Source organism: Chenopodium quinoa, unplaced genomic scaffold (assembly GCF_001683475.1).
Source record: "Chenopodium quinoa cultivar QQ74 unplaced genomic scaffold, ASM168347v1, whole genome shotgun sequence".
NCBI classification, from domain to species: Eukaryota; Viridiplantae; Streptophyta; class Magnoliopsida; order Caryophyllales; family Amaranthaceae; genus Chenopodium; species Chenopodium quinoa.
Window position 1 is genome coordinate 2,615,520 of NW_018745281.1, and position 60,948 is coordinate 2,676,467.

Consider the following 60,948-nt stretch of genomic DNA (forward strand, 5'->3'; position numbering starts at 1 on the left):
AAATGATGATTTTTCTCTTGAATTTATTTTCTTTTTATATTTGTATGGCGAGAATTGTATATCTAGGGTTTCATCTGTACAAGAATCCGGAGGACCACATGAGTATTTTCACTCAAACGACTATGCATCAGTGGATTTCAAGCCGAATCAGTGCGAACTCACAGATTGTATTGCTTCAGATGAAGTTTTTTATTAAGGCAATTGTTGATCAAATCTACGATGTATTTAGTTTTAAGGTGCTATGTACTTGTGTTGGAATTCTTGATTTCTTAGAAATTATATGTAAGTGTCGTGTGACTATAATTTATTAATGAAATCCCTTTTCTTCTTGTCAAAAAAAAAATTAAAAAAACAAAAAGTGAAACCAACCCCCCAGCCCCCATCGCAACCAGCCTCCCCTTTCCCAGCTCCACCCAAAATACCACCCCCCCTTCCCTATCGTACTACCGGGAACAACCCCTTCCCTGACCCTACCCCCTAAATAGGGTTGTTCAGAGTGCGGTCTAGACCGCACCAAACCGCAATATTTTGCGGTTTGGTGGGGTTTGAATATTGTGCTGCGGTTTTCGAAAATGACCAAACCGCACTTTTACGATTCGGTGCGGTTTCCAAAAGATTATAGACCAAACCGCACCACAAATCACACTTTAATGCGGTTTGCGGTTTAGACCGTCAAACCACAAACCGTTATACCAATTTAAAACTAATTCTATTAAAAATATATATAAAATAGCTTAAGAATATGATGTAATTTTTTTACTATTAGCTAATTAAAAGTAAAAAAAAAAGAGTTAAATATTTAAATTATAAATTAATAATTACAAAATAAAATAAAAAGTCTTTTTTAAAAAAAGTCTTTATAATTAAAAAAAAATTGTGGCTAAACGGTGCGGTTTGAAAAAAATACAAACCGCAATTTTGCGGTTTTGTGCGGTTTGGGATTCAAACCGCATTGCGAACACCCCTACCCCTAAACCGCCCCTTCACTTCCCCCACCCCCGAAACAACCCATAACCAAACATCCATTGCCGTAACCAACACCCCCAAAGCCACTGTTAACCAAAACCCCGCCCCCAAAATCGTCCCCCTCCCCTACCCTACCCCCGAAAACCACCTCCACAATTTGGAAGTTGAAACAGAGAAAAATTACACTTGTCTAAGAGGACTTTTAAGTGTTTAGTGCAAGTGAAACAAGTCAAACGTATGCGATTAAGGTTCCAAAATTGAGGAATCATTTGGATTGGAATCATTTGGATTGGATTCATTACAAAAAATCATAACTTGTTACATTACAAGCTAAGCTTTTTTAAAAAATTTGCCTGAATCACTCATTTCATCCTTAATATCAGTGTCATATATATCTTTTATACAAGCAACTGAAAAGAACTTAGTTTATATAATCATAATTATGAAGCACTAATGCTTAATTTAAGAGTTCTATCCTACAAAAGACTAATAGGAAAAATGAACTTTGTTATGAAAATTGGTTTACTTTCTTCGGAAGAATAATTCATTAACTTGGACTCTTAAATTTGTAGAATTAATGATTTCTTGTTTCACTACATTACTTCTACGGTTCTACAAGCAAGTTTTTCCCACTAGAACAAAAAGCTCTGATAAATTGGACAAAACTGATCATCCGCACACTTATGCATTTAAGCACATCAATCAAATAAGTCCCAACACAATACAGAATTACAAAAATTAATCCAAATTGCCACAAATTAGGGATAGGTTTAAAATTAGAGTTTCGAAAATTTTTAAATCAGGAATAAAATTTTGAAAATTAGGAATAAAAAAAACCTATATAACAAGAATGGCTCTGAATTGAAGCCGATCCCACCGAAAATAAAGGATCGATCCCGCATTCAATCTCTTCTTCTGCACGTATTTATGCCAATCGCTTTGAATCGCGTCACATCCTCCCTTTCTAACACAGTATCTACGTGTTTCCACAGTGCAAACCTTGATAATGCATCAGCCAACCCATTTGTTTTACTTGGAATCCACCTGATTTCAGTGTTTGGGGGGAAATTTACTTCCAAGGTTTTTCACCACCTTGCTCGCCATCATCTTCATCTCTTCATTAACAACCTCATTTCCTACTACAGCTTCGATGTTTATTCAATCAAGCCTTGAAACTCAAGTCTTGTGAGATCCGTAACTCCAGGGATCCACTTGGTTCCCAATTTCTTCGTACGCCTTGCCCTTGTTCGTAATAAATCAACCTTTAACACCCCAGCATCGAGAAATCGAACCATGATAATACGCTTATGACATTGAAATTAAGTTTTAGAATATGATCATCTGTTACAATTATAACAAAGCCACTATATTTGAAAGAACTGAGCCACTCCCAACAAACCCAACCAAGTCACCTTTTACATTCAAACTCATACCTAATGGCAAATTTAGCATTGTTTATAAGTAGGTTCAAATAACATAAAAAAAATTATATTAAAATTATTCATAAATTAATAAATTACGTTAATATATATATATATATATATATATATATATATATATATATATATATATATATATATATATATATATATATTGGCACATATAAATTATGTGTATTGATACAAATTAGATGTTAAATTATTCATAATTTTTATTATCTTTTTCATATTAGATAATTCAATGTAAAATGAATTATCTTTTACACGTGTTTACGCCAATCGCTTTAAATCGCGTCACATCCTCCCTTTTTAGTGTAATCGAAACCCCAAACCTGATTAGGAACCGAATCATCATATGCCTTAAAACTATACTCGACCCCCTTTCTTAGGTTGCCTGGGTTTATTAGCAAGGTCCGTCTTCGCACGCTTGGTAGTCGACTCTGGCACCCCAGTCCAACATCAATAATCTTCCTTTGGAATTCAGGGTAACCGCATTGGCGGCCGCCACCATCACAATAATAATTGTAACGCTAAGAAGCAGGAGAACCTCAACAAATTTCTTAGTCTTCAATTCTTCATCATCAATTTTTTTGCTTCCTGCTATAATAAGAAATTTGGCTTATTCGATTCCTTTAATTAGTTTTTTGGTCCTCCTGATTTTCTTTTTATAAGCCTTCAAATTAAAAGACTTACATGCCCATTATTGAGACATAGTGGCGTACCATAACCAAAGTTAATGCTTCCATTTGCATTGTATGAGCTAAAATCAACATTGGAAAGTATATGTGTAATATATTTTCCATGTTGATATAAGAATAATATACTTATATAAGAATCATTTATGTTAAAATATTATTTTATCAATATGTAAAATATTTCTGGATTAATGGCTTTAAAAATTCTTGTTGAATATTTCCTTGGGAATTTTTCTTTGTTATTATGATGAGCTGTTAACTTTTGTCACCGTTAATTGATGGTGCAATATGAAGCTAAGGTGTTAGTATATTGGAGGTTACTAACTATTTAATTGATATCTAACTTGATTATTGTGACTTGTGAGACTAGTAACATCTTTTAGGGTTACAAGTAGTCTCTAAAAAGCCATTTTCATGGTTGGTAATAAGAGATCATACATTTTACATGATGATGTGTTCTCTTTCTTGATATTGGGCAAAAGCTTGTGTGAATATAATCCCTCTACCTCTCGGGATGTAACAACATCCTGAAGCATAATATTTGAAATTGGGAGTGGATGCTGCTGACCGCGAATTTCATGAAATTCGCGGTCAGCTGCATTCGTAACCACCATCATCATCACGATGATGATGGTAAGGATAAACACCAAATTACAACTTCCAATTCAATTCTTCATTTTCATCACTTTTGTGCTACTTTATTTTGATTTAATTTACTAGTTTGTAGATAATTGATGATTTAAAAAGAAGTGTGCGTCCCTTTTTATAGCCATATCCACATAGTTTTACGTATGAATGCACCACCTAAAAGTATATGCAATTATGCATGCCTTTTCAGAGACTAAGGACAATAATTTATTTTGCATTCACATGCATTATTTAGAAACCACTTATTTACCTGTCACAAATTGTACATTCACGTTTCAGTGTTTCACGTGTTTGTAACAGTGAGAACAATAATTTTATGACAATTTTACTGATATACTGTACTACAGTAGCTGCAATTAATCTAAATAAAGTAATTATGCTATGGTCTAACTTCACTTAATTAATTATTAAGTCCATTTGGAGAACGAAGGATGTTGATTAATTATTAATTTATTATTATGTATCTATATATATTTTTTTTTTATATTTTTCGATGCACATATTTAAAATCATCAACTACTTTAATTTTATATATGTGTGAATACGGTTTTTCCCATTAATTTGTGTGAATTGATATCAAAGTTTAATTTGATCTTATTAGCCGAGACATTTAATGCAAGTAGGTACATACATACAAAATACTAAGGAAATATTATCTTAATTTTTCAAAAAATGATCAAGATTTCCATTTTAAAGATAACATGGAGAATAACAAGACGATAGATAAATTAAATTAATATTGTGTGACATTATATTTAGGATTATATAGAGCGAGTTTTATATCTCAAGACACATGTACACTTTACTTGGATAAGATAAAAAGAGAAAAAGGTAGGGTGGTAATTATCACAAGACAATGCTTATTTGGTGATTTTTAAATATTTTTTTTTATGTTTTGGTTTATAGTTTTTTCTACATATAGTCCTCGAGTTTCATAATTGATGCATAAAGCGTAATGTATTGAATTTTTTGTCGTATCTATTTGTAGAACTGCACATCAGCATCTATATATCTGCTGCTTTAAATAGTAAATAACTAAATACCATACGTTTCAATGAATTTTTTGTACTTAAATTTAGTTTGATTACTATTATTGTTAATTGGATATTTATATTAATTATAATGTATGGTGCATTGTTATAAGTAAAATTATATTGTCAATAAAAAGATAAAAAAAATTCAAAGGAATTATAAATTATTAATTTTATCTTTTTATTGACAATAGAATTTTACCTATAGCAATACACCACATATTATAATTAATATGAATATTCAATTAACAATAGAATTTTACTCCTATACGAATAACAACGTAATTTTAATTATAAATATGGTCATGTATCATTGAATTTTTTTTAGTCTACTATTGATTTACCATTAAAGTTTTTTATTAAGGTATCCTTCAAATTCGGTTGTAATATTTGTGTATGTTTGTGATTTTGTTAATGAAATCAAAGAAGTCAAAACCTACTAAAATTAGGACACAACAAAAATTGTATAATACAAGAGAATCTTGAAGTGAATTCAAATCAATATTAGCAAGGTCTTAAAACTTTACGAGTTTTACAAAGCCTCCATAGCCCATTTACCAGCCATATATTATTACAAATAGTCTAATTAGGCTAATAATAAAAATATATAATCTGTTGATTTTACGTGTTAAAAAAAAATTACTTTTAACTTTTTATTTATTCTATATTTTTACCGACGCACTTTATTTTTCACAAAATTATACCCCCTCTATTATCTTAGCGTCCCTTTGAAATTTAACACATATGTCGAGATAAAACTTTGATAAACAATATATATATATATATATGTATATATATATATATATATAATTCACAACCATTGGTACACCAAGTGAATATAGTGCAATTTACAAAAACAAAAAGTGATAACAAACGTGAAAAAAGAATAATAGATAGTATTTCTTCTCTCTTTTTATATCTAACATTTAAAAAAATATAAAAATACTAATAATAATAATAATAATAATTATTATTATTATTATTATTATTATTATTATTATATATATATATATATAATTTGATGACCATATATGATGATATTATATTATAGAAAATCAAACACTATGCACATATTCATCAAATGTAATCCTGCGTTTTACAAGGATTATTTGATTATCAACAACATGAATTTTATTTTGTACAATTGTAAGTGAAGTAAAAATTTCCTTGTATATGGCTATAATTCCGAAATTTTACTAGTCTTACACTCTTACTACAGAGAAACAATTGTTAATGCTTGAAAGACATTAATTTCTTTCTTAACCAATTTTACTCTTGGCCGCCTTCGACTTTTTTGGTTTTTTTTTTTTTTTTTTTTTTTTTTTTTTTTAACTTTTAACTTTTTTTGTCTTACTATACCTATATAAATGGAAACAAAAGGATCGAAGTGAGTAGTATATGGTACTATAATGTGTGTAACACAATGTCGTCGTTTTGTGTTTTGTGTTTTGTGTTTTGTGTATGATCTTATTTAATTTTAGCAAAATATCACATAGCCTCCTGCAATATTACATGCTAAATTTAGCATTATATGTATACTATGATGAACTATTTAGAATTTTGATATCGATTCACTACTTCAACGTTACAACTATTTGCCAGCCAACCTAAGCTAAAATATGATCAACATTATCTAACCCTTTCATAATTCATACTCATCTAACCAACTCAATCCCTTGAATCATGCAACAATACATCATCTATTACTTTGAAATCTATAAGTAACTCCATTTTTTTCCAAGTTTTTCAGCATCAAAACAATTAAAATGTTTGTGTTAATTAGGCTTATTTTATTGATTAGCATCAAAGAAGCAAGCTTTATTCGTCCAAGTTAAATTATTGCAAAATGGCCCCTAGAAGCACAACCTCAATCGCTCTCTTTCTTGTATTGAACCTTGTTTTGTTTAATTTTACTTTTGCTATAGATACGACTCAATCTCTTAATGCCTGCCCCTCGGATTCCCTTAAGTTGAATGTGTGCGCGGATGTACTAGATGTCGTTCACCTTCGCATTGGATCTTCTAAGAGGGATTCATGTTGTAGCATTGTGGGTAACCTAATTAACCTTAATGCTGCTACTTGCCTTTGCACCGCAGTTCATGCCAACGTCTTAGGTCTTACTAACCTTGACCTCGATGTTGCTCTTAATGCTCTTGTCAACTACTGTGGTAGCGAGCTCCCTATTGGCTTCCATTGCCCTCCACTTCAGACCTAGATTACTCGTTCTTCTTAAATAATACATTAACTAGGTTAAAATAAATTCCGTGCAATGCACGGTTGTTAAATATTTTTGACAATTATATTACAAAATATAAAGTATATAAAAGATATTCAATAATATATTTCATTTGAGTATATATGGAATATGATTGTCAAATTGGAAAGAAAATACATAAGGTATAATAGTTTACTTAAAGATTTTGCCAAAAAAAAAAAAAAAAGCGATAAAAGCAGGAAACCTTTTTAAAGTGTCATAGAAGGATTTGCTTTTAGTATATACATGTTAATGGATACTTCATATTTAATTTGTATTGTTATCCTTATTTTTCTTGGAGGATCAAGTATCCTTTTACATGTTTATTTTCCTAAAAAATATGGAAACATTTCCATACATGTATAGTCTTTCTTTCAATTGATCTTTATAGATCTTTTTGTTTTTGTCGTAAAATAACATCACAAAGCTAAATTTTATGAGCATATATACTTGTTGGATCTACGAAGTAGTGATCACTTTTAAAGTTTTAATTAATAAACTACACCCTTATTTTCACACATTATTGATCATTTATTATAATTTATACGTTTGGAAAAATAATTCAAGTTTAACCTCGTTATATTTTATTTTTATTTATAAATATCTAAAGATGTTAAATGGTAAAGTTTTGAGTTAGGAAGCACCGAAGCATGAGACTATTTATGTAATCATGTAGCAAACAGCAATACAAACGTAGTATTTATAAAATAGAGGAATTATTATCAGAAAATAATTTAGAGAAAATAGAATTTCACTGAGAATCCGAGTTAATAAGTAAGCAATTATATATTCGTGGACAATGAAAAGCAAATACTTGTAGCACTCAAAAAAAAAAAAAAAAAAAAAAAAAAGAAAAAGAAAGCAACTACTTGTATTACTTACTGGGCCTTTTTTTGGGCTCGATGCATGGATTTGTTTCTAGGCTACGCTAAAGATTTACATCTGAAAAGCCCAAAATGGCCCAACATAAATCTTAGCAAAATATTTCAACCGAAAATTATGGCCGTCATCTCCTCTTGGCTCATTAATATCACTGCTAAACTCGACTCATGAATCATGATCACCTTTTTCGACATAAAAAATGGTACCTGTAAAAGATTAAGGCTATGTTTGATTCATCTTACTTCATTTTAATATACCAATTCGAGCTTGATTAATTTTTTGCTAAGTAATTGTTTCAGGTGTGCTCCGGTAAGTTGAGTCTCAGGATCCATAAAGGTTTATCGGCCAATTAAGCACCTGCACAGTCAACGCAAATTAGCTAACCCGGAAGATTATCCAGGAATAACCACTCTGATGCTAAAGTCAACAATTTGATGAGAAGAATAAGAAGAGAGAGAGAGAGACATTGTACCTTAATAATGAATTATGCTTGGGTATTTATAGGAACACAACCAAGATGGTGCCACCTATCGACATAGGTGGCAAGTTGATTTCATAGGCAACAGGTGCTTACATGGTCGGAAGCAGCTCTCCATGCATGTGGCCATGATCTAAGCCGTTATGGAGAGTAAGCCGATATGAGTAATAATGGATAACTAACAGCGTAACGTTCTTTAGTGGACAAACCATAACAGTGTCGGCACTATCCCGTACAGTAATAATAAAACTATTTTGTCTTGAATTATTTGATCTTATTATTGTAAGGAATTATATGGAAAAAAATTCCTTTGAACTTTTCATAATTACGAGCATGTTTTTTTTTTTATAATAAGTTTTTTTTAAAAAAAAGTTAAATCAAACAAGGCTAGTAATCAACCAATGCTACATATTAGGTGCTTCTCTTTTCCCTTGATTATGATCATATGAGTTTCATATTTTAGACCTTAGATGAATCCTAATAGCATTAAGAATTGAATTATGCTTCAATTTCTTTTACGAGTATCCTGTAAAATAAATACGTCCATACAAGATAAGTTCAAACATTATATCATGAATGTTTGTATAAAAATAAAGTTTATTTGGTAAATAATGCATAAAATGATGGACATTCTTTTCATAAATTTAAATTAACAGGCATTTTAGAATTCTATGGGAAAATAATGAGACATTTTGAAATAAATAAATAAATAAATTGTGTTTAATACTCCGTATTAATTTTTAAGTATCTTTTAGTTAAACACTATTCCGTAAAAGATACTCAAAATATTAGTACCAAATACTAATAATTACTTATCTATTTTCACAGCTAGTAATAATTCATTAACATTTAATCTCGCAATTAAACAATTAATACAACATCTAACAATTACTCTCATAAATATGTTTTACCGATGAGGCTCTATACGCACTAGTAGCCAAAATAAATTTGGCCGACATCAAGGGTTATAAATTCATAGGAGGGTTCCAAACAATTTGGTCCTACATGCTTTGTAGGAGATCACGTTTGAGTGAGTAGTGAGTCATTCATATTTCCTTCTTGGGAAGAAGATCGACATAAATATAGATCTTTTTTACAATAATTAATTTAAAGTCATTTTATAGTCTAGAAATTGCACTACTAGATATTTTTTTTTAGGAAGAAGACGTATAAAAATGTATGACATGGTCCCTAAAAATGAACTATACCCTTAAAATGTGAATGAATGAATAATTATTTGAAACTTGTGCATTTTTATCAAACACACAATTATATTTTATCTATATATATTTCCTACAAAATTAAAATATAAATATTTTAAATATTTCTTGGTTTTTTTTTAAGTTGAGGGGTTTTCATTTTTAGCCGCATAACCGTATTCACTTACTCCATTTGTTATTTATATTAATGATAAAACATAATACATAATCACATCTCGTAAAGCTAATAAGTGCTCTAGAATGTTAGATTAGAGAACTAAAAGCGGAAATATTAAAGTAAAATAGTAATCTTAATTAAATCGAACAACATGTAATTTTGATATGCATTCTAAATTTAATATTATATTAAGTAATATAGAAATTGATTATTTAACACCCGACACTTATTAACCAGATCCATCTTCAAAATATTAACTTTTCAAAATTAGAAATGCAAATTATAATTTTTCAACTTCCGCATTAGCATGTGTATACGTGTCAACTAAAATAAAACGGAGAATCGGGGATAAATCATACAAGTATTATATGATCTTGAGATTTGCTCTACTCCGTCTACCTTACGTCGTCGTCTTCTTCATCATCATTTCCTTGATAATAATTCAATCATTTAAACTTTCTCATTTCTTCTTCTCACTCACTCGCTCACTCACTTACTCACTCACTCGCTCAGTGGCTCGGTAATGGAGGTTGTTGGAGTGACAAAATGTCTTCGTCATAGTAATTGTTTCCAAATTAATCAGCAAATTCAACGCCAATTTGCTACTTTCAATAACCCTAATTTCAGGTTTTTGAGGCCATTACACTTCAAGTTTCCTTCTTCGTCAATTTCTCGTTCTCGAATTTGTTGCGGAGTTTCCTCTGTTCAAACTCGGTATGATTTTTTTAGCTCGATTTTTAGTGTAATTGCTTGGAATTCGTTTAATTTATCGTGTTTTCTGGAAAATTTGATTGACGAAGGTTGATAAATTAGATAATGATTGTTGTTGTATTGTTTTTTTCATCCATTTGATATTATTATGTTAAGGTGATTAATCTGATAATGTTAAATTTTCGTGGAAGAGCACGAAAGATAAATTTTTGGTTCACCTAGCCGACCGTCTTTTTGGGACAAAGCATTGACATTGTTGAGTAGAATTTATATGAATACTTTATTATTAAATTAAATAAAATAGTAAAAAATTGATGGAATTTTGCCAACTTGGAATTATAAATTGTACCTTTTTTTTCTTTTCTTTTTTTTTTTTTTTTTTTTTTTTAATTTTTTTTTTTTTTATGGTATTATATATAATTAATTTTCTAGAAATGGAATGAGTAAGCTATTGAGTATTGAGTGGTGAAAAGAATTAAAAGTTGGAATTGCAATGATGTCGATTTGGGGTTTTGAATAAAGCTTAATATATGCTAATCTTTTGATGAAAAGTTGTCTTATGTTGTTAATTTTGGTTTTGTTGCTTGAAAAAAAAAAAAAATTGTTTTTGCATTTTACGAGTAGACGTTTTTTTTCTGTCTTAAGACTCTAAACTGTAGACTTTTGCTTATTAAAAGGACTTTAGTCATTTTGCTTTGCATAATTTATAAAATTGGAGATACTTTGTCCAAAGACTGTACTCCATGCTAATCTCATGATTCCATATACACATATACCGGAGTTGTTCATTAATCCTGATCCCTTGAAAGCCTGTACATTGGCATTCATACCTAATCATTTATTGGAGTGATGCATTTGTTCCTTGAGGAGATAAAAGTGTATATTTATTGGAATCACTTCAATGTGAGACTAGGGTGTTCTGATATTATCTTGTATGTCTATAGTGTTAACTGTTGAGTTACTGAGTTGTTTTAGTATTGTGAATCTTAGCCTTTGGAAATGTGCATTTTGAAGTATCATGGTTCATGAATGTAAAATAGTCTCGATTGATTCAATATGAGCATGAACCTTGTAGACCATGGGGTGATAAAGGTACATTTAAAATATCATATATATTCTGGTGGCTATCCTGCATATGATGAAAAGATTGAGAAAGGATTAGAGTTCAGGCTGCCCTTATCTAAAATAGAAGCTGAACTAGATCGAGTTAAAGCATTTTTCCACTGTAGTATTAATTGGTTGACAGTTTTTGTGCTTTGAAATTCTAATCTCAAGGACTAAACTAAAATTGTAATTTGATGTCAGAGTGGGTAGTATGCTTTACTTATCATCATTTCTCTCCCCTAATTAGTGTATTTTTTTTAAAATAAAAAATGTAATGTTAAATTGAATGTAAATTGTCTGTGGTGGTAGAGAGGAGGAAGAGATGAAAAGCAAAACAAAGTCAAGACATGGAAAGGTACTGTTAAGGATCCTGCTGGAGCATCAAGTACAATTTGGAGAGAGTGTTGTGATGTTGGGATCAGCAAAAGAACTGGGGTCATGGAAGAAACCAGTAACAATGGGTTGGACGGAGAATGGATGGGTTTCAGACTTTGAAATGAGAGGAGGGGACTCTGTGGAGTTCAAATTTGTTATAATGGGGAAGGATAAAAGTTTAACCTGGGAGTCTGGGGATAATCGTATACTTCAGATTCCCGAGAAAGGGAATTTCACATTAATTTGTCACTGGAACATGAATTCAGAGACTCTGGAGCTCTTACCTGCTGAATCTGGGGACAGCCAGGACGTGCCTGAGGATTTAGTTGATAACGGATCTGTTGTTAGTGACATTGCTGCTACAGATTCAGAAGTTCAGACAAGTCCTTTTGTGGGGAAGTGGCAGGGGAAGGCTGCCACGTTCATGCGGTCCAATGAGCATCACAACAATGAGAAAGACCGGAAGTGGGACACTTCTGGTCTTGAAGGTTTAGCTCTAAAATTGGTTCAAGACGACCAGAATGCGAGAAATTGGTGGCGGAAGGTACTATAAATTAATGCTTCCATTTTCTATTCTATATAATCTGGTAGTCACTTGAAAAACTTTGATTTCATCATAAACTTACCCTGTAGTGTACAATATCATATTGAGATGCATCTGGTAACATCAAACTATCAAAGTGTCCAAGTGACAAGTGCGATGCTTGTGCTGTGTGTAGTACAAAGTCCTAATTCACCAAGGCTCTTGATGCATAAATTACGCTATATGATTAACATGGCCGGCCTATGAAAAAACATATGAATGTAGATATGTTAAACAAAATGCGAACAACATATATTGTGTTTAGGTGTAGATTTTTTAAATCTATTCCTCTCGTAATATCAGGCTTACAGCAATATTCTTTGGTCTCATAGTACTAGTTTTGGAAAAGCAATGCCAGTATTCAATAATCTTTCAAAATTACCCTTTTTCAACACTTTTTTCCATTTTTTAAAGAAGCAGATTTTATTCAATTGACCTTGTCATTTTCTATATCTATGAGCTACAACCTAAAAAGGCCTCTATTTTGTAAAGGAGGAATTATTGCCTTTAGATATATTGGAGGCTCATCATCATAGGTTATGTAGTGAAGTATAGGGCTACTCCTATTCCTCCCTTTCACATAAATGGTCCTTGATCTGTCTTCCCAGCAGGATTGGAACCTGTGAAAACTTGAGTGCCTGGTAATTGAGTGTGCCTGAAGGAATTGATGGCATAGGCTTACAGCTGCATAGTACTGTGTTGCCAGTCTGCTATCTGCAGGATAAGTTTTTGTCTTGGCTACCTAATGGATTTTGTCTTGCTCATATGAACTATAAAAATCTTATGTACTATTCCTTTTGTGAGCGATCTTAAATGTAATAAATCTCCAGAAACCCAACCTATCACATCAGAGCAATATTAATGTAGGAAACTGATGCAACTACTTTGGTTTGCACCAATGAAATTTACTAATATTGCTTTTTTTTGTGTATGCAAGCTTGAAGTAGTTCGTGAGCTCATAGCTAAAAATTTGGATAGCAATGATCGCTTGGAGGCTCTTACACTTTCTGCTATCTATCTTAAGGTCTGTCACATCGTTGCTTTGGCTAGTATCATATTGTTCAATCCACCTTATAGAACTTAAAATCAAATTTAATCTGTCTCATGCAGTGGATAAACATTGGACAAATCCCTTGCTTTGAAGATGGAGGTCATCATCGACCTAATAGGCATGCCGAGATTTCAAGGCTCATTTTTCGTGAGCTGGAAAGAATTTACTGCAGGAAAGATACCTCGCCTGAGGTAGTAATGCTTTCTTATGCTCAAGTGTTGAAAGCCTTCCTTTTCAATCACCTTTATTTCATCCTATTATTTAATCTTCTTACCTGTGATATTTATCATATCTTCAAGCATCAACAGATAGCTTCAATAATATGCTTCCAACTAATATGTACCTACCTTGCTCAGAAATCCAAATGCAGCACATTTGCAAATTGACCACATTGATTGTGGATGTAGCAAGTTTGCTTCTGTCAAGTCTCAATAGAATATTTTTTTCTAACAAAATTATAGGTTTCAAACTTTCAATCGTTTAGAGCCATTTCTTTCCTAAAAGAAAATTTTATTCTTTTATTTTCATTTATTTATTTTTGGGCGTTATTTAGTGCGCACTAGGTAATATTGCTTCCGTTGTTATCTAAACTCTATCCACTTTCACTTTATTCCTCTTAAGTAACGTTATTTTCATCCATTCTTTTAAGCTCTATCCACTTTCACTTTATTTCTCTTAAGTAACGTTATATTCTTTTTTCCCTCAGGCCCGATACATGGGGCCTATGAAAACTCATTATGTACACCTTAGAATTTCTGGTCAAACATTTTGAAAGTAAGGGTAAAAAGCACAATCCGATACTTTTTTCATTCATTTTTCATTTTTAGCTCCTCTAGCATTGTTATCTGTTTAGCTTGTTCCCTATGTGTTAGGTGAGCTGATGAGAATCGCAAATTACCGCAATGCTGCAAGACACTATTAGACTTTGGTTTTGTGGGGAATTAAGTGGTAGTGGCTTGATGCCCAATCTTAATTTGTGGAGCCTTGATTCTGGAGAACTAAGTTACCTAGGAGTCCAACCTGATTCATTTATCATAAAAGGGAGATTCTGGGAGTCTGAGATGCTATACCCGTCTCACATCAACTATGTGAGTGTGTTTCTTCATAAGACTCAGACTATGGTACCCATGTCACCTGGATCTTTCCTTTTGAGCATTAATGAGCTAAAATCGTTAGGACTTGGTTTGAGTGGAGTTAACGTGTATTTTTCCTTAAGAGTGTCAGGAATATATTCACAGATTTCTGCTATAGAAGCAATGCTTCAGTTCATCGTGGCTCTCACCAACTGAAAAAGGGGGGAAAAAAAAGTGAGAAGATACTCATCTGATCTCTGCATCTTTAACATGTGGTTTACTGTTACACAGAAAGGCCTTTGAACATAGATTTTTTTTCCAAGAAAGCTACAAGGGCTTTATACCTGGATCCCCGACTGATGAAAGTAACTGAGTTGTTGGAAAGCGTTACGAAATAAAATTAATACATGGGTTGTTGTATCTTTGCAGGGCCTTGATGACAAGTGTTCTTTAGCCTTTCTAAATGTGTCACTGATGTATATTTCATTGCCTTGTGATATTTTGCAGGAGATGCTTGTTATTCGCAAGATTCACCCCTCCCTGCCTTCTTTTAAAGCTGAATTCACTGCATCTGTTCCTCTGACTCGAATTAGAGATATTGCTCATCGTAATGATATCCCTCATGATCTTAAGGTTCTACTTTGTTCTATAAGATAATGATCTTGCTTGCAGTTCTTCATGGGATCCCTATCTAATTATCATCTTTTTATTTTATTATCAGCAAGAAATCAAGCATACTATACAAAACAAGCTCCACAGATGTGCTGGCCCTGAGGATTTGGTTGCTACAGAAGCTATGATGGCAAGAATTACCAGAAACCCTGGGGAGTATAATGATGCATTTGTGGAGCAATTTAAAATTTTTCTTCATGAATTGAAGGATTTTTTCAATGCTGGAAGGTGTTAGACCCTACCTTTTTTTGTATTCCATAATTATTAATGTCTAATCTGGCATCATGATTTTGTATTTGCATGCATTTACTTACTCAACCATCTAGCTCTGTCACTGTGCTGATTTCATTATGTTTGGGGGGGACACCCCAAATATCAAGAGGGGTCTGTCATCACTTCACATGACCATGAATCCATTAAAAAAAAACCTCACACACACAAATAACCGTCCAAAATGCAGTGGTAACTTTGGTTTGTTGAGCCCATTTGGCAGGAGAGATTTGTATTCCTGCTGTATCCTTTCCTACGTTTCCTTGTATTGAAGTTAACAGAAATTAAGCTAGTCACTAGTGACTGAAGTTAGGAATAACTATTAGAGTTATCTATTTGTTTTGTTGATCTTCATCCAACAAATAAAATTATAAATTCCAAAAAATAATTATAATTATATCCTGTTTCTGATGAGAAGAGATCCTTTTATTAGCTACTTCTTTACATTTCCTTAAGGAATGCATGCTTTTGTGAATGTGAACCTGCTATATGACTACCATATGTGAACTGATAACTATTTGAAATTGATTGTGTTCAGATGTGTGCATTCACTGTTCAAAACTTTGCATCCTTCAAACTTCTAAAGTTTCCTAACACAGCCTTCCCTGTTTTTCCAGCCTTGTTGAACAGCTGGAATCGATCAAGGATTCCTTGGATGAAAAAGGATTGTCTGCTCTTACTGAATTTTTGCAGCAGAAGAAGGTACAGATTTTCTTCAAAAATCTTTATCTATGTACTATGATACCAGGGTGTTATTAATTACTCGAATTCAGGCAATTGTAATTTTCCTTGTGCTTCCATCTTTCTGAATAGTCCCCTCAACTTATGGTTTGTGCTTTTACTGGCATTAGCTCTATGAGTGAATGATTGTATTTTTATATCTATTTTTTCTATGACCTTTTGGTTCATCCTCAACTATTGATCATAAGTGGTCTGGTTACTTGGTGTTTAATATTGATAATAATTCTAGCTCTTGATTGTTGAGACTATGATAATGATATGTGAATAAGTTATAAGGTCATACAATTTGTGCATATAATAAACACCTAATTGTATGGGACATTTTGTCATTTTATGTCATGCGTACAAATGTGAGTATGATTCTATGATTATTACTGTTGATGTAGAGGACCATTTAATCATGGATAACGTCAAACGTCTTTTATAAGGTAATTGTTGAGTGATATATGGAAGAATAAAATTAGGTGCATGTATTCATCCTACTTTTAGATATATTTTTTTTTTTTTCTTTTTTTTTGAGGTGTCTTCAAAGCTGATGTTCTATATAATATTGTCGAGTTCAAGAATTAAACATCTCAGTTTCTTGCTTTTAGTAATTTCAAATTTCCCTAGATTTTGTTATAAAAGAATTTGTGTTTACCCTTTTCAGTGCTTGGATGATTTAAACGGGTCAAATGAAGCTGTAGATAAACTTTTGAAGCCAATGCAGTCTCTAAATTCACTAAGGGAATTACTGATGAAGGGTCTTCAAAGCGGCCTTCGGAATGATGCATCTGATGCAGCAATTGCAATGCGTCAAAAGGTATAATTTGGTAAAAAAAATTCATCTTCACTTTTAAAGCCATAGATATGATCTCATGGTTCATCTTTTTATAATAATTACCCTTCAGTGGCGTCTTTGCGAGATTGGCCTTGAGGATTATTCTTTTGTTCTTCTAAGCAGGTAGTTTCTCTTTCTAGTTTGAGGTTTTTGTTTGTACTATTTTAATTATAATTGCAATCCATAGATATGATCTCCTAAAACACTGTGCCCCACCCCCACCCCTCAACAGATTGATGAAACCCGCACAACAGATGAGTGTAATTTTTAAGTTTCAAATTTTTCTGTTGTCTTTTGGACCAAGTAGGTGGAAAGAGAGCATATTGAGGGATAAACATACAATTACATTCTGCTTGATGCATACTACAACCATGCATTTGCATGTGACATTGACATAATCTACCTTATTTACAAATTTTCTTTTCTTTCTTTTTTTTTTTTTTTGGATTTTGAATGATTTAACGTTCCTTTTCTGATAAAGAACAAAGATATTGATAAATGAGCAGTAAATTACCAAAAAAATCATTAATTATATGGCATTATCTATGAGAAATATATGGGCAGTTTTCTAATCCTGGCAATGGCAAATGTCTGTGATTGTGAGGTAGTGTGTTGGAGTCTTGGGGAAGAATGCCAGGCTGAAAGCCTCTGGAAATTTCAGAAGTATAGAATTGAGGAAGAAGAAGAGAATTTGGGAAAATTAGATGATTGGTTGTATCAGAAGTGTAATTAAATCATTACTAAAGAGAATTACAACCCTAATCCTTCAAGTGGCTGGACACTCCCAATTACTAGCTACAATAAAGTAAAATAAAATTCACTCACTATTTTCTGCCTGTTTTCTTTCCAAAAGAACTCCCCCCTCCCCTTTTTTTTTTTTTTTTTTTAAATCATATTCTGACTTCCTCACCTCTAACTAACTCTTTTTTTCTTCCCCAAGCTTATTCTATCAGCCTAAATTGCGATACCAAAAGTGCTCCTTTTCCCTAGGCTAGTCTATTACATTGGATTTGTAGCTTAATTTGTTACATTACCTCACTGACTCCCATCTCTTCTTATAGATTTCTCAATGCACTAGATTCTTTGGGAGGTGCAAACTGGCTTGCTGAAAGTGTGGAGTCAAAAAATGTTACTTCATGGAATGAACCGCTTGACGCCCTTGCTATTGGAATTCGTCAGCTGGGACTATCAGGCTGGAAGTCAGAGGAATGTATTGCAATTGGGAACGAACTCTTTGCATGGAAGGATAAAGGTCTTCCTGAAAGTGAAGGTGTGGTTCTAACTTCTAAGTTTATTTTTTTGTTTTTTTTGTTGTTAAGTGAATCATGAGATTCAAGGTTATATCATATTGGAATGACGTGTTTCTATGAACATCCTAAAGGAATGGAAGAAAGTAAGAGAATTTGGGCTCTAAGGCTTAAAGCTACTCTTGATAGATCACGAAGGCTGACTGAAGAATACTCTGATTCCCTACTTGAGATATTCCCGCAAAAAGTTCAGGTGGAGTGATTTTATTGCACCTTTTGGCATGGCTAGCCTTGGTTTTTATTGTTCTTTAACAATTGGGTCCCAAATCTTACAATTTATTGCCCCTCCTTTTCCTATTATCTTTATTTGCTTTGTTCAGTTTGAAGTGGTCGATTGATGCATGCATTTGTTACTCTTGAGCATATATGATTTTTTTTTAAGAAATAAAGGCGTTTGGAGTCTGGATTCTGGAACATCACTGCCATCATGAAAATATTGACAATAACACTTCAATATGAATTGTTATGTGTAGTTTGTTTGAAGATACTGAAGTTCTAATGTGACAATGTTTGGGTTTGACAGATGCTAGGAAGAGCTCTAGGAATTGCTGAGAATAGTGTTAGGACTTACACAGAGGCTGAGATTCGTGCAGGGTAAGAACTTATAACAAGCATTAGAATAATAAAACCGTGGCAGATAGTACTAGTTTGTTGACTTAGGTGCAAGTTTCAGTTATAAATATTTTACTAACTTTCAGTTCAATGTTATCCCAGCGTGATTTTTCAGGTCTCTAAAATCTGTACCATTCTTCTGAAAGGTGTCAGACTTTTGCTAGCATCACAAGGTTGGGATGTTATTGTTCCAGGAACTGCTTATGGAACAATTGTTCAGGTGCTGTGCAACAATCCTCTATTGTAATTCGTTGTTTGATTTAGTAGATTGCTAATGTAAAATAATGAGTGTTGGATTTCTGGAGGCCGGGAAACTTGGATTTCATTTACAATAAATGATTTTAATTATGTTTGCCTCTTAGTTGAGAGGTGGGAGTATATCAAATGAGATTAGAAGCACACTTTGCATTCGGAGAAGAGGACCATCAATGCCTTGGTGCAATAATGATGGCTTATAAAAGAAAGAATTGAAAAGGAGGTTCAGAGCGTTAATTGAACTTGATAGTCTCTGTCACTAAAAATTAGGAGCATCTTACCCAATATTGATTTATATGATTTTGAACCATTCTTTTCTTTTCCTTTATTTTGAGCTTCTTTCTGACAAATTGATATATGCTGTGGCTCTTTGATAATTTTCTTCCGTTGTCCCTTTCCTATAGAGCTTCACCTTTATAGATAACTCTATACAGTTAATGCGACTGCCATGTCAAAACAAATTAGCATGATTGTCTTTTGCCAGCTGCTGTTTTGCTGTACAGTTGACCTGGTTGTTTGTAAGTTAAGACTGCTAACCAACTTAACCATGCCTGATTTGGTGATTGATGTCAGATAAAATTAATGTTGATATTGTGTTTGAATTCAGCTTGTTGATCTTGTAACATAAGCTGCATTGGTAATTAGCTTTTTCTGTCATCTTATTTCATTAATTGACTAATTGTGGATCTTTTTTTTGTTGGCTTTTGTTCAACTTAGGTTGATAGTATTATACCTGGGTCACTACCTTCATCTGTAACAGGGCCCGTTATTCTTGTTGTTCGCAGAGCTGATGGAGATGAAGAGGTATGAAAGTCTCTGTAAATATTTGTAGCACATATTGAAGGGCTTAATTGTATGTGTAACATGTGAGGTATCTGGCAGGTGACAGCTGCAGGAACTAATATAGTTGGTGTCATACTCCTGCAAGAGCTTCCCCATCTATCCCATCTTGGTGTCCGAGCACGACAAGTGAGTTGCAATATACTTCTGGTCAAATTTTATTTCGCGTTTAAGCTTGAGAACTGGGAGTAACAACATAGATAATCCTGTACAGGAAAAGGTTGCCTTTGTCACTTGCGAAGATGATGATTCAGCTTCATATTTCCAGAAGCTTGGTGGACAATATATCAGGTAATTTTATCTGAATCTTGCCACTTATCAAACTATTTATTCCTTTTGTAAATGCAATATTGGGATATCCCCACTGTTCAAATTTTAAGTTACTTTGTGAAAATCTTGGGTTCTCTTTATCTTGTATTTCTTGGAAAATCTGAATCTTTCCACTTATCAAACTATTTATTCCTGAGGGTCCTTGTAATTCATTCCAGGCTGGAAGCGTCCTCAGGAGGGGTTGATATACAACCATGTTCTCCTGGTGGAACAAATCATGATCCTATCATAGACATTCCTCCAAGTCATGAACCATCTACAGCGGGGCTTGTTGAGTCTGATGATTCTTCCTCCTCTCTGAGCATAGATCCACAGCTAAGCGAGGTCTAATCTAGTACCTTCTTTCTTTGTGTCTCCATCCCTAAGCTTTGAGTGATGAAATTGCAGTTTTGTTTGTTACTAAGTTGATAAAATGCAGAAAATTTTGGTTCAGGTGATTCCAGACGCCATTCTGCTTTTTGTTGACGAGTGCAAAAAATTTTTGGTTCAGGTAATTCCTTCCGAAGTTGTCACTCTGCTTGCTGACGCAGAGCCACGTACTTGCGGGGCAAAAGCTGGTGCTTGTGGACGCTTGTCTTCTCTGTCGGAAGCCTCTATTAAAGGTGCATTTTGTTTCTTCTTTTACCTTTTCCTCTTGTGTGCTGTCTTTGGATTGAAGAATAATTTTCATTCATCTGGAACAATAAATTTTACCTTTACTTATAATAACATCTGCATTTGCTTCTCTTATGGCAGTTTACAATGAGCTTGGAGTTCCAGCCTCATTTAAGGCCCCTACAGGAGCAGTTATCCCATTCGGTTCTATGGAATTGGCATTAGAGGCTAACCAGTCTTTGGAAGCATTCAGGTCCTATGTAGAACAGATAGAAACTGCAGAGGTTGCAGATGGAGCCCTTGACAATCTGTGTTCTAAACTTCAAGAACTGATATGTTCCATACAGCCCTCTAAGGACGTCATTCAAAAAATAGCAGAAATCTTTCCGAGCACTGCTTGTTTAATTGTACGGTCAAGTGCTAATGTAGAAGACTTGGCGGGAATGTCAGCGGCTGGGCTCTATGAATCTATTCCAAATGTCAGTCCATCAAACCCTACCGTCTTTGGCAGTGCTGTCAGTAGGGTTTGGGCTTCACTATACACTCGTCGAGCAGTTCTTAGTCGGAGGGCTGCAGGGGTACCCCAAAAGAAGGCCCAAATGGCAGTTTTGGTCCAAGAAATGCTTTCTCCAGATTTATCATTTGTACTTCACACCCTTTCTCCAACAGACAATGACAGAAATGTTGTCGAGGCTGAGATTGCTCCTGGTCTTGGTGAAACACTGGCATCAGGCACCAGAGGTACACCATGGCGTTTATCTTCTGGAAAATTTGACGGGTCTGTGAAGACATTGGCTTTTGCGAACTTCAGTGAAGAGATGCTAGTGGGCAGAGCAGGACCTGCTGACGGCGAAGTTATTCGTTTGACTGTAGATTACAGCAAGAAACCACTGACTGTTGATACTGTTTTCAGAAAGCAGCTTGGTCAGCGACTCTGTGCTGTTGGTTTTTTCCTGGAGAGGAAATTCGGGTGCCCTCAGGATGTCGAAGGATGCTTGATTGGCAATGATGTCTACATCGTTCAAACACGCCCTCAACCTCTCTAAGCTGTTCGTATCTAATTATTATCATATTGTTACTTATTAATCATATTAGCATGGGTATATCTTCATAAATCCCCTTCCACTCAGCTAGTGAATCTTTAAACTTCAGAAACTCCAATAACGGAATAGAAGTTTTGTGTGATAATAAAAGTGTCTATTCTATTCCTTATTGAACTTTTGGAGTAAACTGCTCTTTTCTTCTTCTTTTTCATTCAAATTATTTTTATTTATTTTTTTTACCATTTTTATGAACTTTTGGGTAGGATGACTGCCACTAGGTCCACACAGTCTACAGTCCAGGCTGTTAAATACCCAGATTCATGCTTGTTGTCTGATTAATTTCCGAATTCTGAGGGTCTGGACCCTTTGCTTATAATTCCTCCCGGAAACCTTGTCGAACTTGCTTAGTGATTCTTCCTGGCCACCATGGGTCCATAGTTGAAGAAATAATTTCTAATAATGTACTGGTACTAAGAGATGTTACCCTTTTGCTATAGAGGGAAGAGTTTCAGCTTGAGTCCTGAATCTCAACGGAGTGATCGATTATCGAAAATAAGCTTTGGCGAAAAATGAAGCATCATCATATAAAGGATGTTGTAACCTGTTAGGCATATGACCTCCTATGTTCTTACTGCTTTGGCTAATGGCTACAACACAAGTGCTACGCCATTTCTCGTATGGAGCTTTTTCTTCATGGAAGCGTTGATCACCATAACAGTTATCTCCCTTACAACTCCAATAAGGTTTCCGCCTTAGCGAGGTAAGGGATTAGATATACGCATCTTTACTCCTGCGTGCTATAAAGAGAAGTTGTTTTCAATAAACCTTTTATTTAGAATGAGCGATTTGCCTTCAACTTGACAAAAAATATGTACATGGAATTCATTGAGTCATTATTGATTAAGTTCATAATAATAACCCAATTCATGCTAAATTATTGTCAATAATGAAACAACCAGATTTAAATTAATACTTGCTTTTTTATTTGAACATCATAGTTACAAGATGAATGAGACAGACAATACTTATTGAGAGAAAATCTATGATATCATTCTGATAAAATTCATCCCTAACAAATGCATATTTAATCAAATTAGCACAGTAATCATTGTCTAATTGAAGCATAAGAAAAGCAAAATGCACTCAATTCAATGCATTTTAAAGTATACATAAAACCCTCAACCACTTCTAAGGAATATTTAGCCAAAAAAATGTAAGATTTCCTAATCCATTAATCTGCAAGATAATTAGAGGTTACTGTATATAATAAGCTAATAAATATTCCTGAAGTGCTTTGCATTATATGAAAAGTTAATGAGGAAATGGACCCCCTTTTAAATTTTATTTAATATGGGGTTTTTCATCATCATTAGGGTCACTTAGTCACTGGTAACCTGTCATTAATCAATTACCATAATCACTAGGGAATATGTACTGGATTTAGTTCTTGGGATTGCTACCTAACTTTTCATTTTTCTGCAGCATTACTGTAACTCAAAACTCATTTGCATCCGTACTCTTGATTTGTTGCCTTTTTTTTTTTAATTTTAAGAATACTCAAAAATGATTAACATATTAATCACCTAAAGACACTAGTCCATCGAATCGACAAATATTACTTGAACATGAGAAGAGATTCGTTATATTAGAGAAAACTTTTGACGTTTTAATTATTTTATTGAGTGTTAGGTGACTAATAGTTAGCCATTTAGCCTTATAAATGCCCCAATACGATCCTTTGATATATAAGTGATACAAACGCCCTTTCATTAAATGGCTACAATATTCTTCATTAAAAGCGCGAAAGTCAAATTAAGTCTTTATTTTTGGCAAAATGATGTGGTACCAATGTTACTTGTCTAACAGTTACGCGAATTGAGAAAATTTATACACACATCCTATGTTACTTGCTTTTGCTGCTTGCCTTTAATACAAAGCTACCATATTTCACAACTTTTAAACCCACATGCCATATGCTTTCATCATGATCATAACTTGCACAATTAAATAAATAATTCTTCAATGCCTTAAATTTAGGACAATTTCAACCTCACAACACAACACAGAGCAAAAACCCTGTATTTGTGTCTAAGTGTTAGTTTTCAAAAGTATAATGTCTGCTGTTGTAGGAACTATTTCTCCCTCCCAAAATTCCGGGATTATTCTCTCTTCTAACATGAAGAAGGAAGTAGAGCAAAAACCTGATAAGATCATAGAGAGCTTAGGCTGCGAGTTGAATGAAAACGCAGACATTTGCAAGGATTTGATCAAAGAAATCAGCAAAAGGACTGATCATACTGAAGAAAACTCTGAAGTCAAGCGCGATGATGATGCCTGTTTGAAGTCTGAAAATTGTCAGAACGACGAGCAGCTTGAGAAGGATGATAAGGTCTAGCCCTTTCTCCTTATCTTTCCTGAATTAGTAATTTAGTAGTCACATTTCTTAAAATAGTAATGGTTTATGATTCGATTTTCTAATATGTTACTTCTGTGCTGCTATATTGAAGGATGATGAAAGCTTAAGCAATCAGAAGCAACTTCTTGGGAACATTAATCTTACAGCAGTAGAAGAAGGTATTAAACACATTTATCTAATTTTTGTTCATAACATTTGCATTATTCCAAATTATTCTGAAATTTTTGTAACCTGATATGCTGAACTTATCTGAATCACTAAACAAATCTGATCTTTTCCGAACTTATCTGACAACGAACAATATGACTATATAGTCCTGCATTAAAGCATGACACTTAACTTATTAGTTACAAAAACCTTATACTATAATCTTGTTCCTTGTTTTATAACTTTGAAAATTAATTTTTCTTAACTTCGTTACATGAACTAGCAGGGAACAAAGCACCAGAAGTTCAGATACTGAGCCTATCAGTTCTTTCTCCTGGTCGAGCCGATGTAGTGTTGCCAATTCCATTTCCATCAACAACTTCTAAGGCCACACTATTCACCCTCAAGGAAGGAAGCAAATATCGTATCAAATTTCTTTTTACCGTGACCAAAAATGTTGTTAAAAATCTTGCATACACTTACATGGTCTGGAAGTCTGGAATTAGAGGTAAAATAAGGAGTAAAATTTTTTTTAATATTGTGCTGTTATTTATGGTTGTATGAGTTAAATTTTTTTATGTGAATTTTGCAGTGCATCAAACAAAGAAATTGGTAGGCACATTTAGCCCAAGACAAGAGCAATATACCTTTGAATTAGAAGAAGGAACAACACCTTCCGGGTTCTTTGCAAGGGGTCCTTTTCTTGTTCGATCTAAGGTAAGTTTGTTCCAAGACTTGACAAAACTGACTTGTACCTGAAGCAAAATTATACGTCTATACCCTAAACTAGGAACCAAAGTTTGATATGCAAGTAACAATTAACACTAATATTGGTTGATCTTTCATAAATCTAGGCTTGAATATGATTTGACCCAAAATTTCCAATACTGAACCGAACTATAAATGATTTGCCCAACATGGCAGAATCCAATTCTGATCCAAACGACCTATTTGTCACCTGTGAAAAAAATTAATAGTGTGATCATTGATGACACAATACGGTCTTGATTTTGTTTATTTAAAGGGGGATTTCAATTTTAATTTGATTTGTTTTACCTAATTTTGGTGTTTATATTTGCAGTTTGTGGATGATGATGGCAACTGTTACTTGGATACCACATACTACTTTGACATCAGAAAGGACTGGGGAGCAAGAGAGAAGTGCTAGATTTAATCCTAATTTTCTTTGTAATTTTTATAACTTGTATTTTGCCTTAATGTTAAAGTAAAAATAATTAAAAAAAATTAGCTTTATTTGGTCCATTTAAATTCAATCTATTGTGTCATTGTGTGTAATATCATTTTATGTGTAGTTGTGTACACCCATTTGTAATCCCTCATATTTGGGGAGCCAAAGTGAGGCGCCAAAAAAAAAAAAAGGGGAAATTCAATTTCCATTAATTATTATTTTTAACTTTCCTCTAAAGTCTATTTCATGGTCCAATTAAAACCTATAAATTTGGATTAATTTATGACAAAAAAAAAAATCAACATTTTGCCCATATAAATAGGAGTATATCTCATTATTAATTAACAGTAGTAATCATTTTTACATCCAAAAAAGTGTCTACTTTGGCTTTATAATCATGAAGAAAGCATGGGATTGGAACCCTTAGCAATAATTTAGAATACAACTATTAAACTAGCTTTTTCAAGCCTGATATGGTCTACCAAAGAAAAATATGTTAAAAAATAATTATTAGCATATAGTAATTCAAACTCCTGAAACTTTTTTTCACTTTGTAGATCATTATTTCAATAGTAATTAGTACCAATTTAATATTTCAATGATTCATTTCATTGAATCCTTTTTGTTTGTTTTGGACGAGCTACATAAGTTTATTATTAAGTGCCAAAGAAGTTCAAACATACATACTGTATATAGCTTAAATATTACTTCCTCTCTTTTTTAAAAAAAAAATTGCAACATAGGAGAGTTGCACAATATTTTAGGAGAAAAGAAAGATAAAATGAGAAAATGGAAGGTGACCTATATAATGAAGACAGAGATAGAGAGAATCATTGTTTAAATAAAGTAATGTAGCAATTAATCTGTAACTTTAATTTTCTAAAAAAAATACGTTGTGATTAAAAGAAAACGGAGAAAATATATACTTCCTCCGTTAAATATTAATTGCAACAAAAGAGGTATTATTTGTAAGAACTAAAATATTCCTGTTTTACAATTAATATTTAACAGTAACTTTAAAAGTATAAAACTTAAAAAACAAAGTTATAAGTTAGCATGGTTATTTGGTGATTTGGCATGATAGAAGTATATGAAGATACCAACAAAAGTTTGTTCGTACTTTTGTTATTTTCCTTTGTATCACATTATTACAAGCTATCATAATAATTAATGAGTTAAATGAAACCAAATTAAAATCTAATTTTCCCACAACCAAAAAAAATTAATAATTGTGCTATTTCTGTCTTTATCTCGTTATTAATTTGAGTTTGAGTATCTTATAAGAAATCTAATGATCAAAAACCAATATTATTAAAAGTAAGGTGACAATTTTTCCCGAGAAGTATATCCATTAAATCGAACTATAATCGACGCAAAATAATACATCATTGTGGCTAACTCTACAACACTCTAGCTAGTGTCCAAGTTCAAAATTTTAAGTAGATAGCTAGCTAAAGTAATCACAATGGCTTCTTCCTCTTGATCAAGACTATGCTATCCAATTGCAATGATGTTCATCCATAAGCATGCAAACAACAAATCACGCATCAATACATCATCATCATATTCATAAAGCATGCAAACATATATATATATATATATATATATATATATATATATATATATATATATATATATATATATATATATATATATAATTATGTTATGTATGTTTATTTACTGTTTGAGCATGCATTTGCATGCATGCCAAAGTATTTGTCAATATCACTTGAAATATATTCTATCTTTTTATACATGACTTAATATAAAAACAAATGTCAATATCACCAAATCTTTTACCTTTCTAGAGCCCTGGATCTTTTTTTCTTTTTTGACCAAAACCCCACTTGAATTATTCTAATTATTATTGTTTAAAAGCACAATATTATATATTTATTTTAAATTTTCAGATTTTCTTCGACTGTTTATATTTATAAAAGTTGAGGTTTAAAATTGTTATTAATTATTACTTGATTGATATACAACTGGAAAATTACTCTTCTCAAAAAGTGAGGTGTATTTAATTAGCTGTATGAAAATCACAATGGACCTAGCATTGAGCATTTATAGTGGACTTGACATAATAAAGAGGGAAAAGAAGAGAATTTGAGCTATTGATAATAAGAACTTGAACTAAAAGTTTCTTCTAAGAAAATACGAGAGCTAATTCGACTGATTCAACGTGTAACATTGGATTTTGAAAATTTTAAGTAAAATAATTGTAGGTCAATTTTGAAATGAACACCGTTTTAAGTAGTTATGAATATTAAGTCTGAAAAATCTTTTTCAAAACTCTTAAAAAAAACCACACAAGTTCTAATCCAATTTATAAAACGTAGTTGACTTTTGATAAAAAATTTCAATACATCTTACATAGCTAACTAGCACCAAAAATAACATAGCGTGTGACATATTCAAAAGTAGTTAGACATCTTTGTTTCAATATAATGACACAATTATCGTATTTTATATCCCCATGAAGACTAATATAAGAATATCGCGTCAATTGCACCATGTCCCTATTTGTACGTCTTCATTTGGTAGGATGCACAACACAAGTTACACATTTCCATAGGTTGCACTTCTAAAGAAATTTATTTTTTCTAGAAGTGCTTAAAATCTGTTTGGTTATATAAGAAAATTCTAATTTTTGCAAGAAAGTCCACTTACTTCAAAGGATTCAATTTCTTACACTACAATTAGTTCTATTTTTGCAATTTCACCAAATTGTCACCCAAATTGGGCATATTGCTTCTTTTCAAAGAGTACAATACATGTATTTTATCATGGCAACAACCTGTTATCTCAAAAAAAAAAAAAAAAAGAGCGAAAGAGAAACCTGAAATTCGTTGCAAAAATAGAGGTCTACTCTTCTCGCTATTAAGGGAAAAATAGAGAGTAAAGAATGGATAACAAGGGCTTTTACGAAACAAAAAAATCGTCACTTCTAAGTTTTATCTGTACAATGTATCTTATACTCCGTAGTACTATTTCCCTCACACAGTCACTTCCACAAAGAGACCCTCAGACATACAAAATAATCGACTCGATTGACATATATATACAGCAAAATTTACAGATCACTTGTATAATCTATTAACGCAAACTTTACATGCAAACCTATTTTACCTCCGTCTGTCACGAGCTTGGCAGCTGTGACCAACCAGTGACCTGGAGCATCATGAGGACCGCGCAACACCTCAGAAGTATCGACAAATCTAAGCAGCTTCTCGCAGTTGACTGGAACTGGAGGACCATTTGGGTAAACACCAGAGTTCAGTGCAGCCGGTAACTTTTTAGGCGGGCTGTTGTTTTGCTTCGGAGTAAAGGTGAAAGTTGTGCTCAAAGTCATGAGGATACTTGACTTGTGAGATGCTTGTGGGGCAGCAGCCCATTCAGTTCTTCTGATTGTGCAGTTAGGCAGGTGGCTGAAGAGCAACCGAAGGTGAAGAGCTGTTTTTGGCCACCTCCCTTTTGTAAGGAGCTGAGCCCCAGTCACAATGAAAACCCCTGTTGTTTTACCCTGCAGCCAGTTCGGGTCATGCTTCACAATGGATGTGCAGACTTTTGAGAATCTCTTCCATCTGACACGTTCTAGAAACTGGCCTTCAGGATCAAAATCATCAGAACCTCGCCACTGGCCATGATCATGAGTTGAAGCAAATGTCATAGAATTAGGCAGCGTTGTCAAATGCTGTGCATGGATGGCTAGTTGATTGCAGTGCTTCCCTTCCAAGTAAAGGCGTAGACCAACTATTGGTTTCAAACTACTTGTGACCTAAAACCACAGAGCAAAAACAGAACGGGGATGAAACAACAAAATTTTGAAAAACAAATGGCAAAATATTTAATGTCAGATGAAAACTGTGCCAAAGGAGGTCGGTGGATCAGTTGAAATCAGCCCGGACCTCAAGACATTCTGCCCGGGGTGAAATCCTCACTACCTCATCCATAAGGGTGGATTATACATGCAGGGGATTTCTTGAGAAGGGGACCCAATATGGAGCTAAAGACCCCATCCTCATTATGATATGTAAACTATGCCAACAAGAAAATGGGGAGTACCTTGGTGGAATTAACATGAATCTTTGGACCAAACAAGCTGAATTGAAGGAGAGATGAGGAGGGCGCTATTCTTTGATGCTGGAGAGGAAGCTCGTTGTACATAGGTGCCCATTGTCTAGGGACTTGGAATTCCAAAAAGTATTGCAGATCATCTGGAGAAGGTTTGTCTGAAGAGAGGAATATTATAATTCAGACAATAAAAAGGTAACCAACAGGTCATAAATTCAGTAAATAACTAAATAGCACAAGAATGCAGAGTAGAGTTATGGTGTCCAAAAAAATCTCCTAAAGAACATTGTTGTTCAGTTGTTCAGTAATAACTGAAGGATTGAACTAAATCACAGCTTGAATTGCACATTGAACATAAACTTTTAGATGCAAAGTGAAAACTTACATCTTAAATACAAATTAATTGCATGACTAAGATAACCACTGCCTGGGATTCCGGTAAGGAGTGAAGTAATAGGCACAAACTTGAAGAGAATTGCATCAGGGTGGCTAGGCACTGTCTGGAGCCATTGGGAGTGACTATGCAGAAACACATTTCCACCTCTTCTTGATCGTATAACAGAGAGTCCCTGAACAAATTAACACAAAAATATATAATTGCTATGTAAGAGTAATAACATGGGAGCTTAACGGTCAAGATTTTATTAACACACTTACATCCTTGTTTGATGTTTCTACAACACTAGTCAACTGTATAATATTTGACTGCAGGATCCGACTGAAGACCTCCGGAGCCTGTATGAAAAGGGAAATACATATAATATTTACAAAAACGAAACTTTTTCAAGCAAGAAAAAAACCAATAGGCATTTTACTCAGATCTCTAACCTTTTGTTGTCCTTCTCTAGCTTTTCGCTGTAAAAGTGGATCTTTCCCATCCGAAAAAAGAGCGTCTCCAAGATCTTCCAGATGAGCTCTGAGTTCAGCAGGAGGAATTTCTGATGTAGGGGCCTGTCTGACACAAATTAAATCTTGACCTCCAACAGCCAAGCCCACAATTATATGTGTACCGTACTTGTGAATAAACCTGCCTAACAAGTGAGATCAGCAACTGACACAAACAAACTAAACAAACACAATAGAATTAAACCACGCAGCCTAGGGAGTTAAGAAATTGTTATTTTAGCTGTGATAGTGTATGCATATAACTATATAAGTATATAACACAACATAGTTGGAAAGGATTGGACTAAGAAAGATCTATCACAACAACCAGGGCTCACTTAATGCTCAAAACTAGGGTAAGCATAGATGACAAGAATGTTCTATGTGAGGGTGTGAAACTGCATTGAAGCAGAAAGAAGAGTGGCCTTTTATATAGAACTAATAGAATCTGTTATAACTTATAAGCTCACCTCAAGCACTCACAACAACCAAGTGGAGGGCCAAAAGCAAGCAAATATACATAGGTAAATGGTAATTTCTATTCCAATACAATTCTTATTAAAATTAAAAATTAAAAATAAAAATAAAAAAATAAATAAAAAAGGTTAGATTATATATTTCCTGTGTTGAATGTAACATGTTCACAAAGAAGATATCCCCACCTCCATGGGTGAGACGTTGGGTTTACCACGATTAATCGTTAGTTGGTACACCCGTGTGTACCAAGCGCATGGTACACCCGGATCAAAACTAGTTTTAAAAAAAAAGCGGAAAGAACATAACTTATATTTGTAATGAACATCACGACTTTATAAAAGAACACAACACTGAGATATAAAGAACGTAATAATTTTGGTGAAACAGTTTTTAAAAAAGATAAAAGATAACTATCAATTGATTTTTACCACGTATTTAATGTCAAATCATTTCAAAATATTCTGTTTCAAAAAAAAAAATCATTTTAAAATATTCAGTTTTCTATAATTTCCCTCTCTAAAATTATTTTTATCAAGATTTCATTTTCAAATTCCAATATTTTCTATTCTGCTCTCTTTATTTCTCTTTCTTTTTAAAAAAAATTCTCTAAATAACCAATTATATATTTTTATATTTTGTTATAATATTCATCTTGGTCATTTGTATCTATTATAATGTTCATTATATGATTTTTAAATGCCCATGTTCTTTGATTGTAATTTTAATGTACCTTCATTGTCACACAATGTTCATTATAAATAATACTCTTTAGATAATATTATCATGTTCTTTGTTAATATAGCGTATGTTATCTAGATCTATTGGAAAATCAATCATCAATAGAAGAGGTCCCAAAAATATATCGTCTTCATCAACCTTTATGATCCTGATTTCAAAAAATATACATATATACAATTAGATATATTTTTTTATTGAAAAAAATACGTAATTAAATGAACATAATTTGTAACGTAAAGAACATATAGTTCAAATCCAAATAACATAGTTTGTGACTATAAAGAACATATATTTTAGACCTAAAGAACATATAAATTAAACTCAATGAACGTATTCATTCCAATGAATATGGATAAAAAAAAAAAACTAATAAAAGAACATTTATCCCAATCCAAAAGAACTTAATCTTCAACCTCCAAAAATAACACAAATTTAAACAAAAAAAACTACAATAATCAAAAAAAAATTTACATTTTCTTTCAGTGTTGAATTCGTTAACAATGATCCATGAACAAATATAATAATCTAAAAACATGATCATCAACAACAAAATTAAGAAATATAAATTGAAAAAAATAATTTAAAACTACCTTCCCATTTGGTGACAAAATCTAAAATTAAATATCAATTGTCAAAAACATCAATCTGGTGATTATCAAGTGCAAATCGACAATCATAGATCGTGACGAAATTCACCATGAGCCATCATTTTGTCTCTAAAAAACTTATTTCTTTCTCTTGAAATTTTATTTATCTCAAAAATTCTCTATTTTTTCAAAAACTGATTATGAACAATTATAGATATGGGAAGCTAAAATTATGGAAAGGAGATAACAAAAAAACCTTTAATTAAGGAGCATAAATTAGGAAGCTGACTTTTTTCTTTTTTTTTTTTGAATGACAATTTTCACCCTGGTGTACAATGTAAATTTCATGCCACAATAACCTATGCTGAATAACAGATTCTTACAGCACTATCCATTACGCAAATTTCAATATATGTTACACACATATAAGAAACACCTTATAATTTGGTATAGATCCTGCCATTGCAAGGTCCAAAGATGGTCTACATGCAACTTTACCCCTGACAAGCAACAAGTCTCTACTTTCCAAAAATTATTCCAAGTAAAATGAAGTATAATCCACATTGCTAATTCACTAGCTAATCAGAGTAACTGCAAAGGAGAAGCTACCTTGATAATGATGCAGGATCCCAATGTGATGAAACAGATTTCTTTACTTTGTCATGGAGAACAATGGCAGACGCCATTAAGTGCATGTGGAACAAAGCAACAAAGTAACCATCAAATGCAAGATGTTTGCTATCTGTAGCATCATTTAACCAGGCTCCACTAAAATTAAAAATAGCGTTGAAATAGCCAGATGGAACTTTTCCTTGTACGGATGATCTTTGATTGAGTAACTCTGACATCTGCAAAGATATAATATAATGTTAATTGTTAACCCATTGCTTCAGATAATACATACCATCAGAAACAACAAAAAAATCACTGACAGCTTGGCAGGCCATATAAATAAAAGAGTACAATATATTGTGTTGGTCAATGCAGATGCAACAAATACACCATAAATTTTCTTTGACAGAATAAGCCAATTGCATTGAAGACTTGCACTCAGTCTTAAAAAACAAAAGAATAAGCCACCTCAAAGAGGCATTTCTTTTTCAGCAGCACCATACTATCTCAACTAGGAGAAGTAGTACAAGATCTCTCCAAAACCTATTTTTTAATCTAGTGACCAAGCTCCATTTACAGCCAACGCCTATAACCTAATTCCAAAATTCATGAACTATAATCATCTATATTTTCTACCATTGCCATTTACTTTTAACAATTGTCTTAACAGATGCATTTAGAATACTTCCATATTTAGTCCAAGGTAAAATATAACAAGTTCCCACATTAACTTATTAAAACAAGAAAACCATACTCCCACTTGAAATTTTTCAGAGATGAACTTCATCTTATTCTACATAGGGGTAATTCGTCCATTTGATGATTTATTAGTATGGAAACTAAAATAAGGTGTCAAAGCTCAACAGCTCTCCAATGCTCAAATTGGGGTGCATCGGTGCAATGTTAAGATTGAACCTTAAATATCTCATTAGTGCTGGAAAAAGAAGTGAACTTTATGGATGATATTTGACTTTGCAATAAAATATTATGATTTCCAAATTTGCTTCTCTTTTAGTCATTATATGATTTCCAGCCAATTGAAAAGCTACATATATCAATAGCTAATCAACCAAATACCACTATAAGTAGTCAACTAAGCCCCACAGAATAAGGTAGAGAATCCTAGTGTCATTTTAGTAATCCAATGCAAAAATAATTAAACTCCAATGTTATCCTATAGTACCAAAGAATGGCCTGAAAACTTTTGAACTTTTACTGCACTTATTAATACAAATTCAATTGAGGTAATTTAGTCATCTTTGAACAATTTGCTTACCTTAAGAAGTCTACACTTACTAATTACCATAAATGTCACTCTTTTTATGAACAACGAAGGCAGTATCTATCTATTGATCTTCCAAGTTCCAATTAATAATACGGAGTACATAAATAGCTAGCTTAATACTCCATCCGTCCCAAAACAAGCACGCCTATTGTCTTAGTGTAAAATCCTTTGCTAATATTACGCGTCTTGTTTGGATTTTAATGCAAAACTTTGACTAAACTTCATTGCCCCTAAATACCATCTTTCAACCTCATTGATCTTTTTCAGCATTAATGAAAAATCGAGATATTTTAGTCAATTTTAATTAGCCTCCTTAATTCACGCGTATAACTCTAAACAACACCTATTTAAGGACAAAGATAGTGGTTAGTCTCTAAATTCAATTAATTAATATCTCAACAACTATCTTTTTGCATTTAAAATTCAGTTAAAATTTGTACAAAAAATGTAATTAACTCAATCTCTCCTTTATTAAATAATCATTTAAAAAAAAAAAAACATATACACCGTATTATTTTTATTTATATTTGTATAAAAAAATACCGTTAATTATAGTGTTAGAAAAAATAAAGATATTAATTTTCTTCAATTAAATGGTTCCTTAATCTATACTCCATATCATAACCTCATCTGACCTCGGATCAAATCCCGTCTACATCACTGCCCCGCCCTTCGTAACACTCTCTAAACCAAAAGACTAATCAAGCACCAATTTCAACAATTACAATTGTAATAAAAACCAAAATTAGTAAAAAGTAAAAAAATAAAAAATCAACCTGATTAAATTGAAGAACATCAGACTTAAACCGCAATTGTTCGCCTTTATCGCAACGAATATCAACAGAAACGCCAGGAATCGAAACGTTTCCACCAGGAATAACAACGTTTCTTTTATGAGCTTCATCCAAAACAACAAGCCTCTCTTTTTTCGCAAATTTCAACCTGAAATCGGAAGTTAGATCAAACCCTAACCCTAATGATTCCACTGCTCGTAATTCTATCGGCTTATTTTCTCTCTCCTCCCCCAATCCTCCATTTTTTTGGTTCTTCGATCGAAAAAAATTCAAATTCAACTGGAAATATATGTATCAAAATCAACAGAAATCGCTTAATTCAATGATTTCAATTGCGACTAAAAAAATTTGGATTTTGAAAAGTCAAGAAATTGGGTGATTGAATTCGCCAAATTGGACTAGCAGCCTTTTTTTTCTTCTTGTTATGATATTTTTGAATGAAGAAATAATAAGGAATGATTTTTTTTAGAAGAAAGGAAGAATGTGAGAGTGAAAAACAAACACCAAAAAATTTGGAAAGTCTAAATACAAGTATTGAAATTCAAGTTGGGTGGGGGCCCACTTTTGGATTGTTGACTCTTACTTTGCTTACTCAGTCAACTTTTTTTAGGATAGTCTTTTCTTTTGTAATTGTTGTAAAGAGTTAGTTTTACTTTTTACACTACTGGCGTATGTTGTGTATGCGTTTTTAATAATATTGTATTAATATGGTGTGTGTGAATTGTTTGTTGAAGGCTTGAAGCCTTCTTGTAAGTGTGTGGATTTTGTTTTGTATCTGTTATGTATGTCTAATATGGGTTGATTATGATAAGATATGTTATTGAGAGAATATGATAGTTTTAAGCATATGAAATACAATAATTATAATATTTGGTAGTATGGTCGACTGAATTTCCATTATAGTACATATTTGGTAGTACAATTAATTAAATTATTTAGTCGTTCAAAGATGTTGAAATTCTCCTTTTTTTTTTGGCAATTATAATTTTAGAAATGAGATAGGATCAATGTTAGAATTGCTAGCATGAATACATTGCGCAATTGTTGTATTCATTATTTTTCGAAAGTATTGTGTAATTGTTGTATGATAAATCTTTTATACAAAGGGAATAAAAAAAATTAAAAAATAAAAATAAAAATAAAAAAATAATAATTTAACTTTAAAAACTAACGATTCATCTATAAAACTTCTAGAGCGCATATAATAATAAACTCCAATAGTCCTATAGTCTAGTTTACTAGTCCACAAAATATAGATTTTAATGTTAAAACTTACAACCGTAGTATCCTAACACCATCTTGAATATATTATTACTTCTATACCTTTCCTTAAAGTAACTACTTCCACATCTATAATATAAATACTTTTTACAACAAAAGCTAAAACCACACTCAACTTTTTAAAAAGCCAAGACTCGAAGAGCACAAATGACATACTACTAATAAGACCATAAATTGGTAAAATAATATATAATGATGATGAAATTTGATGGTTAATAAAATAAACAAAGTGAGCTAAGGAATACTCCCTCTATCTCTATATATTATTTATTTATTTGACATATTTGACTTTTTACGCTCTTCAAAGCGTGTCTAATAGCGTATATATCTTCATTTCTATACATGTAAAAATTATAAAAATGTGATATTAATTAAATATGCAATGAGACGAATCTAACAAGATCTTACACGACAATATTATCTTTTATTGATTAATGATAATTTATGATCAAAGTTTTTAAAGTTTGACTCCAAAAAATAATAATAGGATAAAAATAAAGGAATGAAAGGAGTAAGAAAAAGGACGTATTTGGTGTTAAAATTGAATACCAACTGCTCACCTAACCCAAGTAGCTGGTTTACTTGGAAGTCTTTCGGTTTCCAATTGACTAAGCTTTAAATGGGCAATCATTTCAAGTGTACTCAAATAACTCAACCCAACATTATATTGTACTTGTACTTCTCAATTATCATTGCCTTTAAATTAGGGGAAATTTCTTATGACTTTCCCTACATGGTATGGTGCATCTCATGTACTTTTCTATCTTCATTTAATCAATTGTGTGCATTGCCTACATTGAAGGCAAATTTTTTAACTTCACATTGTGTGTGGCAAGTAATAATGTGAATAGCGATTATGAATCGTATTAGGGTTGTATATATTATTACTTTATTGTTATTACTTTTTTTTATAGTGTGAATGTCAATTGATCAATCACATTGAATTTTGCTCCTAGACTGTCAAAGACGAAAACTCAAGGAACAAAGAGGGGGGTGGGAGGAATGAAAATCTCTTTCACAAGAACCCAGGGGCATTTGGACGATAGGCTTTATTGTTTTACTACGACTTTTATTATTTTTCCATACATTATTTTGATCATTAATATATGTGATTATGTAGAAATAAAACATATAAAATTTGATATTTGAATTTTATAATTAGATATAGTCCTAATAACAATTTGCATAACAACAATTTTTTACAAGACAACATGCATACATAACAACAACAATATTACGTAATGTGAATGGCCATAATAAAGACATGCGCAAAAATCAAATTAAAACAATCTATTAAGAAAGGGGAATATTACTATTTACTAACGAGTTGATGCACACAATAGTTGTATTAGTGGAATACAAGAATCAAATTATCGTCAATTATTCAATTAGAATTATCATTACTATTTTAGGATTGGATGAGAGTGAAGGGTTGGATTAAGATTTGGGTCATTAGGCAAATTAATGCATTTCCCTAGTCAACAAGGCAAGACCGTCAATCAAAGACTTTGGCTAATTGGAATCCTAGAAATATCTCCATTTTTCACATGAGTTCTAACTTCCAAGAGTTATTGAGTTAATTAACAAATATATTTATATACTCCATAAGTTCACAGGGGAAGATGTCAAAGTGTAACTTTCTAAACTACACATATAAGTGCCCCACATTAATAAAAGAAGAGAGAGTTAATCGTTTTATAAGGCTAGGGGCTACTTTTCCTATTTTGCCGTATAGTTTTGGGATGAAACCTTCTAACACTTGTGAAGTGGATCAGTGAATGCACTCTCTCTCTTGATGACGGGTACGATCCAGACTCGTATTTAACAAAAGATCTTCACTGATGCTCCATTGAAGAAATAAGTTTTTTTTTGTTGTTTTTTTTTTTTTATGAGAATTTCCTAGTTGACAATTACCAAGCCCAATCAAATAGCAACGGATATTTGAGCTTTTGGGCTATAAGAAAACTACGATGTGAAAATTTTACCCTACACCCTAGTGTAGGGTGTGTTCCCTACACCCCCCTATGCTACGTCGTTTTGTAGCTGGTATTTGCGATTCTTTCCTTTTTTTTTTTTTTTTTTTTTTCCTTTTTTTCTTTTTTTCTTTTCTTCCTCTTTTTTCCTTTTTCCTTTGATTCTTATTATTCAATTTATGTATATATATGATTTTAAACCCTATTTTTTCTCTCTCTTCAATTGATCAACCAACCTCCATTTTAGATCTACATTTTTCTCTCGCTAATTCATCTTCTTCATTTGATTTTTTGAACGAATTCGTTAATTGTTACCGATCATCAATGGCGAATTCTGCATCTGGAGATTGCGTTGATTTTGATCGCGATTGCGAGCGTGTGTTTCCTTCTGGACTTCGTTTCGTTGATTCGTTTGTGCAACAATGTGAGTAATTGTGATCATAATTTTTCAATTTTTAATTATCCCTAATTTGTTCTGTTATAATGCTCTGTTAATTTGAACTTAATTGATGTATTATTATTCACTTTCGATTTTTGAATTTACTACTTTGATTACATTATGATGAACGTTTTTGGATTGTTGTACTTTGTATGAACATTTTGTTGCTTCATTTGTTGTTTCATTTGTTGTTTTCTCTGTGTTTTAGAATTGTGTGTTTTTGTCGTATATTTTGTAGATTATACTTTCAATTAATCGTTTATGTTTTCTTATTCATTGTTACTAATGTGTTTATGTTCAGTCTTAAAGTCATTTTTGATCATTTATTTTTACATTTTTATATCGATATTATGTGTAGTGGTAAATAATGAAAATATTGTTCAAAATATTATGTGCTGAAATTCTTTTTGCAATTGATCATGTGCTGTTTTGATATTGAACATTTTACTTATTTGTTATTGTTCATTCATGAAACTCTTTATGATCATTTATAATTGTATATTGTGCAGTGGAAAAAAATGATGATATTATGTATTTAGAAGCAGAACAGTCTGAATTAAAGGATAAAGAATTTAAATCTGAAGATGAAGCTTTCGAAGCGTATAATGAATATGCTTTTAGGAAAGGTTTTGGAATTCGAATTGGGAAGAGTAAGAGAAGAAGAGATGATTCTTTTTTGATGAAAAGATTTGTTTGTTGTAATGAGGGATTCAAAGATAATAAGTGTAAGAATAAAAGGATTTATGAGAAGTTGGATCATCGAACTGGTTGTTTAGCTTTTGTGCAGTTTCATATTGATCATTTAGGGGTCTATACATGTACAAGACATGAAATGGTTCATAATCATGCTATGATTCCTCCTGAAAAAAGGCATTTGATAAGGTCTCAAAGAGATGTGAATAAAGAGCAGCTTCTTTTCATTTCAACAATGAAATTGAGTGGAGTCAAAGTTACTGATTCTTTGAGGGTTCTAAAGAAGGAGGTTGGGGGATCTCCTAATCTTTGTTTTACTGCTTCTGATGCTTATAATGCATTGTCATCTGAAAAAGCTGCCCAAATTGAAGGATGTGATGGTAACCAATTGATTAAATATTTTGCCAAGAGACATGTGGATGAGACAGATTTTTATTATGATTTTGAACAAGATGATAGTGGTGCTTTAGTTAGTTTTTTTTGGCGTGATGGTAGGATGATGAGAGATTATCATTACTTTGGAGATTTGTTGGTTTTTGATACAACTTATAGAACTAATAAATATGGAATGATATGTGCTCCATTTGTTGGGATGAACCATCATGGTAACAATGTCATGTTTGGTATGGGTTTTATTCTTAATGAGCGCACCGAGTCTTTTGATTGGTTGTTTGATACATTTTTGCACTCAATGGGGAGGAAAAGTCCCATTACAATTATGACTGATCAAGCACAAGCGATTGCAGCGGGTATAAGAAACATTTTTCCTTCAACTGTTCATCATCGTTTATGTGTATGGCATCTTGAACAAAATTCTAAGAAACACATTGGAGCATTGAGAGCTTTGGAAGGCTTTACAGATTTGTTTGGATATCTTTTGAAGTATTGTGAAACTCCTGCTGAATTTGAATATTTCTGGAAAAGGTAAATTATTGTTTTTTGTATTTATTTTTTATTTTTATTATGTGATATATTTGATTATTATGTGATATATATATGAACATGTAGTGTTTTACATATGATCATACAATTTACTTTGTTATGTATGTTATCATAATATTATTAGTGTCCATATTGTTTATGATCATTATTCTTTACACAAATGTACATATTTTAATTTATATTTTGTTCATTTTTAAATTAATATATGATCATTTCTGTTATACAGGATGTGTGATAAATACAAATGTGAAAATGATGATTGGTTATGTGATTTGTATAAAATAAAGGAAATGTGGTGTCCTGCTTATTCTAAGAAGTATTGGTCTGGTGGTATATTGTCTTCTCAACGTAGTGAAACTACTAATAAGTCAGTTTCACAACGTCTTAATAAGACTCAAGGTTTATGTGATTTTTATCATGTTTTTCTTGATGTCATTTCTGAGTGGAGAAGTAAGGAAGGTGCAAGAGATTACAATACTCTGAGGGGTAATAGGCACCTAGCTTTTGCTAATATTGGTATATTAGTTCATGCAAGATCATTGTACACTATTCAAGCTTATGTTCTTTTTGAAGAGGAGTTCATTAGGGGGACAGCTTATGATCATGTTGATAATGGTTTGCGTTTTCCAGAATATTCATATCTTCTTTGGAGGCCTGGGAAGGATATAATTAAGCATGAAGTTGTTTTTAATAAGGAAACACATGCAATTTGTTGCACATGCATGTACTTTAGTGAGACTGGTTTACTTTGTTCTCATTCTCTTCGAGTATATCATTTGCATTGTGTGCGTAATATTCCACAAGAGTATATAATGAAACGATGGACAAAGGCTGCCATGTGTAGTCATGGTATTGAAGAACCTATTTTGAGGACAAATGTTGTGGCTACTAGTGTTTGGAGGTCACAAACAATCAGAAAGTTTGTTAAGTTGATAACAAGTTGTCAGAATTCTTTGAATGCAAGGGCAGAGGTTGAGTGTTATTTCAATCTGTTAAAAGAAAAGGTTGAGAGTGTATCAGGTGTAATTGACTTTAGTGAACCTGTTAAAGAGGTTGAAATTGTTGATCTTGAGATCAAGAATCCTCCAAAAGCTAGGCCTAAAGGTGAGAGGAATGTAAGGCCTAAGAGTACCTTGGAGAAGCAGTGTAACAAGGCAAAGGGTAATTTCAAGAGGAAAAAGTCTCTGTACACTCCTTACAAAAGGGGTATAGGGCAAGCAGTTGTACAGGTATATGATCATTTCATATTTTCAAATTGATCATTTCAGTTTTCGTAAATGATCATTTATGTTTTTTCTTTTTAAATAGGAACTTGATGAGAACGGTTGTGCTGTTACTTATGCTAATTCTATTAGTGATCCCATTGAATTGATTGTTTTGAGCAATAAACGGGCTCAGGTAAATTCAAATGTGCCAAAAAAAACATTTTATTTATATTTTATTAATATTGATTTTTATAATTTAAAAATATAGGTCGGCTTAAAATCAGCTGTTGTAGAAGAAATTCCTTCTAGTTCTAAGGAATCAAATCATAGTATTTCCAATGATTTTGATCAGGTATATGAACATTTATGATCTATATTATAATTTTTTTTTATTTAATTTTTTATTTTTTATATTTTTTTTTGGTTTTTTTGTAGGCTACTGGTGAAAGCTCTCTTTCATCTATCATATCTATTGATGTTGATATTTCATCTATTGCTAAGGTTTTTTTTTTTTTTCCATATTTGTTTGTATAAGTGTTTGTAACTGATCATATACTGGTTTATTAATGATCAATTTAATTTTTTTTAAAGGCAAAGGATTTAAATCTTGAAGGTGTTTCTGCTGTTCAACCTTGTTCTAATTTTGTTGCAAATAAAGGTGCTTCTGGTGTTAAAACTTACTCTCAAATTAATCCAAGAGTTCCAATTCATACTAGTGCGTCAACAAAATCTCCTGTTGTTATTCAACCTACTGTTCCCAGGAATGTTCAAAATCAAACTCAGAATTGTTCAAACACCAATCCAGAAATGATCATATCCAACTCCAGGAATGTTCAATCAACAAATGTTCAAGTTATTTCTCCTACGGTTCAAATAAATGATCAAGGATTTCCTGTTCAGAATGTTCAAGTTACTCCTCCCACAGTTCAAAGAAATGATCAAGGTGCTCGTGTTCCAATTCTTCAATCAAGAAATGTTCAATTAGGTTCTAAAAAGATTTCTTCTAAATATGATAGGTTGTTAGCCTTTTTTGATACAAGTGTAGCTAAACGTTTGGCTAATAAAGATAAATAATTAGTATTCCAGAACTTTATAAACATTAGACTTTTTTGTAATGTTGATTTAATTACTATTTTGTAATTTTGAATTTTCGATCTATTATATAAAAAACTTTCATTCAAAGATTAAAATGAAATATCAATTACAATAATATTAAAATAAAATCCATAAGTCTACTTCTAAAAAAAAAAAAAAATAGTCATATATAAGAAATGAACATATACATAGTTGTAAATGAACATTTGAAACTACAAAGTTGCAAATTTTCTAGCTTTCCTTCTATTTGCTCTTGATTCAGTGTTTTCTTCAAATAACATCAGTTCTGCTGTGTATTGGAGCCTTAGATTTCTAATTTGTTCCACCTGTTGAACAAAATGAATTGTCAAATTTTAATTAAACAATCTTTACTGTTTCATAAATGAATATTATATCTTAAATAATTGATCATTTATAACTCTTACATTGTTTGGTTTTAAATCACAAATCCAACTCTCATTAGGATCAGCAGTGAAGGTTTCCATATGCTTCATAATGTAAACTCCACAGTTTGTATAGTCATTGTTGCTACGCCATTTCATCTTTTCCAAAACAACTGTGTAGTCTTCAATTCTTTTTGCATCTTGATATCCAAGGTGTTTCATGTACTCTGCCAATCCTTTTAACTGATAGAAAAAAGAGTAAAAATTGTTTAGAAGTTTGTATTGTGATGAAGACATGAACAATAAATAAAAATAATTGATCATGTAGTCAACTATAAATGAACATATTATCTCACCATCATTTTTGGTTGTTCTTCATATTTTGCTTTGACTGATACCTTTTTTGGTAGTTTTCTATTGTCAATTATATGAATTTTGTCTTCTATATGATTGACGCACAACAGAAAAAAATGTTGAGAAGTTGATACTGGGAAGAAGACCTGAACAAATTATATAATGTTATTGGACAATATATTGAATGTAATTGAACATTTGTATTAAACAAGAATTAATACCTGTTTATATCCAACAATGCTGTCAATTTTATTCAACTTCAGTTCATTGTCAATTCTTTCTATGAAGGCATTAATTCTTGTCTTCATTGATGATCCTTCTTGACAAACTCTATTTGTGCACATAATGTGCTGTTGAAATACAAACAAACATATAGAAGTTAAATGAATTTTTAGCAATTATTTATCATAGGAAAATAGAATCAATAATATAAAAAAAGAAGAAAGACTAACATGAAGCACTGTTGAGAAATAAATCTTGTTTCTCGGCTTTTTATGATTAAGAAACCTTGCCCATCCATCTATGACACAATTTGTCACTTCAACATCATCTCCAAGAGTTTTCATTTCATTTCTATTGATGAGATTCAAGCCATCATAGTATAAGAGTGCACTGCATTATGAACATTTAATAATATGAATGTGAACATATTTTTATAAAAGATATTAAACCTTAAGTTTAATTAGTGTAAGTAATTACCTTTCATCTTTTCCACCAAGAGCAAAGTCTACTGCAATTTGGTTCATGGCTTTCTCATCTTTAAACAGATCCTTGTACTTGACCAAGTAAGGAGATCGGAAAGCAGGAGGAATTGTTTTCTTTTCGCGTTTTGGTCTTGTTGTTCAATATAAAATATTGTTAAATTAAGAAAATTATGAGGAACATAAATGAACATTTGAGTGTATATAAATAAATTTGAAATTATACCTTTCAACCTTTTCCTTTTCAGTTTTTTTCTTCTTTTCTGCAATTGACTTTTTCTTATCATCATTCCTGGTCATATTACATAACACAAATGTACATTTAGGTATATGAAAATGTTCATTATTATTTTTGAACATTTACTTAATATAAATAATGTACCTTTTTGTGACTTTTGAGGATGAAGCAACAATCTTCTTGTTTTCACTGAAAAGTGAAACAATGTCAGTACATATTAATAAAATAAAAGCTTCTTATGTAACACCCTGAATCATTTTCAATTCATAAAATGAAAGATATTGATTTAACATAAACCTATTGATTTAACATAAACCACACATTCATATTACATATTCAACAAAATAATGTTCACACATACAATAGTTTGAGAAACACCAGTTTCAAGTTACAACACGATAGTAACATAAGTTAAATTGTTCCATCTAGATATTTTATCCTACACCATTACATAACCCTAATAGTAAGACATGTCTTCAGGATTTTACCCCTCCACTTTTTCATCATTTTTTGTTTTTTCAAAAACATCTTCCTTGTTTTGTTTTCCACCTTCAACTGTGTTTTTTGGATCATCACTTTTTTCACCACCATCTGACCTAGGGTCAGCATCAACCACTGAACCAGATCCTGCATCTAAGAAAAAATTTAATTAGATATAATATAATTTCTTTGTAAATGAACATTTGAGTATTTATAATTGAACATTATACCTGTTCTAGGCAATCCTTCATTATCTGACCTAGTGTCAGCATCAAATTTTGAACCAGTTGCTGCGTCTAACAAAAAAATACAATTAATAATGAATATTTCTTGTTTGTAAATGAACATTTTACACTTTTTAATTGAACATTATACCAGTTCTAGAAAATTCTTCAATTCTTTGTTCTGAAGCTGCTGAAGTTTTACCCACATCCTTTTCTTCAGCTGTATTATAAATCATCATTTTGGAGATACACTAAGTTAATAGTATTTACACATAATAATTAGAAATGAACATTTCTACTTAAGTTTATGTACATTATTATTAAATATATGAACATATTACCATTTGTTGAAATTATTGGTTGTTCAATTATATCACCAAGTGTTGAAAAGGTGGGCCCTGTTTCTGTTTAGGACAATTTAGACCACAAATTTAGAATTTTTCATATAAAAATTAGGATATATAGTCTCTTTTAGTTAGAATTTACCAATGGCTGGAGAAGGTGGAGTCAACCCCAAGCTGAAAGCTTTTCTGATGTCATATTCTTGTTCTTTTTCCTTTCCCTTTTTGGTTAATTTCTTCCCAGTCATTTGCTTCTCAGTTGTTTGCTTTTCAGACCCTTGCATCAGATTCTTCTCAGCTTGTGCAAGTGCATTTAGGAAATCCTCACTGCCAAAGAATTCTTCATCTTGGCTTAGAATTGATGGTTCCCTAGCTACCACCTTTCCTAAAACTTCATCAACTTTTTTCACCAAGTCATTTCCAGGGAAGATATCCTTTGCCTTCACCAATTTTGAAGAAAGCTTTGACAGGTTTGAACAAGTTGTTTTTACCAGGGAAACAAAATCATCCATAAAAACCTATATGAATGAATATTAAAAATTATGCAGTTGAACATTTCAGATTATACAAATGAACATTTATGTTAACAAAAGTGATCATTTTATAACCTTAGGACTTTCTTCAACTTCTGCAGCAATCCTTGGTAGAATTTTCCCTCTCCCAAATCCCAATTCTAATTCAATCTTCAACCTCTCAAGAACCATGTCTCTATTCCATGCAGATATGATAGGAATTTTTCTTGGAGGCCTTTTGTCTAACCTCTGAACTCTATCAAAATAGAACAACTACAAGAAAAAAGAAAACATGGAACAGAACATAAACAATAAAAAAAAGTGCATTTATTTAAATTTAAATGAACATTTTGTATCTAAGAATATACCATCAGAAATTGAAGAGGGCCTTTGTAGAACCCCTTGCCTTGCTGCTTTCTCCAATCAACATGACATTTGATAAGTGAGTCATATACAAACTGACACCAGTTCAAATTTTTTATGTTTTCTTTGTCCATCATAGAATAAAGAAATTTGAAATGGCATTGATTGTTTGATACACATTTCATCAAGCAGTTCACAGCCACTGCTAAAAAGTTAGTAATGAAATGTTCACTTGGTGGTCTGTTGTTGGTGAATTTATCATTTATGTATCCATTCACAATCTGCAAACAAAATGAACAAAACATTTATACTTTTGATCATTTAATGTATTTAAAATGAACATTTAAAACTGATCATACCTGACTCACTGATGGAGTTTTTCCTGACCATGATTTTCTCCATTTCTTCAGAAATTCTGCATACTCCTCACTAATTTTATCAGACTTTGGCTCAACAATTGGAATTTCTCCTGTAGGCAAGCCATAAACTACCCTAACATCCTCTACCTCAATTTCTATTTTTTCATTCTTTGGTAGTTCAAAACACTGGCTATTTTCTTCAAAACTTCCCAATAACCAGTTACAGAACTTTTGATCAAGTTGAGGTAAACTAATGTCAAGAAGTGATCCTAACCCTATATCAACAACTTGTTGTTTTTGGGTAGGTGTCATCTTTTTTATCCATGCAATGAACTTCACATGTCCTCCTCTCTTTGAAGATTTCTCTTCCTCAAATTCATCTTCCTGAATTTCCTCAACTTCATCAGTTTCTATTGCTTGAACCATTTCAGTTTTCATTTTCTTTTTTCTCCTACCTTCAATCTTTCCTTCATCATACAGTACCATCTTTTGCTCCTCCTTTTCAACCTTTGCCTTCACTGAATTCCCTTTCTTTGCCTGTTTCTTCCTTGGCTTTACTTCATCCTCTTCCTCCTCTTCCTCCACCTCATAATCATCCTCACTGACAGGCTCTTCTTCTGCTCTATAAACTGACTCTTCACTATCATCATCACTGTCAGTAGAACTTTCATCAGTAGGATCTTGAGAGGGTTCATCTGATGGTACTTCTTGTATTTTTTTTCTCTTTCCAGCATTTCTCTTGGCAGGACTGACATCTGAAAATTAAATATATATAATTTTGTTTAAGTATTGAAAATGTACAGTAAGCAAATGATAAAATGAACAAAATTGTTTTCTCAAATGATCATTCTATATATAGAAATTGAACATTTATAATATATCATTATATACCTGCTTTTCTTTTGCCAGCAACCTTAGAAGTTTTCTTCACTTCTTCTAGAGTTTTCTTTTTCCCACCTATATATTGAAATTGAACATTAATGATATACCATCATAAATGATCATTCTATACATTAAGATTGAACATTTACCCTTTTTGCCTTGGTCTGGAGGATATTCAGCAGGAGCACCTGCCATTTTTTTTATTGGAGTAGGTGCTGGAGGTGGTGCATCAGCTTCCTTTTGAATAGGAAAATTCCTTGTAGACATTCTTCTCTTCTGTCCTATTTTTGCGGTTTCTTTAGCAGGTTCAACATCCTTCTTCAGGCTTCCCTTTTCAGATTCATCTAACAGAACATCTATTGTTTTTAAAAAAAATTTATGTTAGTATATTTGAAAGTGTAATATTTATTGTGTAACAGAAAAGTATTATGATTACCTTGGCTCCTTGTAATTCTACCACTTGGCACAACAACAAGGCTTTTGTTTTTGTTTTTCCTTGCAACCATTTTGTATCTTGTTTTCATTTTGGTTGACTGATCACTTTTTTGTGATGATGGAGCTGTCTCCTCACTAAGTTTTGTGGAAACTTTATCATCATCTTGATCTAGAAGATAAGTTTCATCCTCAATTTGAACAAAATCAGGTGCAATTTGTGCTGCATATGAAATGATCAAATATAAAAGATTAAATAAACATTTATTAAATTGGATGACAAATGTTTACTATATACAATATAAATGAACATTTCAGGTAATGAATATGTACATTTTCCACTATTTACCTTTCGGATCTGTTGTCTTTGTAGACTCATCTTCCACTGTTTTCTCTTTAGGGATTTTCTCCTTTTCAGGCTCTTTTTTTCCCTCTTGTCCTTCTATGAAAATTTAATTAGTTAATATTTATATATTTTTTTTAATCTTATTGAACATTCAATATTATGTAGATCCAATATGAACATTTTATGTAATAAAAATGTACATTTATAAATTTTTACCTTCTACATTTGTTGTCTTTGGAAAGACATCTTCCACAGTTTTGTCTTTAGGGCTTTTCTCTTTTTCAGTCCCTTTTTTTCCTTCTTGTCCTTCTATTAAAATTTATTTAGTTAAAATTTAATTTTTTTAACCTTATTGAATATTTAATATTATGCTTTTCCAATATGAACATTTTTTGTAATAAAAATGTACATTTTAAAATTTTTACCTTTTTCCACAGTTTTCTCTTCTATTGGCCCTTTTTCTTTCTTTTTTGCTTCACCTTCAAAAGTAATAGTATTGTTAAAATTGATATTTATGACTATTAAACAAAAATATTCAATAAATATGATCATTTACCTTTCCTGATTTCCTTGCTTGCCTTTTCCATTCTTTTGAGATTTCTCATAATTCTGATTGTCGATTCTTTGTACTTTCTGTAAATGTATGATATTAACTTTGAAATATATTCATTAATTGATTAAATTAATTCAATTATTTAAATTTAAACATACTTTGGGTTTCTCTCTATGTTTAAATGTATTTCTTGCATCTTGTCCTTTAATGTTGTTATTCTTGAATCATCTTTGGGTTTTCTGATATTTCATTAAAAATATGTTTGAATTTACAATTTTGATTAGTAAATAAAAAAATGAACATATAACTTATATTACTATTGGTCATGAGCAAACTTTTTTGTACTGATTTTCAAATGAACATATAGTCTATCTAAATTGAACATTTAAGTTTTCTTACTTTTGGCCAAGACTATTCTTTACTGGATTGCTTTGCACTTTTGGTTGAACTTCTTCTTGCTTGCTGAAATCAATATTAAGAAATACTTTAAATAAAAAATGCACATAAATTGTACATAAAATATACTGTTATAAAAATGAACATTTATTTATATAAAATTGATCATTAGTATACCTTTCATCCCTACTCTCTTTGTCAGTTGTGTTATGTGTAGCAGACACACTCTTAGTTGTTGCATTAGTAGCAGGAATGTTCTCACTTTGTTCACTTAAAAAAAACAGAATTATTTTATATAATATGATATTAAAGTATGAACTAATTTATACAATGAAGAAGATAATTAGTTATTTTGTATAAAGCTTTTATACCTTATTGTTTGATTTGTCTCTGGTGGTCTTGATTTTGACATAACAAATTTCACTCGAACCTTTTTTTTTTCACTAAAATTTTAAGAATTACCTAATAAGTTTGGTATATATATACAATGTACAATAATTGAATGTAAAAACAATTATTTTATACATATAAACTTACTTGTTTAAAGTGTATCTTTCATAACTATTACCATATTCATTTTGTTCTATAACCTTCTTTAGAGTTAATGGTTCAGATTTCCCATCTCTAAATTGAAGCAAGTGTATCACTCTAAATGGCACATCACTACATTATAAATTAATTACATGACATTAGTTTGAATGCATATCACTGAAATGATTATTATCATATTTATATATGTGCATGATGATTTAATGAAATGTATATTTGTTATTTAAATCTCAATGAATACTCAAATGAACAAATATACATATATGATCATAATTATATCTATAAATGAACATTATGAGTATCAAATATGATCATATACAATGATGTTTCAATGAAATGTACTTTTGTTTTTAAATCTCAATAAATACTCATATGAACAAATATAAATATATGATCATAACTATATCTATAAATGAACATTATGAGTATCAAATATGATCATATACAAATAACATATTAAACAAAGATAAAACCAATTTTATCAAATACAACTAGCATATTAGACATGAACATAATATATTCTGTAAATGACTAATTACCTTGGTAGTGGAGACATTGTTAAATCCGTACCAATTGACTTGTCAATATCTTTTAAAAGTTCCGGATCTACAATTGGATCATTTTGGCGGTTTTTTTTTCAATTTGTCTACTCTTGACTGAAGAGGTACATCATCATCATCGTCTCTGTTTTATTTAATAAATTGTTAATGTTTTAGTTATTTTCAGTAAAATCTTAGAACAATTACTACAATCGCAAAAATTTTTAACAAAAATTAGGTTTTACAAATAAATTCGCTCTATAATTTTCATCGCAAGAATATGAACAAATTAGGTTTTACAAAAGTTAGAGTTCATACATTTCTTCAGAAATTTTCAACAAATTACTCGTCTCTGAAGTATTCTTCTCCAAAATCATACTACAATTGCAAAAAATTGAACAAAAATTAGGTTTCACACATAAAATCGCACTATAATTGTCATCGAAAAAAAATGAACAAAATTACTTACTCTTTAGATACATTTTGCTCCGATTTTGCAGTTTCTTCTTTCATGTTCTTCTCTGTAGTGGTTTTTTGCAAAATCGCACTACAATCGCAACAAAATGAACAAAATTAAGGTTTCACACATAAAATTGCACTACAATCTCAAAAAATGAACAAAACTAACGAAATTACTTACTCTTTTTTTTGTGATTGTTTAATTTCATCTCGAATATCAGACATTTGAAGCAATTATGAAGTGTTTTGAAGCAATTTTGCAATAATTTGAAGAGAATTTCGTTCCGATTCGACGGTGTTGATGAGAGAGAAATTCTAGAGAAATGAAGAAGATGGTTTTTAGAGAGAGAATAATTTGAAATGGATAGTTTTTTTTTTTTTTTAATAATATATATGTGGGGTAGGGGAAGTTATTTCTAATTTACTGTGGTTAGTGGGAGTGAGTGGGGGTAGTTACTGTAGTTTGTGGGGGTAGGGGAAAAACGCAAACGCTGCGTTTTGTAGGGGGTGTAGGTTATGGTACCTACACTAGGGTGTAGTGTATACTAATTAAACTACGATGTGAAAACGTGTGTGAAATAGCTTGGGCCTACTTGGCCATTGAGATTAATAGAGTAGTACCATTTGTTAGGCACAAACTCTTAGTTACACACTTGTGCAGTTAAGCTAGCTGCAACGACCATATATACTTCAAAAACGAAGATACGTTTTTTCTCCCTTCCTTATATTTACCTCTCTCTTCTTCTTCCTTAACTCCATTAATTTTCTCTCTCTGTTTTCTTCTCCATTCAAAATTTTCTCTCTCTTCTTTTATTTTTTTCCTTTCCGTATAAGTAAATTTCTTTCTTACCTCACTTTCCTTCAATCTTTAAACTTCTTTAACCTTCTACTTTGGATATTCTCCAATTCCTCACCATTGTAGCATTCTCCATCATCTTCGTCGCGATCGTCACCATTTTTTTTCCCTTTGTTTTCTACATTATTATGGATTTGGTTGTTATTCAAAAGAGAGCATCAATGCAGGTTAGTTTTTGTGTTGTTGATTTTTAATTAGTTTTAATTAGGTTAGATTTGGGCTGAATTTGTAATTGATTTTTCTGATTTATAGTTGGTGAATTTCAATTTGAGGAATTTGATGAATTTCAATTGACTTTTTGATGACTCTAGTAAATTAGACTATTTCAACTGAAATTTTTGAATTTTTTTTATTAATATTAATTTAATTAATGAGTTTTTGTGATGAATTATTAAGTTGTTGTATCTTTAATTTGTTTGTTATTATGAATTTCGATTTTTTTAATTGAGTTGCTAATATTTGTGTATAATTTTTGGAGAAAAAAAGAAAAGAAAAAGAACACGTGTACTTTAAAATTGAACATTTAGCACAATAAAAATGAACATTTAGTACATTAAAATTGAACATATTTTAATGATTTATTTTATCTTTATTTTTCGTTAATAATTATATACAATGAATTTAAATTTATATGAATATAAGAAAATCATGTTCATTTTTAATATATTAAATGTTCATAATTTTTTTTCACGTGTTCATTTTTTTTATACTAAATGTTCATTTTCTTTAATATGTTCATAAATTTTTATGAAATGCATATTTTATTAGGTGTGATCCAGATTATTGTATGATAAATGTTCACTTTTAATATACTAATGTTCATAATTATTTTTGACATGTTCATTTTTTCTTAATAATTTTTTTTTTTTACATGTTCATAATTATTTTTACACTAAATGTTCATTTTTAAGGTTGTGGCCCAGCAATTTTATGGTTATCATGTTTATTTTTAATACTAAATTATCATTTTTTTAACATGTTCACTTTTTAAGTACCAAATGTTCATTTTTTATCACTGAATGTTCATTTATTTTTACGTGTTCATATTTTTTACTACATGTTCAATTTATAGATAGTGGTGCAGCTATTCTAGCTGCACTAAAATGCAGCTAAGACTTATTGTTTGTTAGGTGTTTCAAATCTTTCAATGCATAATTTAAAATTGACACACTTTTGTGTGAAATAACTTTTGTGTGAAAATGGACACACTCTTTTAAGTTTGTAACAAATTTGACAAAATTATATAAGTTAGTAAATGATGATATATTGGGATAAAAGTTAATGAGTGACGATATTTAACCCCTTTTTTTCTAGCCAAATTAAGCGCATATTTCACACATCATTATTTTTAATTTTGTAACTCTAATTAATCTATTGTTTTCCTTTCTTTTCTACATTCTTCAAAGAATAATATAAAGATTGTTTTCCTTTCTTTTCTTTACTCTTCAAAGAATAATATAAAAGAAAATTTCTAGATTATACAAAAGACTTATAAGACCACTCTCAATGATGAGCAAAAAAAATGTTCATCCACTCTCTCTCTACCCACTTTCTCTCTCAACAAATCAATTTTGCTCATGGGCAAAAAAATTTCACATTTTCTCTCCCAATGGTGAGCAAAAAAAATGCCTACCCACTACTCTCTCTCTCTTACTTTTTCAATACCCCACCATTGCTTTCTCTCTCCTACACAACACATATTTATTTATTTATTTTATTTATATTTTAACAATGTTACTCCAAATAAATAAAAACTAGTTTAAATTTGTGTAACTTATTTTTTTTTATTTTTGTCTTTTTTATCGTTAAAATTTGTCGTAAAATTAAGTACGTTATATAAAAAAATTGTAAAAAAAAGCTCAAAATTTGTTAAATGTTTTTATTTATTTTAAAAGCGGTACAATACTAGAAACCAATTACATTTGCAACGTCATGCGTAATTAAATTTAGGAAATAAAATAAACACAACAACTAAAAAATAACTCGACTGCGTACGGAAAAGTAGCTACGCCATAGTACTTGGCTTTATTTAAGTCGTCTAATTTCTCCCTAATTACGTGGCCCGTATCGTTGCCAAATATGGGTGAATTGCAACAACAATATTCTTCTACAAATTTAAAATACTTTTAAGAAAATTAAAATGTGGAGGATTTAAAGTGTTTACGAAATTATATCAAAATATATCAAAATGCATGTCTATTTATAGAGAATTTAATTTTATGACCGTTGGTAATTTTTTTTTTTTTTTTTACCAAATATATTTTTCAGAAAATACATTACAAAAATATATCCGTTGTAAACAGCTAGTATTTTCTGATTGGCTAGCAAACTGCACCCGCCGCGTGTCATGTCTTCATTCCTCCCCTCGCTGCACGCGTCAGAAAGCAGGTTTTTTTTTTTAAAATCCGCTTCATCAAAACGACGCGTTTTGATTTCCGCCTTTGAGGGAGCTTCATCAAAATGCGTCGTTTTGATGCTTGAGTGTCCGAATTTTTTTTGCTTTGTCAGCCAGCTGTGGGCCCCACTCAAGTTACTATTCATCAATAAAAATGCTCAAGTTTTGAGCTTTTTTGGTTTTGCTCATGGTTTTTTTTTTTTTGCATTTCACCAATTTCTCACCATTGTGGTAGGTGATCATTTTTTTTCCTCACAAAAAAAGCTCATGAGCAAAAAAATTCCTCACCATTGCTAGTGCTCTAAGTTCGGATTATATCGAGCTTTCATATTTTTGGCAATATATAATATTGTACAAAAAAAAATGCTCCCATTTTCTTAACAGTTTATAAGTCAATTTCAACTAATTTTCAGACATTAAATCCTAGGAATATATCTTGCCTATCAATTTTGTGATTTTTAACTTGTTTACTCATACAACTTTTTTATGCTCCCTCTGTCCCATAATACTTGGGATGTTAGAGTGGGCACGTAATTTAAGAATATTACAAGTGGGTCCATTTAAAATATTTGTTTATTGTATAAAAGATTCCCTTTTATATTTTTATATTGTAAGAAAACAACAAAGTGATGTGGGAGTGAGGTAGGTGAGAAGAGAGAAAATGTGGCAAAATATATTTTTTTTATTAGCAGTCCCATTCCATTTTTAGTAAAGTGTCAAGTATTGTGGGACGGACGAAAGTGGAAATTGTGTCAAGTATTATGGGACGGAGGGAGTAATTATATTTTTTGCTAATCTTAAGTGTATGGGCATAGAGGGAAAAAGTATTTGGTATTAAAATAAGTACTAGATGGAAGCCCCTGTGATGCATGGTTTTTTCATCTAAGATTTTTAATTATTTGATTTATTGTATTTAATAATTTTAGACAAAATTACAAAAGTTTAATATTTATTTATTTTTTTACTATAATTTATAATGAATTTATTAAATATAAATAAATTGTAAATATGATATTTTTTCCGTTATATAAAATATTTAATGTGAAATGATAAAATTTTAATAATTTAAATCCTAAATCATTATTCATTGTTTTACCATATCTTTTATTTCGATAGAATCACCAACCTCGTTCACAACCAACCTACTACATCAATGGATACATTGAACCGGTGAAATGCTAGCCAAACTAAAATTGATATAAATAAATCTTTACATTTATATAAAATAAATCAATATATTTACCAATAAATGAAAAATTGTTTCGATATAAAATCAAATCTATGCATTGGAATTTTTTCATCACCTCCAAAAATAACCAAAGCATCCATATATTAAGTATACAACATCTAATTGTATGCCATTCCATAAACAAATAATAGTTAAGTATCCTAAATAAATACAATGTAACTAATAATTACAAATATAAATTTAAACATAAGATTTTAAAAATTACCTAAACATTGTTGACCAAAAATAAAACATAAACATATAATCGTTGAGTATCCAAAATTAATACAATGTAAATAATAATTATAAATACTAATTTAAACATAGGATTTTAAAAATTAAGCTAAAAATTACCTGGCCATTGATGACAAAAAATTAACACAAAATTACTAACACAAAATTCACTTGATAGGTTTTTTATTGATATGAAATTTTGTTTGAGTCGTAAGATGTGTCAATTTATAATGGTAGATATCAGAAATTTTAATTTAATTGTAATTAACGAACAATTTGTATTTCTTATCATAAATACTATCAAAATTTATCTTATAATGATAGGTATCAAACTTTATTATAAGCGTTTATTATTTAAATATTTTTTAGTATATTTTTTTTGGATTTCTTATACTCGTAGTATTGAATTAACAAATTTATCTTTTCCTATATTTTTACTTAGTTTTTTTCTATTAAAATAATTTAATTCGTGGATTATAATCTACGTGGCATTAAAATTTTAGACATATCGAATCTAATTCGTTACTTTTATCTAGGTGGCGACATAATTTTTTAATTCAAAAATAAAATACAAATCTTTCTTCTTATTGGTCGAAATAAGTATATTTTTTTACGTGACGCTCCGAATTCTCTCCAAAAATGCCTACTTTATTTTTATATATATTAGATTAGATTAGCAACAACAACAAAATTGAAAAAGTTAAAACAAAAAGGAAAAAAAAAATCAAGCACTTGGGGTTAAATTTCTTAACTTGTTAACTTTTATACGGGGTACTAATTTGTCGCAATTTGTTAACTTTTATATCAATTTGTTGCCGATGATAACTTTTATACCAATATATTGTTGTTAATTTCTATACCAATGTGGACAATTGACCCTCTAAATAAAACAAAGAAAAAAAATTAGAGCAGCAAACACGTACTCAACCTTCGACAACCACCATTGTCCTCTCCTCTACCGTCGTGAACAAGCTGCGCCACGGCCAGTCTTTCTTTCCACTCTCAATTGTGAGGTTAGCGTTGGTAATCATATCGTAACACTCCCCCTCAAGTTGGAGCATGTAGATCACAAATGCCCAACTTGTTAAGGAGAAAAACAAACCGACGCTTCCCAAGTGCCTTCGTCAAAATATTTGCTAATAACTGATGACCTGTAGGAACATATGCAGTAGCTAGAATACCAGAAACCAACTCATCACGAACAAAATGACAATCCAACTCTATATGCTTAGTACGATCATGAAAAACAGGATTTTTAGCAATATGGAGAGCGGATTGACTATCACAATATAATTTCAACCATTTTAATTCACAAGTTGTAACCGCCATAGCATGATACTCAGCTTCAGAGAAGAATGAGATACTGTCGATTGTTTCTTAGTCTTCCATGAAACTAGGGAACAACCAAGAAACACCATATACCCAGACAAAGACCGACGAGTGAGCGGACACGCCGCCCAATCGCTATCACAGAAAGCCATCAAGCATAAGTCCTTCATAGTACGTAACAAAATACCTTGACCAGGACTACCTTTGATGTAGCATAGTACCCTGATAGCTGCATCCCAATGTTGTACCTACGGGTTATTCAGAAACTGCGCAAGAGTATGAACAGAATAACTCAACTCTAGACGAGTGACAGATAAATAAACAAGTTGCCCAACTAAGAGACAATACTGATCCGGTTGAGAGAATGGCTCCCCCTCGGCATATGCTAGACGATGGTTCTTCTCCATAGGTGTATCAATAGGCTTACAACCTAACATACCTGCCTCAGATAATACATCTAAAGCATATTTACGCTAAGATAAAAGTATACCTTCCGGACCACGAGCAACTTCAATGCCCAAAAAATACTTCAACACACTAAGATCTTTCGTATGAAAACATGTACTTAACTATTTAAAACGAATAATCGCATCATGAGAAGAACCGGCAATGATAAGATCATCAACATACACAAGTACATGCAGAGAGACTGATCCCTGAATATAACTGAATAATGAATAATCTGCATACGATTGCTTGAAACCATATTATTTCAAAGCATTAGACAACTTTGCAAACCACTGTCGAGGAGCCTGTTTTAAACCATACAAAGATTTTCTCAACCTGCAAACTTTCCCTATAGTAGGACAATTATAACCCGGAGGAAGCTGCATATATACTTCCTCCTTCAAATCACCATGAAGAAAAGCATTATGAACATCCATTTAATGTAACTCCCAGTTTAAAGAAGCAGTAACAGAAAGAAAAAGTCTAACAATCCCCATTTTTGCCACAGGGGCAAAAGTCTCATTATAATCACCTACAACCTGTCGATTGCCATACACAACTAGACGACCTTTAAAGCGTTCTACTTCACCATATTTAATTTTATACACCTAACCACTACCAATAGCCTTCTTACCTAGAGGCAAGTCCTCCAAAGTCCATGTGCCATTTCGTTAATTATTTATCGGATGTGACTCCTCCGAATTCCTTTGGTGATCATAACTCATTAAACCCCGAGGTAGATTTGCTAGGTGATGATGTTATGGTAGATAGTGATGAGGGTTAAGATGATTATGAAGAGAAGCTAATGATATTCTTATTAAGGAAAGTGCACCAACGCACGATTATAAGAATGTTCCGGAGGTAGACAACCCAAAAGTGCTTTATTCAGTTAAAAGATGCCATCAAACTAACTCTATTACCAAACATCAAACATTTCGAGTGAATGAAGTGCAGGCATAAAAAATATGCTGTTGAGTGCATAAGAAAGGGAAAATGCAAATGTCCTTGGAGGTTGCGTGTAATTAAGTTACTTGTTGTTTAGATATTTGAAACTTTATTTACTTCTTGAAGGGGCCTCTGATTAACACAAAGCTCGAAGTAATGATCGCTTTTATTTGCATATGTTTTTATAATTACTGGTTTTTGTAGCGGGTTTTTTCTTAGTACAACAATATTACTTGTTTGTGATAAAGGAGGTGAAAGCAAATTGATGTTAATGGTTGGTTAGAATCTTTCTTAATGTCATCGTTGCTTTATTTGAGATGAATCTTATGAAATCTAGGAAGTCATATAGTTGTGTGGATTGAGGGTGGTTATGCAAGATAGCTTTGTAAGGGAGAATGCTTGTGCACTGAATATAAACACAACAGCTGACGGAGTAAAAGATAGGAGATCCATATGATTTCTCGAGATTTATGAATATCTCGCTCTGGTGTTTTACACTTGTTAATTTATAATTGTAGGAATGTTGATGTTGATGACAACAATGTCTCCATCCAATTTGAGGACTTCGAGGAGTGTTCCAAAGCATTAAAAAAGCTGTGAAAAAGGTATATTCTTGAACCTTTCTTATTGCAACTTAATTGCTTAGCCTTGTTCCTGATTACTGATATTGAGCAACTACTATTTTTGCTAGGTTTTCTGGCCTTCTTTTATCACCATACTATTTGTATAGACTATGAAGATGTTGACGTAACTGTTGTCAATCTACTTCTACCTGCTATATAGTATTAGTTGCAAACACACTTGATATTTCTTTGTTCCAGATTTTCACTTAGCTCATACACGATACGTTTGAACTGATGAGCAACTCTGTATGCAAATGGCAGAACTAACACATACGTTGATATAAAAAATAAATAAAATTAGTAAAAACAAAGAACATCCAACTCTCACCACCCTCGCCAAATGAAGTGAGAAACCCAGAGTCATGGCACTCTGCAATCAACAGATGTAGGGTAATTCTAAAGATCGATATATGAAATTTTATACCTCTATAATATAACCATGCAAATTCTCTGCCTTGGAGTTTGTTAATTTTGAAGTTCATACACTTTATCATTTACCATCCAATCCCTCTCTATGTTATCTAATGAATTAATGATTATACAATAATCTGTGGTGTTTAAACCTTTTAGTTGGTATATGCTCGAGTCTTGTTAATCTGTGGTGTTTAAACCTTTTAGTTGGTATATGCTCGAGTCTTGTTAATTGTTTTGAAATTAACTTAAGATGGACGATACTTGAAATTATCTCTTTATCATAAAACTCTAAACGATGCACAATTTTCGAAGTTGGGGATACGAATCTAAACAAAAACGGCCAAAAGTACAAATCTTGATCTTAAAATATAACTTATGGATAATATGATCGAGCAATCCTGGGAGAACAAAGCTCACCAAATTGCAAATGAATGTAGACGACGTTACTTATTTCCTTTTAAAGTTTTAATAAATAGTATGGAGTAATATATTGTAAATTTGTGGTTTAGACAATGTAACAAAATTTATATGTACAATATACGAGTATATAAGATTTTTAAATTTGCAAAGTACGGGGTATACAACTTGTTTTTGAGAAAAGCTTTATTTATTTCATCAATGTGTCAATAATTTTGGGGATTGATTTCAAAGCTAAGTGAGGGACCATATTAGCAACAACAATATTTTGAATTCAACCTTTTGTTGTGCTAAACATCCGTTATCTAAAATGGATGTTTACATATCAAATACTCTCCGAGTTCTTTATTAATCCTCAATCTTTTTGGAAAAATTAATTTTATTAATCCAACATTTACGTCATTTATTTTTAATAATTCAATACTTTGATCATTATACAATAATCCAAGCTTTATTCTCCATCCTTTCTTTTAAGGCCAAAATGACCGGTTATCTGAAAATAACCAAAAAATAAATAAAGGAAAAAGAAAACACACACACACCTAAAGATTGGCTCTGGGCAGTGCCGAGTTGTGCCTCGCACCAGGCCCACGTGCTTTGGGCTTAGTTAGGCCCGGGCCAAGGCTCGGACCACGAGTTTCGTGTTGTGCCGTGCCGGGCCGAAGTTTTCAAAAGGTTGGCCCGTACACGGCCCAGGCCCACGTGCCATCCTACCAGGTTTTGTTGGGCTTGCGTGCCTAAGCAAAATTGCATTGATTTTAGCATGCTTTGTCGTGCCGGGCCAGGTCGTGCCGTGCCTTATTGTGCTTCTCCCAAATAAAGGCGGCCTAGGCCCGACCCACGACCCACACGCACAGTGCCATGTCGTGTCGTGCTTTTTTCGTGCCTGTGTCGTGTCGTGCCATGTTTTTTTCGTGTTGGGTCATGTCGGGCTTCGGGCCGGCCCAACCCAATGCCATCTTTACA

The 60,948-nt window shown here is 31.8% G+C and overlaps 5 protein-coding genes across 8 annotated transcripts; 3 read left to right on the forward strand and 2 right to left on the reverse strand.

Moving 5' to 3' along the window:
• Window positions 1-10,094: 10,094 nt before the first annotated feature.
• Window positions 10,095-22,350, forward strand: LOC110711764 (phosphoglucan, water dikinase, chloroplastic-like). Of its 2 annotated transcripts, none has more exons than XM_021890183.1 (19): window positions 10,095-10,484; window positions 11,895-12,504; window positions 13,481-13,567; window positions 13,654-13,785; window positions 15,175-15,300; window positions 15,389-15,567; window positions 16,227-16,311; window positions 17,000-17,152; window positions 17,241-17,293; window positions 18,232-18,440; window positions 18,552-18,670; window positions 19,001-19,071; window positions 19,192-19,309; window positions 20,062-20,148; window positions 20,227-20,313; window positions 20,399-20,475; window positions 20,673-20,838; window positions 20,948-21,116; window positions 21,250-22,350. In XM_021890183.1, exons 1-19 carry the CDS (start codon window positions 10,294-10,296, stop codon window positions 22,152-22,154), a joined length of 3,624 nt encoding a protein of 1,207 aa, XP_021745875.1. In that variant the 5' UTR covers window positions 10,095-10,293; the 3' UTR covers window positions 22,155-22,350. The 2 variants fall into 2 exon arrangements, with proteins under 2 accessions (XP_021745875.1, XP_021745876.1); XM_021890184.1 differs by having other exon boundaries at window positions 10,096-10,484; window positions 21,005-21,116.
• Window positions 22,351-23,983: 1,633 nt separating this feature from the next.
• LOC110711734 (rho GDP-dissociation inhibitor 1-like) lies at window positions 23,984-26,140 on the forward strand. Of its 2 annotated transcripts, none has more exons than XM_021890151.1 (5): window positions 23,984-24,540; window positions 24,659-24,725; window positions 24,998-25,222; window positions 25,307-25,431; window positions 25,796-26,140. In XM_021890151.1, exons 1-5 carry the CDS (start codon window positions 24,265-24,267, stop codon window positions 25,880-25,882), a joined length of 780 nt encoding a protein of 259 aa, XP_021745843.1. In that variant the 5' UTR covers window positions 23,984-24,264; the 3' UTR covers window positions 25,883-26,140. The 2 variants fall into 2 exon arrangements, with proteins under 2 accessions (XP_021745843.1, XP_021745844.1); XM_021890152.1 differs by having other exon boundaries at window positions 23,992-24,540; window positions 25,001-25,222.
• Window positions 26,141-28,748: 2,608 nt separating this feature from the next.
• Window positions 28,749-37,267, reverse strand: LOC110711579 (MACPF domain-containing protein At1g14780-like). The gene is made up of 8 exons (XM_021889988.1): window positions 37,197-37,267; window positions 35,338-35,503; window positions 33,274-33,512; window positions 30,806-31,004; window positions 30,635-30,712; window positions 30,363-30,546; window positions 29,969-30,135; window positions 28,749-29,681 (listed from the first exon to the last, which is right to left on the reverse strand). The coding sequence occupies exons 1-8, from the start codon at window positions 37,265-37,267 to the stop codon at window positions 28,977-28,979; spliced, it is 1,809 nt and encodes a 602-aa protein (XP_021745680.1). The 3' UTR covers window positions 28,749-28,976.
• Window positions 37,268-38,756: 1,489 nt separating this feature from the next.
• LOC110711600 (protein FAR1-RELATED SEQUENCE 5-like) lies at window positions 38,757-42,985 on the forward strand. Of its 2 annotated transcripts, XM_021890004.1 has the most exons (7): window positions 38,757-39,033; window positions 39,558-40,665; window positions 40,910-41,912; window positions 41,992-42,081; window positions 42,157-42,240; window positions 42,324-42,389; window positions 42,480-42,985. In XM_021890004.1, the coding sequence occupies exons 1-7, from the start codon at window positions 38,799-38,801 to the stop codon at window positions 42,960-42,962; spliced, it is 3,069 nt and encodes a 1,022-aa protein (XP_021745696.1). In that variant the 5' UTR covers window positions 38,757-38,798; the 3' UTR covers window positions 42,963-42,985. The 2 variants fall into 2 exon arrangements, with proteins under 2 accessions (XP_021745696.1, XP_021745697.1); XM_021890005.1 differs by lacking the exon at window positions 41,992-42,081.
• Window positions 42,986-43,130: 145 nt separating this feature from the next.
• Window positions 43,131-44,786, reverse strand: LOC110711635. Its single transcript, XM_021890055.1, has 6 exons — window positions 44,420-44,786; window positions 44,173-44,332; window positions 43,942-44,070; window positions 43,723-43,866; window positions 43,409-43,609; window positions 43,131-43,309 (listed from the first exon to the last, which is right to left on the reverse strand). The coding sequence occupies exons 1-6, from the start codon at window positions 44,464-44,466 to the stop codon at window positions 43,196-43,198; spliced, it is 795 nt and encodes a 264-aa protein (XP_021745747.1). The 5' UTR covers window positions 44,467-44,786; the 3' UTR covers window positions 43,131-43,195.
• Window positions 44,787-60,948: the final 16,162 nt, after the last annotated feature.

What these genes read in the sequence shown, in the direction of transcription:
- LOC110711764 (XM_021890183.1), top strand. Translation starts at nt 10,294, where the DNA reads ATGGAGGTTGTTGGAGTGACAAAATGTCTTCGTCATAGTAATTGTTTC. An exon ending in GATTTTTTCAATGCTGGAAG is followed by an intron (nt 15,568 to 16,226) that starts GTGTTAGACCCT and finishes CTGTTTTTCCAG; the next exon opens with CCTTGTTGAACAGCTGGAAT. An exon ending in TATTCCCGCAAAAAGTTCAG is followed by an intron (nt 18,671 to 19,000) that starts GTGGAGTGATTT and finishes TGGGTTTGACAG; the next exon opens with ATGCTAGGAAGAGCTCTAGG.
- LOC110711579 (XM_021889988.1), bottom strand. Translation starts at nt 37,267, where the DNA reads ATGATTGCCCATTTAAAGCTTAGTCAATTGGAAACCGAAAGACTTCCA. An exon ending in CTAGAGAAGGACAACAAAAG is followed by an intron (nt 30,713 to 30,805) that starts GTTAGAGATCTG and finishes CTTTTCATACAG; the next exon opens with GCTCCGGAGGTCTTCAGTCG. An exon ending in TTCATGTTAATTCCACCAAG is followed by an intron (nt 29,682 to 29,968) that starts GTACTCCCCATT and finishes CTGTGGTTTTAG; the next exon opens with GTCACAAGTAGTTTGAAACC.
- LOC110711635 (XM_021890055.1), bottom strand. Translation starts at nt 44,466, where the DNA reads ATGAACCAAATTGCAGTAGACTTTGCTCTTGGTGGAAAAGATGAAAG. An exon ending in GCATTGTTGGATATAAACAG is followed by an intron (nt 43,867 to 43,941) that starts GTATTAATTCTT and finishes TAATTTGTTCAG; the next exon opens with GTCTTCTTCCCAGTATCAAC. An exon ending in GTGATTTAAAACCAAACAAT is followed by an intron (nt 43,310 to 43,408) that starts GTAAGAGTTATA and finishes TTTGTTCAACAG; the next exon opens with GTGGAACAAATTAGAAATCT.
- LOC110711600 (XM_021890004.1), top strand. Translation starts at nt 38,799, where the DNA reads ATGATTTTAAACCCTATTTTTTCTCTCTCTTCAATTGATCAACCAACC. An exon ending in TAGGGCAAGCAGTTGTACAG is followed by an intron (nt 41,913 to 41,991) that starts GTATATGATCAT and finishes CTTTTTAAATAG; the next exon opens with GAACTTGATGAGAACGGTTG. An exon ending in ATATTTCATCTATTGCTAAG is followed by an intron (nt 42,390 to 42,479) that starts GTTTTTTTTTTT and finishes TTTTTTTTAAAG; the next exon opens with GCAAAGGATTTAAATCTTGA.
- LOC110711734 (XM_021890151.1), top strand. Translation starts at nt 24,265, where the DNA reads ATGTCTGCTGTTGTAGGAACTATTTCTCCCTCCCAAAATTCCGGGATT. An exon ending in CTGGAAGTCTGGAATTAGAG is followed by an intron (nt 25,223 to 25,306) that starts GTAAAATAAGGA and finishes TGAATTTTGCAG; the next exon opens with TGCATCAAACAAAGAAATTG. An exon ending in CTTTTCTTGTTCGATCTAAG is followed by an intron (nt 25,432 to 25,795) that starts GTAAGTTTGTTC and finishes TTATATTTGCAG; the next exon opens with TTTGTGGATGATGATGGCAA.